A 63,558-nucleotide genomic window follows, 5' to 3' on the forward strand; every position below is an offset into this window, starting at 1 on the left:
CTTACGCATCACTTTATCGACGTGCGTCAAAAGAATTGGGCTCAAAATGCTTGATGTTGAAGCTAAGCTTCAGCTGCCAACAAAGTTCGTCGACTGGAAAAATGCCCGTTCGAAATAGTTGTGGTAAACAACCACTTATGCTGCACGTCATTGATCACTCGTATGCCAAAAATGAACGAATGAAGAAGTAGATAGATTTAAAATGCAGGCCACTAGAGTTTTAAGCTGGTGACCGAGTTTTGATCAAATTGAGACGAGAACAATTTGAATTTCGAGATAATAGAGATCAAAGACTGATGGGAAATACGTCATGTCATCCATGTAAGTAGTTTAAAAGTGTACCATCTCTATGAGGAAGACCATGGACGCAATGAAGTAACACACCCTTCAGTCACAATGAAAAATACTACTGAGAAAGACATAGAAGAGATACTCGTTGAACAAACGTGTTGTGTCGGTAAACCACGACGGAACGTCCAGGATTTTTCAGTGAAATGGTAGGGGCTGCTTGATGCTCTAACCCCTTGAACTATTCAACTAAACTGTTGATAAGGTTGGCTCCTCCGCAATGATATACCACCGATGGCTTCAACCTGGCTCTGATACCACTTGTTGTCTTTCGATAATCGGCCAGTGAAATCGGGTGAGAGGAAATCGATTAACGGGAAGTTGTTGGAAGAAAATAAAAATGCGAAAAATAACAAAGAGAGAATTGCTGAAGACTTTTGCTTAAAATGAGATGATGAAATCTTCGGAACAAATTTACCTATTTAAATATCTAACTTATCCTAACAAGGGCGGGAGAGTGGCAACTAAATCTATGCGACTTCCTACAAAATTGCCATCTAAAAATTTGGTAATCCATTCGACGTGTTTGTCAAACGAAGGTATTTAAGAGATAAACAAGAAAACCTCATATTTTATCTAACAATACTCACCTAAAACTAGAGCCTTTAGAATGCACCATATTAGTATTAACGGTTGTGGACAAGATGTTTTTGGTCATTCAAAGAGTCAAGGCAGGTACTGTGATCGTTTTAAGAAGAATTCTGGAGGTAAGCTAATTGTCTTGAGTATGCAAGACTTTGATATCATCTTAGAGATGAATTGGCTAGGAGAGAACCGTACCTTGATAGATTGTAATGTTAGACAACACTCATACAAGGAAGAGACAACACACAGAGACAACAGACAGAGACAACAAACAAAAACCAACTTCGGTTATCTTTCTTCAACTTGCTGTACACCTATATAGACAGCAGAAAAAAAACTAAACACAGGAGAAAAATAACTACCGATAACCTACACAACAACCGATAATAACCTACACTAACTACCCTTGCTATTTATCCACAAATACTAAAACTGTAATACAAGATTAAATAAACTAACAATGGGGATCTATTAAGAATGTAGACAGCTGTCTTCACTGCTTTTGCCCAGAAATACATCCGCAAATTCTTGCACTTCAACATACTTCGCACCATTGCAATAACAGTTTGGTTTCGTCATTCAATCACACCATTTTGTTGCGGAGAATAGGGTGCTGTTAAATATCTTCTAATCCCACTGCTCTCACAATATTCTTTGAACTCAATACTTGTAAATTCTCCACCTCTATCGGTTCTAAGCACTTGCAATTTCTTTCCGGATACAGTTTCAATTTTATTTTTTACACGTTTGAATCCCAAGAATGCATCAGATTTATTTTTGAGCAATTCAATCCATATATATCTGCTAAAATCATCTACTAACAGCAAAAAGAATTTATTACCTCCTTAAGTTGTTGGAGTAATTGGACCACACAAATCACCATGCACAAATTGCATAACACTAACGACTCGAAAAATCGCTTATTGTGGGAATGGTGTTCTTCGTTGTTTAGTGATTACACAACTATCACAAACTTGTTTGATCCTTTCAACATGTGGAATTCCTTTCACCATCAGTTTCGTAGACAGATTTCTTAAAGCCTCAAAATTCAAATGTCCATATCTAGCATGCCACAACCAAGAGTCTTCAGACAACTTACCAAGTAGACATGTTGGTTTCGTTGTTTTTAGGCTAATTGTATATAGCCTATTTCTTGACCGCTTCACTTTTGCCAAGAACTCCTTTGCCTTTGTGAAAATGACAAGTAAACCATGTTCGATCTCAACTTTACAGCCCTGTTCATCCAATTGTCCTAAACTTATAATGTTACTTTTAAGTTTAGGAATGAAATATACATTGAAGAAGATACAGTGATCTCCATTTTCACATTGCAACATCACATCTCCACGTCCTTTTATCTCTACAAGTGATCCATCTCCGAACTTCACCGTGCCGGTCACTGACTCGTTCAATTCCGAGAACCAACTTCGACAACCAGTCATGTGATTGCTGGCTCCCGTATCTAGGAACCAAATGTTGTTTACCTTCTCAATTTCTTCCGGGACAACCTTCTCTTCATAAAGAGCCATCTCCGTCAACTCTGGTGAACCGAGAGTTCGGACTTCACAAACTTGTGCTGTAAGTAAGGCTGGCTCATCCTCATCACTTTGCGTCTCAGCCAAGTGCGCCTGATCCTCCCATTTCTTCGATCTACAGTCGGATGCATAATGGCCAATCTTTTGGCAATTATAACACTTCACCTTCCGACATTCTGAGGCATAGTGGCCTAGGCCTTGACAATTGTAGCATCTTACCTTGCTCTTGTCAGCCTTCTTCTCTTGATGAAACGAGTCGTTTCCACGACCATGGCCTCTCCCTTTCCAGCGACCACTGCGACCTCGCCCTCGGCTATGGCCTCCATTGTCGCTACGTTTTTTCTCTTTCCATTCTCCTTGAGTCAATAAGACGTGCTCAACATTCTCTTTGTTGCCACCGATCCGTTCCTCGTATGCTTTAAGACGACCGATGACTTCCTCCATGGTCATCACCTTTAAATCGGCAAATTGCTCTATTGCCGATGCGATATGAAGAAACTTAGGAGGTACTGAGCGGAGGAATTTTTTCACCAAGTATGCCTCTTCAAACTTGTCTCCAAAAGTACGTATTTTATTAACGACTTCTGTCAACCTTGCTGCATAATCATCAATAGTCTCGGACTCCTTCATATTCATAATTTCAAACTCAATCTTCAGAGTTTGGATCTTTGCCTCCTTTACACGTTCAGCACCGAGATGAATAGTTTTTAGTGTCTGCCATGCTTCCTTTGCTGTCTCTTTCTCTGCTAACAAAAACAACATCTCCTCAGGGATTGCTTGATAGATAGCTGCTAAGGCCATTTGATCCTTCCTTTCATCAAGACTATCCAGAGGCTCAGTTGATTCGATTGCGTCCCACACCCCTTGAGCACGCAAATAGACCTTCATCTTCATAGCCCATGCTGCATAGTTGGTTCTCGATAACGTCGGGTATTGGAGTGTTACCAGACCTTCCTTTGTTGCAGACTTCGACGACTCTCCTCTCTCTCCAGTGTTGTTATTATTTCTCGGCATGATCTTTGGCATGTAACCACGCTCTGATACCAAATGTTAGAAAACACTCATACAACTAAGAGAGACAATAAACCAACTTTTTTTCATTATTCAACTTGTTACAGAATACATATATAGACAGAATAGTCACACTAACCGCTAGTAACTACCCTTAACCGCTAGTAACTACCCTTAACCGCTAATTACTTCCCTCAACTGACATACATTGAAATACAAACAGTAAATAAGATTAATTACGGTTAATACAAGATTAAATAAACTAACAATGAGTAAGTCAAGACTCAACGAAAGACTCAACCCCTTATGAATGAGGCAGAACTACTGAACCTATTGAAGAGTAAGAAAAGAGATGAATGAGACTTATGAACGAACCTTCTCTGATTTCACTCGTTTACTCTCCTGTAACAAAGATGAATAAGACAGAACAGTAAGGAAAGACGAAACGAAACTCAACATGAGAGTTCACTGGAAGGAAAGACTATCGAAGAATCAATTCGACTTAACTGTAAGTAAATCCGAAAGATTCCTTCTTGATCTTTCTCTTCTCCTCCTTATTCATTCTCGTTCACTGTCAGCCAATCCAAAACATTCTTGATCTTCTCCTTTCTTTCACTGTCTGTAAACTCCAACTCAACCTTAAAATGTTAGACAACACTCATACAAGGAAGAGACAACACACAGAGACAACAGACAGAGACAACAAACAAAAACCAACTTCGGTTATCTTTCTTCAACTTGCTGTACACCTATATAGACAGCAGAAAAAAAACTAAACACAGGAGAAAAATAACTACCGATAACCTACACAACAACCGATAATAACCTACACTAACTACCCTTGCTATTTATCCACAAATACTAAAACTGTAATACAAGATTAAATAAACTAACATGTAACGTCCGTGTGGTGACCTTCAAACCCTGATAGAGGAGAGCTTCACTTACAATGGGTTTAGGTTCAGAAGTATCTAGAGAGATTTATCACTGCTCTAAAGGTTAAAAAGCTGAATAGCCATGGTGCATAGGAATTTCTAGCCTGTGTGACGCATGTTAGTGATGCAAGAAGATTGTATCCTCAACGAGTGGCTAGAGAGTTCGAGGATGTGTATTTGGAGGAGCTACCAAGGTTGCTTCTAGTCAGAGAAGTTAACTTTAGGATGAAGCTTGAACTAGGATCAACCTTGAACTAAGAACCGTACCGATCTCCAAAGCACCTTATAAAATGACACCCACCAAACTAAAGCAACAGTTACATAAATTGCTAATAAAAGCATCACACAACCTAATGAACACCCATTTTGGGACGAGTTGGAAGAAGAAAGATGGATCTATGCATCCGTGCATAAATTATAGAGAGTTAAACAAGGTCACTCTCAAGAACACGTACATTTTTTCCATGAGAGATGATTTGTTTGACCAATTGTAGGGAGCTTCATAGTTCTCTAAGATAGACTTGAGGCCAAGTTATTATCAGATAAGGATTAGAGAGGAAGACGTACCAAAGATAACTTTCAAAAGCTGTTATTGGCATTATGAGCTTATAGTTATGTTATTCGACCTAACCAATGCCTCATGTAGTGTTTATGGAACTGATGAACTGAGTGTTCATGGACTTTCATGATACATTCATCATTGCCTTCATTGAAAGTATGATAGTGTACACTAGGATGGAGGCGGATTACGAGGAATCACCTAAAGAAGGTCTTGTTGGTGTTGAGAGCGCACTAGTTATACACCAAATTGTCGAAATGCGAGTTTTGACTTTAGTAGGTGACTTTCCTAGGACATGTAGTATCAAGAAATGAGGTTACAGTGGACCCAACTAAGATAGAGGTAGTCATGAGATGACCTAGGCCGACCTCGGTCACTAAATTAAAGAGTTTTTTGGGATTAGCAGGCTACTATAGGATATTTGTTCGACTTCTCCAAGATACGAGCAACACTGACCCAGTTCACTAAGAAGGGCAAGTATTTCTTATGGATAGCGACATGTACGCAAAGTTTTTTTAAGAACCTAAGAGAAAGTCGGTATTTGCACCAATACTCACAGTATTAGACAAAATATGTAATCTCATGGTGTTCAATGATACCTCAGAAAAAGGACTAGGTTGCATGTTGATACAGAAAACAAAGTGATTACCTATGCCTCTCAACCAATTTAAAGAATATCAATGCAACGTGATGCTCTCATTGGAGATATGATGACATTAATTGTATGGTAAGAAGGTATAGGTAATGCTATGATATTGACATCCTCTATCATCCAAGTAAAGTTAACGTTGTGGTTGACGTGTTGAGTAGAAAGACAACTCACTCTTATGTGCTGATCACGAATCAGAGAGAGTTGCGAAAAGAGATTTACAAAGTTGGGACTTAGATAGTTGCAAGAGGAGATTTAGCTCAATTGATAGTCCAATCCACACTTCATAAGCATATATAGATGCTCAGAAAATCGTACAAACTTCAACAAGATCTAGAAACAGTAGAAAATTGATATACTAGAGGGGTTTACAGTCCCATCGAATGATGGTTTGTTATGGCAAGGCCGTTTATGCATACCACGAGATGATAAAATCTTGAATGAGATTATGATTAAAGTCCATAACACATCATATACGTTATACAAAGATGTACCAAAATTTGAAGACATGTTACTTGTGGTAAGGAATGAAGGACGTAGCTGAGTATGTTAGCCGATATTTGACTTGTTAATAGGTATAGACACTGAGACAATGGCCTTCGGGGTTGTTGTAGTCGCTCAATGTCCCTTCGTGGAAGTGGGAGAACGTGTCTATGAAGTTCCTCTCAAATTTTCAAAGACCAAGAAGGGTTTCACAGTCATTTAGGTCATCGCCAATAGGTTGATCAAGGCAACTCACTTCATACTGACAAAGCCACATATCGAGTGGACATATGAGCATAGTTATATATAAAGAAGATAGTCTATTAGCATGGTGTTCTAGTTTTCATGGTGTCAAATTGAGATTCAAGGTTTACTTGGTACTTCCAGAAGAGTTTGCACAAGGCTGATGAGTACACAAATCAAGTTTAGTATGGTATTCCATTCATAGGCAAATGGGTTGACGAAGAGGTTGAACCAAATAACAGAGGACATGTAGTAAAGATCTCGCACGTTATTGGGATGAAAACTTTCATCTAATAGTATAATAACAATTAATCGGCAACCATCCATATGGTACCATTTGAGGCTTTATATGACCGTTAGTGTTGGTATGCTATTTTCTAGGAAGAGGTGGACAAACAACAACTTCTAGGATTAGAATTAGTTCATATTACTAATGCAGCAATACAGAAGATCAGATAGAGAATATATACTACATAAAGACGACAGAAAAGCTACGCAGACTTTTGCAAGAAGGGCCTCAAGTTTTTCGTGGGTGAACGTTTTCCTAACCATTGCTTCTATGAGAGGGATGTTGAGATTCAAGAAGAAGAGCAACATGAACCCGAGATTCTTAGGCTCCTTTGAGATCTTAGATAGGATTGGGCCAGTGCCGTATAAACTGGTGTTGCCACTCACCTTCGCTATCATGCATATTTCATGTAGTTAATTCCTACGCCCTCTAAATGAGCCTAGTTCTTCAAAATTATAGGTTTAATAATTCCTAGTTCTTAAAAATTAAAGAGTTATAGTTAATTCCTCCGCCCTCTAAATGAGCTCCCCAACAAGTTTAATAAGGGTTGAAGAGCTAAAAATGACCCAAACAAGTTCCCCATTTCAACTAGTCATGATAGTAAAGAAAGATATTTTTGAAAAACTAATTGGACTCTACGAGCAATATCATCTCTCCAAACCAATCCAATCCGATTGTTCGTCACTCGAGCAATTTTCATGAAGACTACAAATGCTAAAGAGTTCAGGAATGATGGTAATTGAAGGAAGTTCTAATTGGGTCCGTTTTTTATGAATTCGAGGGAAACTCCAAATTCTTCATCCACGATCTATGAAGCTTCAATCGAAGGATATCATTAGTTTTGTGGTAATGAGAGGAGTAGGTTTATGAAGAAATAGTGAGCTGAAGAAGCTTGTATCGAGTTGCCCAATAAGCCTTAATTCTGCGTGAAAATGGGTAAGAGATCCGAGAACTTCAAGCTCAAAATTAACAGCCGACACGTAAATTTGTCCTTCCAAAACCATTTCTTAAGCTTGAGGGGAAGAAGATGAGAAGAGATCTCACTAAAGAATCAAGACCAGATAATGTCCAAACGTCCCAACCAATAAAAAGTTTTTAAATTTGTACTCTGATGTAGGATCTCACAAATCCACACTCTTCGGAGCCGAGTGTTCTCGTTGGCACTCGTTCCCTTCTCCAATCGATGTGAGACCCTCCAAATCTATCCCCTCCAGGGCCCAACCAATGAAAAGTTTAAATTTTTACACCGATATGGGATCTCACAAATCCACCACTCTTCAAGACCCAGTGTTCTCGTTGATACTCGTTCCCTTCTCCAATCGATGTGGGACCCTCCAAATCTATTCCCTTTGGGGGCGAGCGTCCTTGCTAGGACATCGTCCGATATCTGGCTTTGTTACCATTTGTAATGGTCCATACCCACCGCTAGTAGATATTGTCCTCTTTGGGCTTTCGTTTCGGGCTTCCCCTCAAGGTTTTTAGAACGCGTCTGCTAGGGAGAGATTTTCACACCCTTATAAAGAATGTTTCACTCTCCTCCCCAACCGATGTGGGACCTCACAACTTTGGTTGTGGTTTAAATTGGGAAAGCTCAATGGCTACACTTAAGACACATGCGTGAGGCAACCGCACGTGGTTAAACATGTAGAACCCTCCTTGGCCACGTGTAGGGTTCGTAAGTAGGTTGAATTTTCTACCATTTAACCTCTGTTTGACTGTTTTTCGATCCAATTTTGATGTTAATCATAATATGACTTGAATTAGAACTAGTTTGAGGAATTTATGGAGATTTGGTGCATCAAACGAGTGGAAACAAGATCAACTAAGACACACATGATCAAGTAGCCGTTTGAAATTCTTTTGAACCGTACTTGTGAGGATTGTTAGGATATGCTAGCACCAACTACCTTATGTAGTTAGAAAATGGATGATCATGGCATTGGATGAGTTGAATTATGAGAATAATATATATACGTTGTCTACAAATGACTAGAATGCCCCTATAAAGAAATTTTAGAACGTTATGTTATATAAGATTTTTTTTTTTTTTTTTTTTTTTTTTTTTTTTTTTTTTTTTNTTTTTTTTTTTTTTTTTTTTTTTTTTTTTTTTTTTTCTAGGACTTTGATATGAGTTTAAGAACGATACTCTAGGTGATAGACTTATTTAAGAATAGCTAGTACAATTTCACGAAGATCAATGTTAAAATGCTTCTAGTAGACCAAGCACTTCAAGATCGTGAGAAGCAATTAGAAAGCTGAATTCTAGTGCTCCCATAACTAGACTAGCTCTAAGAGCTAATCTCGAGAGTCTTGGGATGAGAGTCCAAGATATAAATCGTCAAGATGCCCTACAAACCTAGTTAACCTCCACAACACACATAAAAGATTGAGACAACTTTTTAGGCATGCTAGTAGCTGAGAATGATATCACTAGAGCTAGACTGTTTCCTATTTCCTACTATACAATATTAACGCTATTAAGTGACCTAAACTTAACCTAATAGTACTCCTGTCGAGCGATAGACATTTAGAAACTCGTATATTGAGCTTGACCCAGATTGATCAAATAAGAAAGTTTGTCGAGGTGATTTTAGGTGCCTCTATTGTGTGTGAAAATGGACAAGGGTCTTCTGAACAGGGTCATTGCTTTGTAAACTCATACTTAGAGGGGACGAGGGACCACACAGGTAAACTCAGTAGTTGGTTGGCACACGGAGTCGCTCCCCTAGATTCAATGTTTATGGTTTTGTGGAAGGGTTGCCAGTTAACCTTACACATATCATGTTTAGGAGAGATACTGTCCAGTAAGAGATGATATGCTAAGTTCGCGCCTCCCAAGTCTTGGATATCGATGATTCACTTCTATAGTAATGTAAGCTAAGCTAAGTCTGAAAAAAAAAATGTTAGTTCACTCTAGAACTTAGATATGTCGTCCAATAGATATGCAACGTCAGAATGAGTGAACAACTCTCATACTTCCATTTGATTTGATGTAAAAAAGAGAACGAATCCAGATCTCGATTGGGTTTGTGACATACATGGAAAGCACTTGAAACTTTAGGTTCTCCCAGAAGCTCAGATAATTATAGAACTTGGGTCCAAACTTCCTAGAGCCTAGATGAAAACCCGTGGTAACATATTAGGTCGAGGATGCGATTAGCGCTTACAAGTAGGTTGTTTATTGAGAATGTTTATACTCACGAGGTATAAACTTTATTTTTTAAGTGACTGTTGATTGCTGGTCGAAGTGGGAGAACGTTTGCGAGTTGCACGGTCATAAAGAAGGATCGTCTTGAGACTTCAGTCCTTATGTGTTAGGGGTTGTCGTCTTGAGACTCTACTATTGGTTGGACATGTTTTACGCTTCGTTCTTTAACTCGTTCGTATGTAATTACTTGTATATTCTTTACCTTAGATTTAAGAACAAATGTTCTATTCTTTACCTTTGTTTAGTTTACTTAAGCTTCTACCGATAGAAAGTTCATAATCGGCAGGAATATATAAACGATCCAGTTGTATTTATGTCGGTCAAACTATCAACGATCGATCAGTAAATTTTTTTTGGACCAATTTAAAGATTTTATTAATGAAGAATAGACGTTAATTCATCCGAACCATATTTTCTTTAGAATTTTCAAGCCTTCAAATTTTGGAAAGGTAATAGATAGAGCGTGGAAGGAGAAGAATCTTTTGACTTTGAAAATAATAATACGACATTTAAGATAGTTTAAATAAGAAATTTGGATTTATGGTCAAAACTATTATAACTTTACCTTTCATTTCACTTCTTCACAAAAAATTTACAAAAGTGACCCATTAACAATCTGTTCAGGCATAACTTAGTAGATATGACATAAATTGTTATTTAGAGGTCAATAGTTCAAATTCCTAACCCACGAAAGATGGGTTTAAGTCTTTGATATCTTAGTTAATGGTACATACCTCAATCATTTGAGTTAGAGATTCAAATCGACGACCTCGCACCTCACTGTAAAAGAGAGAAATTTTCATCATTTAGTTAGGGATGAGACTCCTTCGTTTGAATATTTCTTGTCTGCTTGCTTCGCTCCTTCCTTCCCCTCGTCTGAGATTACCTTTTTGATAGGAGTAGGTACTTGCTGCTCGTCAAAACCATAGCTTACTGTCTACTAAACGAGCCTTCACTACCCACTCCACTCGACCTTTGAAGAGAATTGGGTTAAAAAATAAGAATAGAAGCCATAGCTTGCTATCTACTGAACGAGCCTTGGCTACCCGTAACCTTAAAGTTCAACTCTCTCTCTCTCACATTGGGAACCATAATTATATTCCTTTTCTTCTTCTCTACTCTCTCTCCTCTTTGCCGGTTTCACTTTTGCTTTTAACCCCTCTCTTCTTCACGTTACTCTTTTCTCATTTCCCCTGATTTTTCCCCTTCTACCCTTCTCTCTTCTTCCGTTATTCATCCCCAAATCGAAATTGGGGTTGCAGGGTTTACGATTTCGCGACCTGGGTTTGCTTTTTCTTAGCTCTTCAAACGGTAAGGAGTCTCTTTTGATCCCAAAAACTGTGTTATTTTCCTCAGATTGTTCTTACAGATGGCGCAGAAATCTCTGATCTACACTTTTGTCGCTCGCGGAACCGTGATTCTCGCTGAGTACACCGAGTATAGTGGGAATTTCAATTCCATTGCTTTTCAATGCCTCCAGAAATTGCCCTCTGCTAATAACAAATTCACCTATAATTGCGATGGCCACACCTTCAATTATCTCGTCGACAACGGTTACAGTAAGTCCTACTCGTTTCCCCCTTTTTCTTCGGTGTTGAATTTTGCTGACGGCTTGAAGAATTATTGTTCTTATTTTCCCTTTGATTTGTTATTGGGTTTCGTTTCTGATTGTGAGATCTTGAGAGATGTTGCTAGTAGGGATGTTTTTGAAAGAGGAGTTTCTTGATTTCTCACTATTTAGCCGATTTTTGTTAAAGAATCCGGATCCGTCGTTAATACCCTGTTGAAATTTTTGTTTGGATGCCGAGAAAATGGAGATTTATGCAAGTTTAATTGTTTAAGCATCATTTTCTTTTTGCATCGTCTGTTCTATCTCCTATATTTAACTTATTACCATAGGGAGTTGATGGGTAAATCCTTGTCCTCTTTGGGCTTTCCCTTTGGACGTGTCTACTAGAGAGAGAGGTTTCTACACCCTTTGATGCTTCGTTCTCCTCCCCAACCGATGTGGGATCTCATAGTCTACCCCTTTCGGGGTTAGTGTCCTTGCAATCCACCCCCTTTGGGGTCCAGCGTTCTTGTTGGCACACTGCCTCGTGTTCATTTCCCTTTGGGGCTCAACCTTCTTGGTTGCACATCGCCCATTGCCTGGCTCTGATACAATTTGTAACGACCCAAACCCACCGCTAGCAGATATTGTCCTCTTTGGGCTTTTCTTTTCAGGCTTCCCCTCAAGGTTTTTTAAACGCGTTTACTAGGGAGAAGTTTCCACACCCTTATAAAGGATGCTTCGTCCTCCTCCCCAACCGATGTGGGATCTCACAATCTACCCCCCTTCGGGGCCAGCGTCCTCGCAATCCACCCTCCTTCAGGGTCCAGTGTCCTTGTTGGCACACCGCCTCGTGTTTACTTCCTTTTGGGGCTCAGCCTTCTCGCTAGCACATCGCCCATTGTCTGGCTTTGATACAATTTGTAATAGCCCAAGCCCACCGCTAGCAGATGTTGTCCTCTTTGGGCTTTCCTTTTCAGACTTCCCCTCAAGGTTTTTTAAACACGTTTATTAGGGAGAGGTTTCCACACCCTTATAAAGGATGCTTCGGGTTAAAATATCATCACTGGCCCAATAGGGTTAAGCCCACCCATTGTATGGGTGACTATATTTATGTTAAGAAAATGATTTAGGATTTTAGGAATAAATTTAGGAAAATGATTTAGATACCTTAGTAAAAATGTTGAGAAATTTTAGGAATAGATTGCCTATCATCTAGAATAATACCCCTCCTCCCTAGTTCATCATCCCAAGAAGTCTCAAGTAATACAAAGTAGTAGTATTCTACAAAGTGTCTTGAATTCTCTTCTCGATTGGTCTTAATAAATTGTGCGAGTGTTTCCCACACAGAGTTGTGTTCAACACTTTGTTCTCCTCCCCAACCGAGGTGTGATCTCACATAAGGGAAGGGAAAAGGAGTCGAGATCTATTTGTAGCTTATATGGGATTAAAATTTTCTTCCCCGTTTGAGTTTTGGACTTCGCTTTCCGTTGTTCCGAAATAGGTTACCTATAAAAGTAGACGAACTCAAGGATGGAGCATGTTATTATTGTTCTTATTTTGGCAATGGAGTTCACTTATAAAAATTATTGTTTTCTATCTTGAGCCGTCAAGGGTTTAAATTCGGAGCTATCAGTTTTGAATGAGGATGCAACTCTGATAGCCTAGTTTATTATTACTTCACTCATTCATAATTTTGTTACATTTCTCATTCAAAATTTATCATAGTTCTTTTTCTGTTTACTTGACCCTAATATTTGTGTTCATCACTATTCTTCTAAGGTTTCAATTTCACTCCTCATCTATGTAGTTTTTTCAATCAATTATTTCATGCCATTGACTCTAAAATTCATTAGCAAATCGATAATATGACATAAAATCTACTTAGCCGTTGCTTTAGAATAATCCCGTGTTTTAATTTAATGATATGGAGATGAGAAACCGACACATAAATGTGGAAACGATAGAGCTATTGCTATACTACCAATTGATTCTCACATTTAAAAATACAAAATTTGAATTTCTACATAGTCTCTCATGAATAAATTTCTACGTAAATCATATTTTAATGTCTATTTACAGTTATTGGTTTAGTAATAAAACTTAATATCAAGGGATAAAATTAGAACTTCAAGAATAAAATGCCATGTACGTAAGGGACAAGCTATATATTTAGGTAAAGGAACATACATATGACAAAATTAAGGACGATGTTTATTAGAAAACCCTCTAATTGGCTCGAACACACTGGTGCATGATACAACTTGGATTAGTCATATACATCTCAACATGTGATGGGACAAGAACATGCCACTTGGCCACGCTTAGACGTGATCTGATTTGGATTATATGAACTGACTTGATGTATCGGTTTTGACTCAAGATGATTCAAATTGTGTCTGTTTCCATTTAGATGGTTGACAATGAAGAGTACTTACGCTATATTGCTATTCCTGGGTAGTTTGTGAATGCTGCAGCCCTTACTTTTGTACTTTTCTCACAACGTATACCTTCATGAAATTGTTTAATCTTTTCCCTTCGACGAAATGTTTTGTTTAATTTACCCTGTTACATTCTTGATTGGAACACCTTTCTTTAATCGTGTTCCTTTTGTGGGCTTGGTTTTTTGGATGCCCTTGTATTCCTTCATTTTTTTCCTCAATAAAAGCACGGTTTCTTATAAAAAGAATCTTGTTTTTTTTTTTTAATATACTTTTTTATATTCTTGAAAAAAATAGTGGTTTGTGAGACCCTACGTCGTTAGGAGAGGGGAACGAAGTATTCGTTATAAGGGTGTAGAAACCTCTCACTAGCAGACGCGCTTTAAAAGTCTTGAGGGGAAACCCGAAAGGGAAAGTCCAAATAGGAAAATATCTGCAAGTGGTGAGCCCCGCTGTTACATGGTTTGACCCTTAAAAGGTTCTTCCTTATTGCTTATAGCTAAAACCCTAAGGAAAATTTTCTTTTTCATCTCATTGATGAAATAGTTTGATTTTCTATATGTACTTTGCACGGTTTACTTTGAGTCATCGAAAAATAAGGTTTTCCCTTCCACCCTTTTCTTTTTTCCAGATGAAATAGTTGGCTTTTCTGTGCCAGTATTGCATTAACTAGTGAATTTTAACCAAAAAGTCATACTTGTGTTTTCTTTTGTATTGCAGCATACTGTGTCGTTGCAACTGAATCAGCTGGAAGACAAGTGCCAATTGCATTTTTGGAGCGTATTAAGGATGATTTCGTGTCGAAGTATGGTGGGGGAAAGGCTGCCACAGCTCCTGCCAATAGTCTTAACAAGGAATTTAGGTATTTGATAAAGTACTTGCTGAAGATGGTTTATACAATATTCATTATTGATTAACCATAATTTTATTTATAGGTCAAAGCTGAAGGAACATATGCAGTACTGTGTTGATAATCCTGAAGAGATTAGCAAGCTTGCAAAGGTGAAAGCTCAGGTTTCAGAAGTGAAAGGTGTTATGATGGAAAATATTGAAAAGGTAAGCATTCAATTTTATCTTATCTTGCACAATCTTGGAAGCTCTCTGGATGTTTATAGTGGACGAAAACTTTAGATCCCTTTCTTGAACATTTTTTTGAAGTAGTAGCCTCGAGGTTTCTTTCTCTGGTCACTTCTTCCGACTATTCTCTTCAAACAAAAGTGGAACGTTTCTCTTTCGTTATCGTCAGAACTTATTCACACTTTCCAAAACAATTTGAACACTGTTTTCCGCTTGAATTTTAGGTTTGAATTACCTTTGGCTTGCCTAGAGCAGATGTCTTTGTTCTTTGTTCTTTTAAAAAATTCAATCTACAATTACTAAAATAACAAAAGAAAGTTATATTCCGTGAGATCCCACATCGGTTGGGGAAGAGAACGAAACACCCTTTATAATGGGCATGAACAAGACAAAAGAGATTGAAAAGTCTCTTCAATGGGCATGAATAAGGGCTTCCAGCTTTATTCTGAAAGTAGTCAAACTGGGATTTTCTTATTATTATGAGGATTATACCGTAAAAAATACAAGTTTTTTTAGAGTAGACCGCTAAATGTTGCTAGAAAAGTGACAATTTAAGAACAAATGCTCTTGGTATTCACTTTTGTTCTAACATAGGATAGGATACATCAGTGGGGTATCGATGCAACGGTTAGGTTCTTCGGATCTTGTCAAGAGAGGGGGATCGGTAACTTCACTCGTCATAGGAATCCTGAATTTCCTGCCAAAGAAAACTCCTCACGAAGGACTACGAGTCTGTTCATTTAATAATTAAACATAGGTCTGCACATATATCTTTCAACTTCTATACAAAAGTGAACGCCTCAACTATAATTGTGAGATCCATCCCACATCGGTTGGGGAGGGGAATGAAACATTCTTTATAAGGGTGGTTTTAAAACTTTGAGGGGAAGCTCGAAAGGGAAAGTCCAAAAAAGGACAATATCTGCTAGTCGTGGGCTTAGGTTGTTACAATAAGAAGATTAGGCTGATTTGTTTTTGAAGAATCAATAACCTTGGGTCAAATTGAAAGAATATAGGAGCAGGGAAGATGAGACAGCCATCCTAGCCAAATTTATTGGAGATCCCAGAAACACTTTCCATTGAGTGACGACGAAAGCATTGAAAAGAGTATCCCAGTTAGAGGCATTAAAGGAAACAATATACTTCATTTTTACTTGAAATCATGCTTTCATTGAGAAGGAATGAAAGAATACAAAGGGCATACAGAAAGAACGCCCAGCAAAGGAGCCGAAGTGGAGCTCCAATCTATCAAAAATGAAACTTCAAGGAAAATTACACAAGTCTTTGTGGACCTAAGCCTAAAGCGTAACATAAAATCTCACAAGAAATCTAGCCTCTTCACTCATGTATCTCCGAGGCTAATCCTTCGACACTCCTCTACCATGGAATCACACTCTTAGGGTTGAACCCAATAAAGAAAACAATATACTCTGAATTTACAATATATGTTTCCTGCCTGTGGAATGTTATTATGTTTCCTTCAAACCAAAATTAAGATGAAAGCTACGATCATGTTGATTGGCCTGTTGTTCTTAAAGGGCTGATCCACAAACAGCTGCAAGAGATTCTCTAATATTACTTGATCAGATCACAGTCAGAAGAGCGCTGTTATCTTGTTCCATAGGAGTTTGTGACTAAGAGTAGAAGGGTTCAAATAATACATTGAGCTGAGGGTTCAAATGATTAGTAAACTTGTAAAAAGCATTTGGAATTACTTGATTTCCGTTGTTAGCCAGTTATAATATTTGCCCGAAAATGTTCTTGAATTTTCAAGAAGCCACATATCAGTCTCAACTTCAATGCAAGTTGAAACTTGCCTCGAAGTCTAGCATCTTGGTGCACTACTCAACCTCTCTATCGTTTGTGTTTCTTTTAAAACTCTAGGAGCTGTGATGGCTGCCCTGATTCTGAAGTATTATAAATGTTGGAAGCCTGTTCATTGGTCTTTTATTATGCCAAGTATCTTCCTAAAAGATGGTGTTATCATTCACCAATTGTGACCTGTCTTGAGATTGTAAGAGATTCCTTATCCCCTTATCGTTGGTATCTTAGACATTATTTTATTGAAAGTGTCGGTTCCGTGTAAAGACAAAGAAGGTATAGGTATACCATAATGGTTACGATGCTAAAATGTCCTGGTTGGCGCACATTGCACCCCGATACCTATACCTCTTGGGGCATAATATGATTTCCTTATGTTTCTTTCTGCTGTTCTTGCCGTTTTTCAGGGTTGTTTTCTTCCCCTTTTCTAAGAGGTAAAAGGAGACATGATCGAAATATGTCGAAACAAATAACTGAAGCGAAAGAAAAATTTGAGGAGAGAGAGCTTTTGGATAGAGGATCATTAATTCTTCTTTTGCTTGGAAATAACATACATCTCATGAGTATTTAAAGTGGAGATTGCACGACCGATCTCCTAAACTTCCTCCTCAAGTTCCTAAACTTCCTCCTCAAGTTCCTAAACTTCCTCTCCTAAACTTTCAAATCAATAACTACTAAATAATTATCCTAAACTTGTTCTAGGTTAATAACTTCTTTTGCTAAATCAAACTTAAACTTGTATTAAATCTATAAGGCGTTGACCGTTACATGGCTAGTTGGCTACTGGATAAGTTATTGAAAAATGTTCGAAACGTGAACGTGGAGCCTTCATATCATTTTTAATTAAAATGGGGAAAGGCAAGACATGTTTGGAAGGAGTCGGGGGCATTTTATTTACCTCGATTTGGGACTTCATTATCGGGTCGTGGAGTGTGTATGTTACTAATGAAGCGTTATATTAAGTCGAATATCATTTTCCTTGTTCTCATTCATGCTCCTTATTGATGCAGGTTCTTGACAGAGGAGAGAAAATAGAACTTCTAGTAGATAAGACCGAAAACCTTCATAACCAGGTTTGTGTCATCTCTTTTCCTTTTGGCCCTCATAAATGTGTGAATATGTCATGGATGTATGGACACTTCCCTTTGGCTGAACTATCTTCACAGCTGATGAAACTCGATCTAATGTTTCGAAAGGTTTATCGTTCATAGCCATCTTTATGAAGAACGACTAGACGCTTAGGTGCATTACTATGATAGTTTTTATATTCAATCAGGGAATGTTGTTTGTTGTACAGGCACAAGACTTCAAGACGAGTGGAACGAAAATTCGAAGGAAAATGTGGCTACAAAATATGAAGATCAAGTTGATCGTTTTGGGGATTTTGATAGCTTTGATCCTTATCATAGTGCTTTCAGTTTGCCATGGCTTCAACTGTGGTGGAAAATGAAGACTGAAATCTTTTGGCATCATCATATTTTGAGAGCGAGAGAGGTAATATACATGATTTGGCTATATGTATGTAGTAAACGTGAAACAAAGTCCAGTATATCTGTTTTGTTAAAATTCAAATTTAAACGTGAATGATGAGATATCCTATAATATTGAATACTTTCTCTTTCGAAGATGAACATGATCGTTGAATTTTTTGAATTGGAGATGAAAATGGGTTATTCCTGGTTATTATTGTCGGCCTGCCGTAGAGATACGTAGAGATATATATAGTAGATGATTATATCTGATGAACTGAAACCATATATATTCCCGTGTTTGAAGATATACTTTCTCTATTTTCTTATTCTTTTCGTACGTATATGAAGTTATCATTACATAACTTTTAGCCAATATTCTTATTTGCATTCTCTCTCCAGTTTTTTGTGTTCATCTAGATTGAGTGTGTGTTATGCGATCCTAACATCGCCGGTGTTTTGGATATATATAGATAGTTGTTAAATGTGTGTTATGTGATCCTAACATCACGAGGTGTTTTGAATATATATAGATAGTTAAAATATCATCACTAGCCCAATAGAGTAAAGCACGATAGAGTAAAGCCCAATAATTGTATGAGTCCATTATGGATTTAGTGGGGATCCCATGTCGATTGGAGAAAGGAAGAGTGTCAGCGAGGACGTTGGGCTCTGAACGGGGGTGGATTGTGATGTCTCACATTGGTTGGCAAAACAACCTTTATAAGGGTGTGGAAACCTTCTCCTAGCTGACGATAGGGGAAGTTCGAAAGGAAAAGTCTAAAAAGAACAATATCGGGTAGTTACAATAACCGTTTGAGGCTGGGAAGGAATGGTATTAGTTCTATATGAGAACTTCTTTAGTTACTAAAATGAATAGGATTGGTGTAGGTGGAGGTGGAATGATCTGCTTCTGTGAATGGTTTTCTATCCAAAGATATTCATGAGGGTATGTTCCATTAGATTTCAACTTTTCAAAAAGAAGAATGGAATGGCCCAAGTCATGTCAGAATCTTCTTTCTTTGTTTCTTTTTACTATATGAACAAACTCCAATGATGATCAATGTGAAGAAATTAGCCCACACGGTATTGAATTGAAAGATATGACCTACCGTCGAAATTTACCGAAACAAATAAATGAATCAGAAGAATAATTTGAGGAGAGATTTTTTTTTAGCCTCTTCCTAATAGGTGCGGTTTAAAACCATGAGACTGATAATGATATGTAACGAGCCAAAGTAGATAATATCTACTAGTCGTGAGTTTTGGCTGTTACAAATGGTAAGGAAGGTGAATTGTTAAATCCCACATCAAGGTTGCAGAGTAAAACGAAACATTTCTTATAAGGGTGTGGAAACCTCTCCCTAAAATACACATTTCAAAATCGTGAGGTTGACGATAATACTTAACGGGCCAAAACAGACAATATCTACTAGCGATGGGGATTAGGCCGTTACAAATGGTATTAGAGCCAAACGTCGTTAGCCTGCCAGAGAGAATAAAATTTTATCGGTAACTTACTTAAGTTAATGACGATTTACAATTATCATAAAATTGTTAATAACTTCTTTTACAAAAGTAGCATTCTTTTTTAGTTTAGTTTCCATTATTTTCAATTCAACTTCACTTATATAAAAAAAATATATTTTGAAAAAAAAATAGTAGAATTAAGAATTAAGGATCTCCAAAATGGTATAATATTGTCCAATTTGAACCTAAGCTCTTATGAATTTGTTTTGAGTTTCTTTTTTAGATGTACTCCTTTGCTTATAAACCAGTCAACGTAGGACTGACTCCCAACAATTCTTAACACAGAATAAATTTTCATGTCATATCTTTCAAACGAGTGATCTTACAAGGTAAGTAAAAAGTAGAAATCACAATTGTTTTTGTTCCATGAACGTTTTTTTTTATATATATATATATTTTTTTTTGGAATATTTAGGTAAGAAAAGTGAAGTTTGATTATGATTTCATATGGGATAAGAACATTGTTATCTTTTGGTTAAAGATTGGATGAAATTTCTCCATTTTTTAGGTAATGCATTTATTAGTGTTCTTGAAGTCTTCCCATAGTGCTTTCTCTTCCACTCAAAGCCTTCATTTTCAAATACTATCCTTAAAAGAGCTACAAAAAAGCTCCATTCTTTTAAATGGATACATAATGGGTACCCACTAACCCAATATTTGGAGTACACAATACACTATCACTCTCTTCCCATTTTGGGTGGTGGACAAAATGTTGTGTTTCTTTCACATTTTAATCACAAACTCCAATTGAGTGACACATGAGGGTTTGGTATGCACTAAACTTTTTATACAATTATGCACAAAATCCATCAACTTTGATTTCCCTTTTGTTTCCTCACTTACCCACTATGTAATGTGTACATTACTTTTCTTAAAGTAAATAGTACTCCCTCTTCGTGACCCGATCATAATGTGATTTTCACTAGATGCGTTGTAAAAGAATTTTAATTTTTGATCTCTTGATCAATCATATATGTCTTAGTTAGTTAAGTTATCTTTCGAATTGCATTTTGGTCCTGTATCTAATTGTTATAAGAGTGATAGTGTGCGATCTATTGTAAAGTGGAACAAAACATTCTTTATAAGAGTGTAGAAACCTCTCTCTAGCATACACGTTTTGAAAATGTTGAGGGAAACCCGAAAGGAAAAGTCTAAAGAAGACAATATCTGCTAACAGTGGGCTTGGGCTGTTACAAGTCGTATCAGAGCCAGACACTGAGCGTTGTGTCAGCGAGGAGGTTGAGCCCCAAAAGGGGGTGGACACAAGGCGGTGTGCAAGCAAGAACGTTGGACCCCGAAGGAGGGTGGGTCGTGAGATCCCACATCGATTGGAGAGAGGAATGAGTGCCGTGAGGATGCTGGGCCCCGAAGGGAGGTGGACTGTTAGATCTCACATCCAATCGCATTCCTTATAAGGGTGTGGTGGAAATCTCTCCTTAGCATATGCGTTTTAAAAAACTTGAGGAGAAGCCTGAAAGGGAAAGCCCAAAGAAGACAATATTTGTTAGCGGTAGGCTTAGGCTGTTATAAACCGCTTCTTAATTCAACTATACGTGTCTTTTTTTTAAGTGAACAGTATAACTATTGAAAGCGTCATATATTGTACTTATCAGCCTCGTGATCTTCGATTATATTGTTAAATCCACATTTTCTTAAAGTAAACAGTACGCCCACCAAACTCATGAAGTCTCTCGAGTGAGAGAAACACGAGATGGGACGGTAGATGTGATGAGGGGTGAGAAAATGTGCCTTAAGAACCAACATGGGACTCTTCAATGTGATGGGAAACTATAAATTCTTGTCCCAAACCAAGTTGTTTGTTGTAGGGGTCCAATGCCTCACTTGGGAAGAAATTTATGAACATAAACAAAATGGGGTTCCCTATCCTCTTCATCTTTGATTAATCCATTGAGTTGCCTTCCAATATCGCTAATAAGCTTGAAAACTTGGCATATTATTGCATGTGGGATGAACTAATAAACTTGGTTTGATGAGATTTATGTAATATTAAAAACAAAAGGCTTTGATTTGATGAGATTTAAAGTTCATTAGAAGACAAAAAAGCTTGACAAATTGGCAATAAGAACAAGCAAGAATAAGGGTTAGGGGGATGGATCTTCGTTTGTAGTTATCTCTCGAGTTCTTTGAATAAGAACAAGCAAGAATAAGATGTTTCGAGTTGTCATGATGTTCTCGTTTCTTGTTTTTCAAGTTCTTTGTTTTGTCTTTGAAAATAGTTTGTTACTTCCCTTCAAATGAGAAAATCAAGAAACTTCCATTATCAAAGCCCTAGTTTTATATTCCTTTTTCTAAAATAATCTAAATCCCAATAAATTATAGGACGGGACGGTAACGAAGACAAGAAATCGAGAAGAAATCTTTCCTTGCTCCCTTCATTTTCTATTCTAATGGGATTCTCCACTCAAGACTGGTCTCTATAAATTTTGATCTCACAGGCTCTCTTCATTCTCTGTTCTAACGGGATTCTCCACTTGAGACTGGTCTCTATAAATTTCGATTCCATAGGCTCCCTTCATTCTCTATTCTAACGGGATTGTCCACTCGAGACTAGTCTCTATAAATTTCGATCCCACAAGTTAAATAGACATCTCTATTAATTTATTCCGACTTAGAGTGGACGTTAAAATAAAATTAGTGGATTATAAATTTGGGGTAATATATAAATGGCACCTTATAAAAAAATTCAATCATTAATTATATCCTTATGCTTGACTATTAAAATATAATGAAATATATGTATAGTTTACAAAAATTGACATTAGGCCATTTTCCAATGCTTATACGCAACTTGATACCAAACAAATTTGGCAATTAATCAAACATTTTTTAAGGTCAATTATTATATAATCCATAGTTTGAATGATGAAATTTAGGCAAATAAATGAGTATTCCAACCAACCAATATATATCATAAACAATGCATTTAATACCATATGTCTCGATACTATTTAAGTTCATGTCTTTTGTTTCAAAATAATAATATAATAACATACAAAGTTATTGGAAATAAAGTTCTCAACGTTCCTATTGAATATCTTTAAGAATATACTTTTTGAGCCATATAGAAAAAAAGAAAGAAAAAAACTTTGTAACACTAAGTCCACTGCTAATAGATATTGTCTTTTTTTTATTTTTCTTTTCGAATTTCGTTTTTAAAACGAGTTTGTTAGGGAGAGGTTTCTACGTCCTTATAAAAAAATTGTTTCTTTGTCCTCTTCAACTGATGTGGGATCTCACACGGATCATCGGATGCACACCCACACTGTCTCAACCACTTCTCTTGCACAATCTCGGGTAGAGATGGAAAAATCAGAATGGAGGCAAAAATCTCATAATCTTTTGACTTATATTGCTCCATTATCGTAACTGGTTAAGTCCATCGTTAGCAGATATTGTTCTTTTTGGACTTTCGCTTTCGAGCTTCTCTTCAAAGTTTTTAAAATGCGTATGCAAGGGAGAGGTTTTCACACCTTTATAAAGGGTGTTTCGTTCTCCTCCCTAACCTATGTGGGATTTCACAATCCACCTCCTTTCGGGGCTCGCTGACACTCGTTCCCTTCTCCAATTGATGTGGGACTCCTCAAATCCACCCCCTTCAAAGCCCAACGTTCTTGTTGGCACACTGCCTCTTGTCCACCCTCTTTCGGTGCTCAACCTCCTCACTCACAAATTGCCTAGTGTCTGGCTCTAATACCATTTGTAAGATAAAGTACACTGCCAGCAAATATTGTCTTATTTAGGCTTTCCTTTTTGGACTTCTACTCAAGGTTTTTAAAACGTGTCTACCAAGGAGAGGTTTCTATACCCTTAGTAAGGGTATTTGGTTCTTCTCCCCAACCGATGTAAGATCTCACCATTATTAAATATCATGAGCGAGAAAATTAAAAAGTTAGAAAAGGAACTAAAAACCCTAATGGGTATGAAAAAGAAAGGCAAAAGGAAAATGATTATGAAGATTGAAAAGAGAAAATGGGCCATATTTTGGGAGACAAATTTGAAAGAGTGAAGGGCACATCATTGCAATGAAAATGGCATAATATGAACAATCTATTTGGTTTCCCATTAAAGGAGTTGGTTGGGTTGTCAATGCTTTTCATTTTTTGATTGCTTTGCTTTGTTTGTCAATTGATACAAATGGAAGTAGCGAAGAGGGAGAAAGAGACGTATGGTGGAAAAGCCATTCCACTTTTATTTCTCTTTTAAGCCATTCATTCATTGCATCAAATCCATATTTCAATATGCCATTTGCTATGAACTTTCTAGTCTTTGAGCATTATGAACATCAAGATTCTTTGTAAATTTGAGGTTTCCTTTAAATCTCGAGTGGTTGAATAGGTTACTAGGTTTCTGTAACACTCCATGTCCATGATTTGAATAAGAATTCGACATGTGTGTGTTCCGACATTTTCCTACGACATGGTCATGTTACTTGCTTCTTTGTTCTAAGAATGAAGATTATCTCCACAGACCAACATAGGTCTTTTCAACATGTCTTGTCTTTACTCACATACATCTTAGGAAAATCCATAGAAGATCACCCGACATAAAATTTGCTGAAAAGTAAGGTGCACATTGTTGGTATATGTAATAACTTTTAATTTTTAAAAATTTTTCTTTATCTTTAAGATCGTTCTAACTTCTACGAGTGAACACTATTCTCGTTTCTAATGATCACGTTATCTAATTCTCGCTTCTTAGAGTGAACACTATTCCCACAAACTAACAAGGGTCATTTTCAGCGTGTTTTGTTGTCACCCACATACTTTTTAGGAAGATTTCTAAGAAGTCACTCAACACAGAATTGATTCAAATGAAGCATGCTTAACTATAAAGTCTCTATGATTGAGCTACCAAAATAGAAGATGTACTTTGAGAATCGCTCATATTTAGATGTGGTATCATTTCATTCATGTACTCCTCCTTTACCTGAACGTTACATGATTCAAAATCATGATACTTTGATCTAAAATCTATGCTTAACCAGTTGAACAATTATTAGATCGACACGTAATTTACTTTCTTTTTGGGTGTATAGAATATTTAATCCCTTAATTGAGACATGGAGGACCCATTTGTTGACGTTTTTTACTTTGAAATTTATGCGTATTTACCCACTTTTTGAAATTCTAACCAAATTTTCTACAAATAAGACTACTTTTCAAAGAAAAAAAATCACAAAATAAAATAATGATGATTGAAATCTATTAATTGCTTAAAAGGGTCTGATTTTAATAATAATTACAAGTTGTATATAGTTCTTAAAAACTAGGGTTTCATGGAGGGTCACACGTTATCCCAAGTAAGAATAGGAATAGGAATAGGAAAAGGAAAAGCAAACCCACTTTTTTATCAATCTGCTTATCATTTAGCTTCCCACTCCCAAAAAGCACTTTGATTGCAACAATGCCTCCACTTTGGTGTTTCTTTTCATGCTTACGATATAAATTTGTATTCACGAACACTCGAAAAAAGGGCGTGTAAACCGTCTATGTCTATCGCTAGTAGATATTGTTTTTTTTAGGTTATCTCTTTCGAGTTTTGTCTAAAATTTTTAAAACGTGTGAGGCTAATGGTGATATAGAACATGTCAAAACGAACAATATCTGCTAGTGATCAGCTTGAATTGTTATAGTGCTTTCACTTAATTGAACTGTTACCGTGCTAATGATCGGCTTGAAGTGTTACACTTTGATGGCGATAAACAACTCTCAAAAAGTGCTTGTAATAGTCCATGCCTACCGCTAGCAGATATTGTTGGTTTTTGCCTTTCTCTTCTGAGATTTCCCTCAAAATTTTAAAATGCCGGAGATATATAAAGGGTCAAAATGGACAATATCTACTAGTGATCGGTTTGAGCTATTACCGTGATAGTGATTGGTTTGAACTGTTACACTTTGACAGCGATACACAACTCTCAAAAAGTGCTTGTAACAGTTCATGTCTACTGCTAGCAGATATTGTTCCTTTTAGCCTTACTCTTCAGAGTTTTTTCTAAAAATTTTAAAACACGTAGGGCTGAGAGCGATACAAAACAGGCCAAAACGAACAATATCTGCTAGCAATCGGCTCGAACTGTCACAGGGCTTTCACTTAATTGAATTGTTACAATGCTAGTGATCAACTTGAACTGTTACACTTTGACGGCGATACACAACTCTCAAAAAGTTCTTGTAACAATTCATGCCTACCGCTAGCAGATATTGTTACTTTTAGGGTTCCTCTTCCGAGTTTTTTGTCAAAATTTTAAAACGCGTAGGGCTGACAACGATACATAACAGGCTAAAACGAACAAATTTCTGCTAGCAATTGACTCGAATTGTCACAGTGCTTTCACTTAATTGAACTGTTACAGTGCTAGTGATCGACTCAAACTGTTACACTTTAACGGCGATACACAACTCTAAAAAAAGTGCTTGTAACAATTCATGCCTACCGCTAGCAGATATTATTCCTTTTAAGCTTTCTCTTCCAAGTTTTTTCTCAAAATTTTAAACGCATAGGGTTGACGACGATACATAACAGGCCAAAACAAACAATATCTACTAGCAATCGGCTCGAACTATCACAGTGCTTTCACTTAATTGAACTGTTATACTGCTAGTAATCGACTTAAACGGTTACACTTTGACAATGATACACAACTCTCAAAAAATGCTTGTAACAGTCCATGTCTATTGAGATTTCCCTCAAAATTTTAAAACGCGTAGGGCTGACGACGATACATCACAAGCTAAAACAAACAATATCCACTAGCGGTAGACTTCAACTGTTACACTACTTTCTCATCATCATGTCGGTTTTTTTGAACCAAAAGTTGGAATCGTCCAAGGAAACAGGTTGGAAAGTGGAAGTATTACTTAGTAGCAGCCAAATTTGAAGGATGGGAAAGTTGAAAATAAACAAAACCCAACAAAAATGGTTGTGAGTTGTTCTTGTACAACATCTTTTGATGTGTCGACCAAAATTTTCACCAACTTTCCTAAACCAAAAATGGACACATGTTTTCTTTGAATTTGTTTTTTCGGAAACTTCTAGGAAGCTAGCCCTCATGTTTGAAAATTGTTTGGATGGGAAGTAAATCATACCAAATCCATAGGATTCAATTTCTTTGTTTTTTTTTTATGTAATTTTGTGTGGACATTTGGGTTCGGGAAACCCTTTGAATCAACTTAAAATTTTGAATTGATTGAGTTGGTGATCCGAGCAACTTGAATAGAGTTTACAACTCAATTCGATTGAACCATTTTTTATTCGGTATCGTCATGCTCTACCAGACAAGTTGGGTTGAGTTGTCAGATCATTTACTTTTTTTAATTGTCTAAAAAAATTTATTTTTTACTATACATGTTACATTAATCACTAAAATCCGATAAAATTCAAATAACAAATATTCACAAGTCACAGCCTATCACTAGCATTAGTTACAAACGTCAAATACTTTTAAAACATGTTCATATTAGGTCTTTTACTAAAGGTAAATTATCATTATTATTTTTCCAGTTTTGGTAAAAATTAATTTCAAATTAAGAAAAATGACTGATTATAATTTAAGATTTATTGAAAGTAAACCGAACATTCAGAAATAAAACAAAAGCTAAATTATAAGGACAGGAATAGTATTTTAACCTAACATGTTTCAGTAAAAACTTGATTTTTTTTTTTTTTTAATATTTTGAATAAAAGATTACCATAGTTAAAATGTTAGATACAAAATTGAAAAAAAAATATATATTGTTGATAAAGAGATGTGTGAGATCCCACCTCGGTTGGAGAGGAGAATAAAACACCATTTATATGAGTGTGAAAACCTCTCCCTATAAGACACGTTTTAAAAACCGTGAGGGGAAGCTCGAAAAGAAAAACCCAAAGAGAACAATATCTATTAACAATGGACTTGAGTCATTACAAATGGTATTAGAGCCAGACAACAGGCGATGTGCCAATGAGGAGGTTGTTCCAAAAAAATGGACAGACCACTGAGTGATGTGTTAGTGAGGAATTTGTTTGAGTGATGTGTCAGTAAGGAAGCTGTTCCTCAAAGGGGGGTAGACATCGGGTAATGTGCCAGGAGGCTGTTCCTGGAGTAGATATCGGGCAATGTACCAGCAAGGAGGCTATTTCCCAAAGGGGGTAAACACGAGGCAGTGTGCCATTAAGGATGTTGGGCCCTAAAGGGGTGGATTTGGTGGGGGTCCCACAGAAAGGAACGAGTGTCAGCGATTGGGGAGGATTGTGAGATCCCACATCGATTGGGGAGGGAAACGAAACACCAATATGGAAACCTCTCCCTAGAAGACGTCTTTCAAAAAATTAATCTATATAATAATTATATAAATTTAAGAACAAAGTTTTCAACATTGTTCATCACTCCCTTACAACAACAACAACAAANAAAAAAAAAAAAAATTGTCTTTTTGGTATTTAATTTCCTTAAATCCTTTGAAATTGGATTTTTGTTCATAGATTTTTCTAGGAAACCAAAAAAAAGAAAAGTCTACAAATTAATAATTTGACTTTCTCTTTCCTTTCTTGTCAAAGAAATTAAAAATAAATTTAAAAAAAAAAAAAAAAAAAAACATGGATGAGAGAGTGGAATATCAATCATAGTTTTTGACCCACCAATCATGCATTATTTAAATATAATTATCTCCCATATTATGTAATATTTATATTTATTTATTTATTTATTTATTTTATTTTCTCCCATTATGGTATTCAACACCCTACCAAATACATTGTATATAATTTAAACAACATTATAATTACCATGTGCTTCACTTTACTATAATGTATTTGTATATCATATATTATTCCCACTTACTCCATTATTAAATTATACGTCCAAACCATATCTCAATATCATATTATATTTTCATTTTTCTCCCCTTATTCTTATCCGCACTCAATTCATTTGTCTATTAATTAATTTAATACGATCCAACAGTCCAAAAAGTGTTCATTACCCAACCTTCTATTTTGAGTTAGATTGTCGATTTTTTTTAATCTTATTTATCAACAATACGTTACATTAACCTCACGAGTCATAACACACCAGTAACATCAGTTACCAACCTATAATAGATAAATATATATATATTTTTTTTAAAATTCAATAAGATCCCGGGTTCCATGACTTTCTTAGCAAACAAGTTATCCATACACGAGTCTCTTGTTCATACACGAAGAAATAGGACTCAGAAGTTATTTTTCCTCCTGCCTGCAATGATGGTGTCGTTTTGGTCGCTACTCACGGTGAAACAGCTCTAAAATAGGGTGTGATGTTGGAATTGCATTAACTCGAACGACTCAATTGACTCAAATTTTTTTTAGTTGACTATAACATTATTTTCCAAAAAAAGAAAAAAGAAAATTACTTGAAAAGACTTAATTATTGTTACATTCTTGGTATTGGTTTTTTTTTTTTTATTAATATAATTAATGAAATTAATGATCTTCCTAATTTGTAAATTTTAGGTGTTGAAATTGATTTGGAGTATATCTGTAATTTACCTAATCTATTAATGAATATGAACACAAATATGTCAATAATTATGATTTTATTTTATTTTAAAATCCAATTTTTATAAGAAATAAATTTATTAAATCTTTTTTACATAAATTTTAATTTTAAGAAGTCAGTTTTTATAATAAATTGGAATAAATAATTATTAAAAAAAAAAAAAAGTCAATGATTTTATGATTTGACTTTAACACACCATATTATGGTGTACCTGAGTCACACCGGATTCGAGCCCCACCACGCATGCCTCCGTTTCACCAATTACTCCAGATGCTCCGTACGCACTCACCTGACATAATTTAATTTCTAAATTAATTAATTATTTATTTATTTATTTATTTATTTAATTAATGCAACAACACAAGGAAACTGCTTGGAAAGTTTTTGAATTTTTAATTATTATTTTTCTATTTTTGCACTGACTGGGACCCACTGACGTGTCATTAAGGCCCCACCACCCATTTCTTTTTTCTCCTCCACGTGCCATCTCCCCCCGGGCCCCATTTCCTCACACGTTTCTTACCCTACCATCACCACCACACTTCTTGCTTACGTGGCACCTTCCTTCTTGACACGTGGACGCATTTAGTACCGTCAGCGTAACTCCCTCCGAACTTCACCACTTACTATTACGTGGTCGACCTCTACTCTTGACAATGGTGTTGGTGTGAACGTTTTTTATTCGTCAGTTAAAATATGCTCGAGATATTCTTATTCGTGCTCATTTGCTTGATAGCAAATCAGTCAACAAGCGCAAACCTCACTCCGTCTTCACCTCCTCTCTTTCTTTCTATGTCTAAAATACACCGTAGAGTCTACATTATCACCCTAATTTTGAACCTTCTAACTTGCGACCCAGAATTGTTTCTTAACACCTGACTGTTAATGATTCTCGACCCAGATTGTTTCTCAACACTCGACTGTTAATGATTCTGTTTTCTCTAATTCTAGTCTCCATCGATCTCCTTTTGAATTTTTTACATTCAAATTTCACGTTCATTCAAATTCAACCCTCCATTTGTGAGAGTGTGAAAGATATTTAACCTTCCATTATGATTTACCATATATAGGATTGTAATTTATTTGATAATTATGAATAGAGAATTTTCATTTTAGCAAATATTTTCAACCATCCCCACTACCTCACATTCTGCTTACGTGGCATCTGCCCTCTTGACACGTGGACCCATTTACTGCCGATAAAATCACGGTAAAAACTTAGTACCCGTGAATGACATAATTACAATTTCATGAAAGTGAAATACCATAACTACCCCTCTGGCTGGCTAGCCGGCCTAGGATATTAATTGAATTTAATTAAAAAAAAAAAAAAAAAAGGAAAAAAACTGAAATCCAGTACAGAAAAAACTGCCATAACCCCATGTGGTATTCGTAATTGGTTGAAGTTATTGTTAAAAAATATATATATAAATAAATCCATTGACTTAATTTTAATGGCGAATTAAAACCCAAAATCTTCCCCGCCCTTCCTTGTCGCGGCCATCAATTTCGTGCTCTCTCTATCTGTTCAGCACATCGAGAAGATCTCTCTCTGATCACAAGAAACGCAACCAAGAACCACCCAACCGATTTTCATGGCGGTTGAAGCACGCCCCATCAATCTTTTCCCTTCCAACCCCCACTTCATAACAAACAGGTCCCTCCCCCTTCATCCCCTTTTCATTTCATCTCTGTTTTCTTCTTCTTCTTCTTCTTCTTCTTCTTCTTCTTCTTCTTCTTCTTCTTCTTCTTCTTCTTCTTCTCTCTCAAATGGGTTCTGTTTTTCTCAGAGATTTCATCGACCCCAACACTCCCACCGCGCCGCCGCTTCATTCTCTTACTTTTCCGATGTATGGAAAACCCGATACTGGACTCATCTCTACTCCCTCGAGGAAACGAGCCAGATGCTCTGTTTATGACGAATCTCCGGCGAGGTTGTTTGATCAAGAAATGATCATCTCTCATATTGAACACCAACGCTCTGAAATCGATCGGTTCATTGCAATTCATGTAAATCCCTCTTTCTTGAATAAAACCCATTTGATTTTTGTTATGAAATTCGAATCTGATTTGTTTGGATTTACAGACGGAGAAGGTGATGATGGAAATGGAGGAAAGAAAACAGAGGCAATCCAGAATGTTGGTGAGCGCCATTGAAGACAGAGTAGTGAAGAAATTAAAGGAGAAAGAGGAGGAGATTGAAAGAATGGGAAAACTCAATTGGGTTTTGCAAGAGAGAGTTAAACACCTCAGCTTGGAGAATCAACAATGGCGGAATTTAGCAGAGACGAACGAAGCTACCCTCAACTCTCTCAGGACTAATTTGGAGCAGGTTTTAATGGCGAACGCCGGCGAGGAGGCGGCGGCGGTGGCCGATGATGCAGAGTCGAGCTGTGGGAGTAGTTACTCCGGCGGTGGAGGAGGGCGGTGCCGGAAGTGTGGTGCGGCGGAGTCGACGGTGCTGGTTTTGCCGTGCCGGCATCTGTGTTTGTGTACAATATGTGGGTCCAGACTCCATACTTGTCCTGTGTGTAATTCGGCCATTAATGCGAGTGTTCATGTTAATTTTTCTTGAAATTCATACGAAGAACACAAATTCACAGGTACATTTTTTTGTTCTTTATAATATTCTTTTTTTAAAATATGAATTATTCTAATATTTGGAGATTTATGTTTTTATTGATTTTGGTTCTTTTTTTTTTTTTTGGAAATTATGGATCGAATTAATTGAAATTACGTGATTTAAGGGTAGTCATGAATTCTGTCATTAAATTTATATTCAAGAAAACGTTAAAAGTATGAATCTTTTCTTTTTCCTTTTAATTTTAGGAAAATTATATTAAATATTATAATATAGTTAGGGAGAGGGAGTCGGTGAAAGTAGTAGTGTAGTGTTTATATGATCTGAGAATGAGAATGAGAATTCGACTCACTCAGGCTATCCAACCCTACTACTCCCGACTCACTCAGGCTATCCAACCCTACTCTCGACTCACTCAGGCTATCCAACCCTACTACTCTCGGCCGACTCAAGCTATCCAACCCTACTCCCGATTGACTCAGCCTATCCAATTGACTCAGGCTATCCAACCTCTACTCCGGACTAACTCAAGCTATCCAACCCCTACTCCCGACTGACTCAGGCTATTCAACTCTACTCCATAAGAATTGAGTTGGGTTGAGTCAGATTAGTGGATTAGTGCACGTATCCAATCAAATAACAATCTAACCCTACCTACTGTAAAAAATATTTGACATTTATAATTTTTTTTTTTTTTTTTTTTGATATTTATGTTTATGAAAATATGTGATTTATAAATTTTTTATAATTTGAATTTAGGAGATTTTAATTATAAATGGATAAATAAAAATTTTAATGAATTTAAAAAAATAAAAAAATCTCATAATTCAACTCTATATTTTTGGTTTTATGGGGGTAATAAGCAAATAATAATAATAATTTTGAGGAAAAGATGTGAAAATAGGATGAATGGAGAGAGGGGGACACGTGGGAAATGGGTCTGGACAGTGGGGAGTGGAGCCCACCACGTGTGAACAGAAGAAGGGTTTGGATGAGTTGTTATTATTATTGTTCTGAATTGGATTTAGTTGCAGAAAAAAATAATGGGTCTGCACTCTTATGGAGTGATTTTAATTTTCTTTCTTATATAGATATAATTAATGAAATTTAAAATTAAAATTTTTAATTGAAGCTTTAAACATATCAACTATTTACAAATATATGACTATTTATTAATACGATCATATGGTTGATATAGTCATGCCTCCTCTCATAGTGATATTCCATCACTGGCTCTTTTGAGCACGTTAGCCCTCTTAAGTTTTTGGGATTCTAGGGAACTCATGGTAAGCTTTTATGTGGTGACTAACCTTAAGCTCTGGAAATAACGTCCTTTGTCCAAGTTTTTCCTTTCAACAACTGGGATACTTCCTACATCTGGGATACTTCCTGATGCTCTGCCTCTATCCGAGCACGCTTTTCACAAGTATGTGAATCACATTATGTGAGGAATTGGAGTCATTCTCTTTGTAATCCAGAAAATAAGTTCTTACTAACATGGTGTTTGAATTTTCCTCTCTTGAGATAGTGGAGGTATGACCCTAGCCTGACCTTTTTACTCATCCCACAACCTTATCTTTGTGGGCATGCTTTTCCAATCCTAAAGACAACTTAGAGCGTGATTACATAATCGTGATAACCATGTGTTATACTAGGCTTGGACCTCCTAAAATCCATAGCAAATTATCATCTCTTGGGTGATCCTTCAATGGAAATGTCTAACACCTCTTAACAAATGGCATAACGTATCTTTCACGCATTTGAAAGTCCATAACTTGAACTTAGTCTCCAATGACTCTAGCCATAACCTTGGAGTCATGACCTTTATAACAACCCTCTCGGTCAAGGTTGGTGGATCTTATCCCTTGAAATGCCAACTTTTTCAAAACTCTTTAGGGTAATGGTTAGTTTGATGGGTGCTTGATTCCTCCATGGTCACCATTGTCTGAGTAAACTATATTTTCTAGGGATACTGCATAGTCTGCATGGAAGCATGCTTGGTATCTAGAGTTATGGTCACAGAAGATAGGGTCAAAGGTACCTCCTGATCTAGTATTGGGCCTTAAGGACGTTGGCTCCGAAGGGGGTAGATTGTGAGAATCCCACATTGGTTGGGGAGGAGAATGAAACACCCTTTATAAGGGTGTAGAAACCTTTCCTTAGCAGACGCGTTTTAAAATCTTGAGGGGAAGCCGGTGAGGGAAAGCCCAAAGAGGATAATATTTGCTAGCGGTGGACCTGGGCCGTTACATCTTGCACTGTGCGACATCAACTCTCTATCTTCCTAAGGCTAGTCTGCTATATCATAACCCCTTTCGGTCTCATCATCATATCAAAATAGCACAATTCGAATCTAACATCGACTTATAGGGTTAATATTCACTTTTTAACCCTTGAGGATATTACCATAACTGAAAATCTATATAACAGGGTTAATATTCACTTTTTAACCCTTGAGGATATTACCATAACTGAAAATCTATATAACGTACACTCAAAACAGACAAAAAATTCATACCGGTCTTGCATCATATCATATACTACTAAACAGGGTTAGACTACATACTTGGTCATAGTGAGGCTTGTCGTCGATGCTTTATTCTAAAAAAAAGTCTAGAGAAACTAACATTCGACTACTCTAATACCAATTTGTTACGACACAATTTTTTAGGTTTAAAATTAGTGACTAAAAAGACGAAAACGAAAGGAAATAAAGAAAAAGTAAAATAAAATAAAAGTTAAAACTAGGTAAAGTTTTGATTAAAGGAAAAAATGGGTTTAAGATACAATTACAAAATGAAATACAAAAAATGCAAATACTAAGATAGATTGATGCTCCAAAACGACCTCTGTTTATGACCGCAAAGCTCTCGGATGCTCCTCCACCTCGACCAACAACTATGGACACCTAAAAAGAAAAGAGGAAAATGGTGAGTATAAAAATACTCCACAAGCAATCTACTTGTAGGCTCTCATCGCATCCCTATCCTAGAAGGTTTCTACGTGCTTTACTCTAGGCTCAGGGAGTTCAGACCTAGTCTCTACTGCTATTTGAGCATCTAAGGTGCCTTGATGTTTCGAGCAACTCTCTTATCCTTACGCCCTAGGGGTTTTTACACGTTCTAGAACCTTTCTACTCTTCAGTTTATGTAGCTTGATTTTCTTGTTCAGTGAGTGTTCGGTGTACTTGGTTGAGGCGCTACCTTATAGGACTCTCTTTATGGTGGGGCTAATATCACTGTGTGCAAGCCTACTCGTCATCCATGGAAGGTTAATTGGTGAATCCTTCTATAAGACCATAGAGACCCTCTAGGGGAGGGGTGCAAGCCCTCGTGTGCCAGCAAATTATTGAGTCAACCTGTATGGCTCCATGCCCCTCTATGGGCGGGGTTATTGTTGAGGCGACTAGTCGCCTTCGTGCACTACCCTAACCAGCCTAGGCCTAGCTCCACAGTATCGGTATTCGAGTGGAATGGTAATGGAGGCTCTGATGGACCATTAAACTGATGACATCGTACATATTGTTATCGACTTAAAGAGCTACCTATGTCATTCTTGGATCCAGTGGAAGTCTACTAGGTTCTTAGTTGCGTCTAGATGGTTTAAAAATTATCTTTTGTTTCCTGGACATCAACTCCTCGAGCTAATTCACTCTTTGGGTGCACACAAGTTTATACCTCTAATTACCGCTCACGATTGTAAGGTTAGTGTCCACTGGATGTACTAACCTAGGTCCACTTGCAACCACTCTAACTTTAGCATCCTAGTCTTAATTTGGTTCTCTTGTGCATGCTTTGTTAGGAAGATTATCCAATCGATCGCCTAGAGCACATTATATAGAATCTAAATATGCGTGCAAACTTATTTGGGAGGTATCCTATCAATCACCCAAATCACTAAACATAAACTACACTTTTCATGCAAACAAACAGGAAAAGAAACTTAACAGGGAGTTAGCATCCATCAATCGCTCGAAGCACATATTACAACAACCCATCCTTCTTTCTAACATAGTAGAAAGCATATAAAACAACATTCATCGAAAATCTCATCATAGGGGTACTTTGGTAATTTCTTACATCTTACATAGTTTACTCATACATATTGTCCAACTCGTATAGTCATGCATGTTCTCTTTCTAGCTTTGCATAAAATATACAACAACATGCTTTTGAGAAATTAAACGGCGACAACTACACAACTTGGAAATCAAACCTAAACACAATACTGGTCATTGATGATTTAAAGTTTGTTTTAACTGAGGAGTGTCCTCCAAACCCAAACTCAAATGCAAACCGAACAGCTCGGGATGCATATGACAGATGGATAAAGGCAAATGACAAAGCCCGAGTGTACATTCTAGCCAGCATATCTGATGTTTTGGCTAAGAAACACGATGTTATGGGTACTGCTAAAGAGATTATGGAATCTCTAAAAGGGATGTTTGGACAACCGTCCTTCTCCCTTAGACATGAAGCCATAAAATACATTTACAACTGCCGTATGAAAGAAGGGACCTCAGTTAGAGAACATGTCCTGGACATGATGGTCCATTTCAATGTGGCAGAAGAAAATGAAGCTGTCATTGATGAGAAGAGTCAAGTCAGTTTTATCATGATGTCTCTTCCGAAGAGCTTCTTCCAGTTCCGCACCAATGTGGTTATGAACAAAATAGAATATAACTTGACTGCTCTTCTCAATGAGCTACAGACTTATCAGTCCCTCTTAATGAACAAGGGACAAACAGGAGAAGCAAATGTTGCTATCTCCAAGAAATTACTACGAGGATCGTCCTCCAAAAATAAGTCTGGACCTTCAACTTCTAAAAGTGTTTTGATGAAGAAGAAGGGTAAAGGGAAAAATAAGATTCCTACTAACTGCAAACACAAGGTTCAAAAAGCAGATAAAGGAAAATGTTTCCACTGCAACGAAAACAGGCACTGGAAGAGAAACTGCCCAAAATACCTTGCAGAGAAGAAAGCCGAAAAGACACAACAAGGTAAATATGATTTAGTCGTTGTAGAAATATGTTTAGTAGAGTATGACAACTCAACTTGGATATTAGATTCAAGGGCGACTAATCATATTTGTTTTTTTTACCAGGAAATTAGCTCCTGGAGAATGCTTGCGGACAGCGAGATAACACTTAGGGTTGGAACTGGAGAGGTTGTCTCAGCAAGATCAGTAGGAAATTTAAAGTTGTTTTTTGGAGATAGATTCATTATATTTGATAATGTACTTTTTGTTCCTGAAATGAAAAGAAATCTAATATCTATCTCTTGTTTATTAGAACAATTGTATAAAGTATNTAAATGATAAAGCCCGAGTGTACATTCTAGCGAGCATATCTGATGTTTTGGCTAAGAAACACGATGTTATGGGTACTGCTAAAGAAATTATGGAATCTCTAAAAGGGATGTTTGGACAACTGTCCTTCTCCCTTAGACATGAAGCCATAAAATACATTTACAACTGCCGTATGAAAGAAGGGATCTCAGTTAGAGAACATGTCCTGGACATGATGGTCCATTTCAATGTGACAGAAGAAAATGAAGCTATCATTGATGAGAAGATTCAAGTCAGTTTTATCATGATGTCTCTTCCAAAGGGCTTCTTCCAGTTCCGCACCAATGTGGTAATGAACAAAATAGAATATAACTTGACTGCTCTTCTCAATGAGCTACAGACTTATCAGTCCCTCTTAACAAACAAGGGACAAACAGGAGAAGCAAATGTTGCCATCTCCAAGAAATTACTACGAGGATCGTCCTCCAAAAATAAGTCTGGACCTTCAACTTCTAAAAGTGTTTTGATGAAGAAGAAGGGAAAAGGGAAAAATAAGATTCCTACTAACCGCAAGAACAAGGTTCAAAAGGTAGATAAAGGAAAATGTTTCCATTGCAACGAAAACGGGCACTGGAAGAGAAACTGCCCAAAATACCTTGCAGAGAAGAAAGCCGAAAAGACACAACAAGGTAAATATGATTTAGTCGTTGTAGAAATATGTTTAGTAGAGTATGACAACTCAACTTGGATATTAGATTCAAGGGCGACTAATCATATTTGTTTTTTTTACCAGGAAATTAGCTCCTGGAGAATGCTTGCGGACAGCGAGATAACACTTAGGGTTGGAACTGGAGAGGTTGTCTCAGCAAGATCAGTAGGAAATTTAAAGTTGTTTTTTGGAGATAGATTCATTATATTTGATAATGTACTTTTTGTTCCTGAAATGAAAAGAAATCTAATATCTATCTCTTGTTTATTAGAACAATTGTATAAAGTATCTTTTGAAACCAATGAAGTGTTCATTTGCAAAAGAGGTATTCATATTTGTTCTGCAAAACTAGAAAACAACTTATATATGTTAAAACTGAGCGAAACAAAAGCTATTTTAAATACCGAGATGTTTAAAACAGCTGAAACTCAAAATAAACGACAAAAGATTTCTCCTAATACCTATCTTTGGCACTTAAGACTAGGCCACATTAATCTCAATAGGATTGAGAGATTGGTTAAAAGAGGACTTCTAAATAAGTTAGAAGACAATTCTTTACCTCCATGTGAGTCTTGTCTTGAGGGTAAAATGACTAAACGATCATTTTGCGAAAAAGGCTATAGAGCCAAAGAAACCTTAGAACTCGTGCATACAGATCTCTGTGGTCCAATGAATGTCAAAGCACGAGGAGGGTATGAATATTTCATCAGTTTTATTGATGATTATTCAAGGTATGGCTATCTTTACCTAATGCATCACAAGTCGGAAGCTCTTGAAAAATTCAGAGAGTATAAGACTGAGGTTGAGAATCTATTAGGTAAAACTATTAAAACACTTCGATCAGATCGAGGAGGAGAGTACATGGATTTAAGATTTCAGGACTATATGATAGAACATGGAATAAGGTCTCAACTCTCAGCCCCTGGTGTGCCTCAACAAAATGGTGTATCAGAAAGGAGAAATAGAACTCTATTGGACATGGTTCGGTCCATGATGAGTTTCGCTCAATTACCCGATCCGTTTTGGGGATATGCAGTGGAGACTGCTACATACATTTTGAACATGGTTCCTACTAAGAGTGTTTCAGAAACACCTTATGAGTTATGGAAAGGGCGTAAAGGTAGTTTACGTCACTTCAGAATTTGGGGATGTCCAGCACATGTGTTGTTGCAAAATCCCAAGAAATTAGAACGTCGTTCAAAATTATGTCTATTCGTAGGATACCCCAAAGAGACGAAAGGTGGTTTGTTTTATGATCCTCAAGAAAATAGAGTGTTTGTATCAACGAACGCTACATTCTTAGAGGAAGATCACGTAAGAAATCATCAACCTCGTAGCAAACTAGTATTAAGTGAGATTTCTAAAGAAGTTACTGATAAAACAACAAGAGTTGTTGATCAAGCTGGTCGTTCAACCAGAGTTGTTGATGGAGCTGACACTTCTGGTCAATCACATCCTTCTCAAAAGTTGAGAATGCCTCGACGTAGTGGGAGGGTTATAACTCAACCCGATCGTTACTTGGGTTTGATAGAAACTCAAGTCATCATACCTGATGATGGCGTTGAGGATCCATTGTCCTATAAACAGGCAATGAATGATGTTGATAGAGATCAGTGGATTAAAGCCATGAATCTTGAAATGGAGTCAATGTACTTCAATTCAGTCTGGGAACTTGTAGATCAACCAGATGGGGTAAAACCTATTGGTTGCAAATGGATCTATAAGAGAAAACGAGACCAAACCGGTAAGGTACAGACCTTTAAAGCAAGACTAGTAGCAAAGGGTTATACCCAAAGAGAGGGGGTGGACTATGAAGAAACCTTCTCACCTGTTGCTATGCTTAAATCAATTAGAATACTCTTGTCTATTGCCACATTTTATGATTATGAAATTTGGCAAATGGATGTTAAGACAGCTTTTCTAAACGGCGATCTTGAAGAGAGTATCTATATGGCTCAACCAGAGGGGTTCATTGAACAGGATCACGAGCAAAGGGTTTGCAAGCTTAAAAGATCCATTTATGGGTTGAAGCAAGCATCTCGATCCTGGAACATAAAGTTTGATACTGCGATCAAATCTTATGGCTTTAAACAGAATGTTGACGAACCTTGTGTTTATAAAAGGATAGTCAACTCTACAGTAGCTTTCCTGGTGTTGTACGTTGACGATATCCTACTAATTGGAAATGATGTGGGAATTCTGACTGACATTAAGCATTGGCTGGCGACACAATTCCAAATGAAAGATTTGGGAGAGGCTCAGTTTGTTCTTGGAATCCAAATTGTTCGAAATCGCAAGAACAAAACACTAGCTTTGTCTCAAGCATCGTACATCGACAAAATGTTGATTCGATATAAGATGCAGGACTCCAAGAAAGGATTATTACCTTTCAGGCATGGAGTTCATTTGTCGAAGGAACAAAGTCCTAAGACACCTCAAGAAGTTGAGGATATGAAACACATTCCCTATGCATCAGCGGTCGGTAGTCTGATGTATGCTATGCTATGTACCCGACCCGACATATGCTATGCTGTGGGAATTGTCAGCAGATATCAGTCCAATCCGGGACGTACTCATTGGACTGCCGTTAAGAATATCCTCAAGTATCTTAGGAGAACGAGGGACTATATGCTAATGTACGGTGCTAAGGATCTGATCCTTACAGGGTACACTGACTCAGATTTTCAGACCGATGTAGATACAAGGAAATCGACATCAGGATCTGTCTTCACTCTGAACGGAGGAGCAGTAATATGGAGAAGCATAAAGCAAGGTTGCATTGCTGATTCCACCATGGAGGCTGAGTATGTTGCTGCTTGTGAAGCAGCGAAAGAATCTGTATGGCTTAGGAAGTTCTTAACTGATTTGGAAGTCGTTCCAAATATGCATCTTCCCGTCACTCTTTATTGTGATAACAGTGGAGCAGTTGCAAATTCAAAAGAACCAAGAAGCCATAAGCGAGGAAAACATATTGAGCGCAAATATCATCTCATAAGGGAGATTGTGCAACGAGGAGATGTGATCGTCACACAGATAGCTTCAGAACACAACATTGCTGATCCATTTACAAAGCCCCTCACGGCTAAAGTGTTTGAAGGGCACCTAGTGAGTCTAGGACTACGAGTTATGTAATCTAGGGCAAGTGGGAGAAAAGGCATGAGTATGTGATGCCCTAGTTTATTGTATTTCTCTCTACTCAACGTTATAAAACCCCACTAGAGTTTTAGTCCAAGTGGGATTTTGTTGGGTTTTATGTCCTAAAACTCATAGTTTGTAAACAAAGATATATTCTATTTTCAATAAAGTTATTATTGTTGTTTATTCAGAAAAAATTGTTATTGAATAAAGTGAACTTTACGATCATTAATCTAAATCCAATAAACTAAGAACACTCTGGCTATAGTATGACTACTTGAACTATATGTAGAGACATAAGAGTGGATCAAGTTCAAGTATATAGTCAAAATGATCTATAGTATAAGGATAAGGCTGAGTACCTTATTCTGGGGACACTATGGATGCGGCCCACTTTTGTATATGATATAAACAATGCGATCACTAAATTGTGCATGTGGAGACATGTGAGTGGGGGCGTCCTATGCAATGAGTATTGCATAAGATCGGACCATGAAGAAAACCACTCTCACTTTATAAAGTCGTTTACTGTTGAGACTGATTTTCTTTTCATTCGATAACCTAGGTAACTCGGTTTTAATCCTGAGCTAACCATGAACTCCTGTTTATTCGGAATTATCCTTAGATTTGCATGGGTGAGAGTGGCTCTAGTTCGCCGACTCAACAGGCCTCCCATTTCAGGGGTAAGACTGGGTGAATGGCTGGGGACGTGGGGTGCAAGACGGAATTCACTCCTACCCACTTTTAGGGATAGAAGAAAGGTAGTTCCCTTAAGCACTGACTCCAGGTCTTGAACAAGGGGCCCCACCCTCTCATTGGCCTGAGAGGGATTCGGTTTACTGGTTGGACCACAAACCAATTGTTTATTAGAGGATCAGTGAGACATAAGGAACAAGAAGTAACTTCAGGGGTAAAACGGTAAATTGACCCAGCTCTAGTTACGAACAACCTGTGAAGGATCGACTTACTAATCATGGTTATATCAGATGGACAGAAATATATCTATAGTGAGGGGAGTGCAACTACTAGGCTATAGTGGAGTGTCCTAGTAGTTAACGAATGTTGGTTAACCAGGTTAATGAGTTTAATCGGTTAATCTTGAATCGTTGGAGCCCATGATCTATAGGTCCATTAGGTCCCTCTGCTAGCTCATATCGGACTAAACCATAGAACAGTGTGACGAGTGAGTTCGAAGTGTTCGAATTCAAATTAGGGAATATGCGTTACATATATACGATATATTTAACCGCAATTTTATTTTATTTACGAATTAAACGAAAAGAGAGAATCTGAGATATTTAAATAAGATTTAAATATCTTAATCAATTATGTGTCGGAATTGATTGGGATTGGCATTTGAATTAATATTAAATATTAATTAAATAGTTTAATTAATTATTTAATGTTACTTTAATTTGAAATTCATTATTCAAATTAATTGTTTAATTAAAATGAAGAAAGTCAAAATGTTGACTTTCATCTAATGGAAAAATCATGTTAGTGGAATTTTGAGGTGTCAAAATTTGGTTTAACCAAACTTGCATGTTTGCCAAATAAACCCCACAAGTTTGAGTGGAATTTTGAGTGTCAAAATTTGGTTAACTCAAACATGCATGCTTGCCACATAATCCCAAACATTTGAGTGGAATTTTAAGTGTCAAAATTTGGTGATCTCAAATTTGCATGAACATGCAAACATGACTCTTTAAATAGAGTGATCATGGTACATGGAAGGTCTTCTTCTTCTTGGTGAAAAACCTTGATAAAAACCTCTCACAAACACTCTTTCATATATACAAAATCCCTCCCAAGTTTAGTCACTCACCGGATTCCACAATCCCGTTCTAAGGCCTGAGGATAGTGGAGAAGACACTAGTGGTGGTTCGAAACCGGTTCGTGAGGAAAAAGAAATTTGAACTACAAAAGGTTAGTATTCAAACTCATTAAGTTTTAATACTTATAACATGCTAGTTATTTACTATAATTGATGTTCTAAAAGTGCCTAAGATCCCAATTGCTTCCGCATGTGTTATATTAACACCATCAGTAATCATAAAAAAAATGCCCTTTCAAAGTCCTTAACATGTTATTTCTAACCACTAAGGTTGGGAATGCCTGCACTTTTCTTCCTCCAATCGATGTGGGACCGCCCCCAAATCCAACAACGAGAAGACTGGCACATCGTCCGATGTCTGGCTCTGATACCAACTATAACGACCCAAATACACCGCTTCGTGTCTACCCACCTTCGGAGAACAACGAGAAGACTGGCACATCGTCTGGTGTCTGGCTCTGATACCAACTGTAACGACCCAGATCCACCTCTAGCAGATATTGTCCTCTTTGGGCTTTTCTTTTCGGGCTTCCCCTCAAGGCTTTAAAACACGTCTGCTAGGGGAAGGTTTCCACGCCCTTATAAATGGTGGTTTATTCTCCTCCCCAACCAACGTGGACATCACAATCCTTACTTTGTGATAGATTCAATAATAGAAGCTAAAGATGTCCACCGGAAGGGAAACGTATCTTATACAATGAATTTGTATCAAACTAGACCACAAAAATATTTCATTTCTCTTTATAAATCCATTAATTGAAAAGGTTATTATTTCATGCTCGACCTTAATTCTAAGTGAATTATGAATTCTTAAAAATACTCTCACTATCCCAAAAAGAGCCATCTTTATTTAACCGTGTTTGACATAATCAAATTCTTCTAACAATCCCTTCCTTCAACTTATTCTTCTTAGTCAATAATTAGTTCAAGTTAGAAAAACTCTGCACACCAAGTTCTTCACGCAACTTCTGAAATGCTTATAATTTGAGAGGTTTTGTCAACAAATCAATAAGTTGATTTCTAGTACTGCAAAATAATATGTTAATCGTTCCTTCTTTTGGATAGCTTAATAGTTGAAGTATTATCACACATTAACTTTGATTCTTCTATTTGAGACTGACCAATCTCTTTGAGTATTCTTCTCATCCAAATAGCTTGACATGCACCGCCACTAGTAACAACAAATTGAGCTTCTTTAGTTGATAAGGTGACTAGAGGCTGCTTACGAGAAGACGAAGCTACTGCTTCTCCACTAATCATAAACATATAGCCTCAAGTAATCTTTCCATATTTCATGTCTCTATCATAATCACTATCGGTAAATTTAATTAAATCACTAACTCCTCACTTTCTATAAAATACATCATAATCAACAATACCTTTCAAGTACCTTAAAATCTTTTAGCTGTGGCAAGATGTTGTTTTGTTGGACATGCCATAATACGGCTAATCAAACTTACAACAAACAAGAGATCAGGACGAGTAGCTGTGAGATACATTAGACTTTCCACTATTTGTTTAAACAAAGTTACATCTACTTTATTGTAATTACAAACGGAATTTAATTCTCTATGCCAAATCGATTTAAAACTTCAGTAGCATACTTTCTTTGATATACAAATATACCATCTAATCTTTGTATTACCTCTGTTCCAAAGGAAAAATATTATCTGACCTACATCAGTCATGTCAAACTCTTTCTCCGTGGAACATTTAAACTCTAATAATTTTTCATCATCTCTCGTAAATAAAAGATCATCAACATAACTGCTCACAATAATAATTTTACCTCCCTCAGTTCTCCCGTTCTTGGGACGTATAATCTGGTTCTTTTAGTCATTAGAAGGTCTCTCTCAACCAAAAACTGTCGTGTCTTCCCAGCGTTAGCTAGTTTGACGATGGCTTTGGCCGATGGGTCTTTGTGTAAATGTTCTTTGATGATGTCGCGCATCGATCCATCGATCTTACTTGAATGAATATGGGCGAACATGCACAAGGCTGCATGTTCGCCCTTTCGACTCAGCGCATCAGCTGCTTGATTACTCTTTCCTACCTTGTGTTCGAATTTGAAGTCGAATTCCGCCAACGACTCCTGCCACCGGGCTTGTTTTGCCGTCAATTTTGGTTGATCGAAGAAGTGGAAAATGGCGCTGTTATCCGTCTTCACTATGAGCTGTGATCCCAAGAGGTACTGTCTCCAGACTCGTAGGCAATGGACCACAGCCAACATTTCTTTTTCGGAGACGGTGTATCTTTGTTCAACATCATTGAGCTTTCAACTTTCATAAGCGATGGGGTGGCTTTCTTGAATAAGGACACCGCCTAGGGCTAAGTCGGAAGCATCTGTCTCTATTTCAAATGACTTTGTAACATCTACTAACCCGAGGACAGGACCCCTCATCATGGTTGCCTTCAGATCTTCAAAGACCATTTGACATTTATTTGACCACGACCAAGGGTGGTCTTTCTTCAGGAGTTCTATAATGGGGAGGCTCGTCGTGAAAACCCTTCGACTAACCGCCTATAGTAGTTTGCCAATCCTAGGAAGGATCGCACATCGGATATGGAAGTAGGGATTTTCCACTCTTGGATAGCTTTTATCTTATCACTATTCATACCGATCTGTCCACAACTAATGACATGTCCAAGGAAGTTGATGCATGTTTGTGCAAAGACACATTTTTCTTTCTTGACGTACAACTGATTCTGCCGTAGCTTGTCAAACACCAGCTTCAAGTGCACCTTGTGTTCCTCTAGGGTTGTGCTGTATACAACTATGTCGTCAAGGTATACTATGACGAACTGATCCAAGTATTCGTAGAAAACCTGGCTCATTAATGTGCAAAACGTAGCTGGGGCATTTGTCAAGCCAAAGGGCATTACCAAGAACTCAAAGGCCCCATATCTTATTACGCACGTCATCTTGGACTCGTCCCCTTTGGCAATACGTACATCATAGTACCCTGATTGTAAGTCCAGCTTCGTGAAGTATTTGACCCCGTGAAGTTGGTCGAACAAGTTGGATATTATCGGCAGTGGGTATTTGTTGCGTACTGTCACCTTGTTCAAGGTTCTATAATCTATGCACAGACGCAACGTCCCATCCTTCTTTTTCTGAAATAGTACGGGGGCTCCCTATGGTGCTTTTGCTGGGCGGATGAATCCTGCCGTCAACAACTGATANTTTGGAGTGCACTAAGAGAGGCCCGATGATAACAGTAGGACAGTTTGTGGGGGCCTTTACACAACAGGCATTGNCTATGGTGCTTTTGCTGGGCGGATGAATCCTGCCGTCAACAACTGATATGATAAGAAAATCACTACAAGGGGAGTAAGATTCGGATTACCTTGTCGATCGAATATCTCAAGGCAAGAACACNATTCATTAATCAAGGCTATTGTCACCTCTAGGTCGTCGGTACAAGTCGTTGTGGCTTTGAAGTACTATTCGACATCAAAGATGAAGTTCTCCAACTCCTTGGCATCCCGGTTCCCTTTGAAAGGTCAAGGGTCTGGGAACTTCAGTTTGTTGGATCCTGTATTAGTTTGCCCAACCGTGACGTTCTCCATGGCTTTCATGGTCACTTCAATTCGAGTGCTCATGACGGACATATTTTCTTGGATGTCATCGATCATTGAACAAATTCATCATTGTATTTTGTAGCACGTCGAACTCTTTGCCACGTCCCTCCTTGTGCGCGACAGAGCTATCGGGGCTACCAGACGGTCTTTGACTACTCATAGGAACAAATTTTTCTTCGAGTGAGGTCACTCGAAACATCAGTTCTGCAATTGGCAACCCATCTAGGCGGTTGCCCATTGCGTCGATTTCNCGGTACGCGTTCTTCGCTGGGAGTTTAACCCTGGCAAGGAGTTCAATTTCGTGATCAATGCCTCAACGGGGTGGTAATGTTTGTGGTAAGCTCTCTGGCATTATGTCATCATAACTGTTTAGTACCTCCTTGATTNCAAGCTCTGATACCACTTGTCACAATCAGACTTTTGTTGGCAGCGGACTTGCGATTGTGCGGCACTCACTTTCCAACAACAAGTGAGCNTCATAACTGTTTAGTACCTCCTTGATTTCACTTGGAATAGTTTCCTCAGTGGTCACTTCTTCCATCAGTGGTATAGCCATAAATGTAGGTTCCTCTCGTGCGAGTTCTCTTTTCAATTATATGGCCGAGATCATTCTAAGATTACCTGGTTGCTTGATGCTTGCAGGTATTACTGTGGGGTTGCAGTCGGTGATCACCAAGCATTTCGCTAGTGGCATTGGGATAACTTTGTGTTCTAGGAGGAACTCCATTCCAAGTACCACGTCAAAGTCGTCCATGCGAACCACGACAAGGTCCAACTCTCCTGTCCAAGCTCTTAATTTGAAGGGGACTCTTTTGGAAACTCTCACAATAGGCAAGGCCTCGAAGTTGACAACTTTCATTTTTTCAGGGTCCTTTTCTATGGTGAGTCCCAATCTTCGTGCTTCTAGATCGGCGATGAAGTTGTGGGTCGCTCCTGAGTCTATCAAGGTGCTCTTGCTTGGTCGAGAGTTTATTGTTGCATCCACAAACATGAGCCCTTTCTCTATTATCTCCTTCGGATCGACCTTCCATTGGAGGGCTGACAATAATTTGAGCGCGCCCATTCGAGGGTTGTCTTGATCTTCCTTCTTGTCTAGCATAGTCTCGACTCTTGTGTCGTTGCTCTCTTGAATGGACATTTGGAGTGCACTAAGAGAGGCCCGATGATAACAGTAGGACAGTTTGTGGGGGCCTTTACACAACAGGCATTGTAAAGGTGTCGTCGGGTAGTTCCTTTGAGGGTAAGGNACACACGACTTGAGTATTTCGAAGAATACTCAGTAGGTGACCCAACTATAGGATTCATGCAAAAATGCAAACACATGCAAACATGTTCTAGGGATCTATTCTTAACTCATCCTAGGGGAGGCCTCAAGCCCAAACTAACTTTGGATGTGTAGTACTTCCATACACACAGCTCACATATGCGAGTGTGAGTCCCTAGGCAGTTCGCACCCCCTCGACCCATTATCGTCGAGCTAATTGTCTATAGCGACGTCCGGAGGTCAGCATGCCCGGGTGTCATGCTCAACATGATCACTATCATCATCATAACGTGCGTGTCCGCACTCATCATCATAAAAGGGGGAAGTATCCTTATGCATATGTATACACAACATGCATGAGGTCCCTTTATTTCTCATCTTTAAAATATTTTTTTGACACAATCCTAGCCTCATCTCTCTATTAATTTTAGTAATACATGTGCATTAGATATTCATATTAACATCATTATTCATGCTCTTTAGAGTTGTGTCCTAGGCCGATTTCTCAACCTGATTTAACATGATATTCATCACAGAGAGCATCATCATACATCATCCTATAACTCATATACGTCATCATACATCATATGTCATAGCTCATAAATCATCATATAATTCATGTACATCATCCTACATCATCATAAGTATTCGTAGAAAACCTGGCTCATTAACATGCAAAACGTAGCTAGGGCGTTAGTCAAGCCAAAGGGCATTACCAAGAACTCAAAGGCCCCATATCTTGTTACACACGTCGTCTTGGACTCGTCCCCTTTGGCAATACATACTTCGTTGTACCCTGATTGTAAGTCCAACTTCGTGAAGTATTTGGCCCCGTGAAGTTGGTCGAACAAGTCGGATATTATTGGCAGTGGGTATTTTTTGCGTACTGTCACCTTGTTCAAGACTCTATAATCTATGCACAGACGCAACGTCCCATCCTTCTTTTTCTGAAATAGTACGGGGGCTCCGTAAGGTGCTTTTGCCGGGCGGATGAATCCTGTCGTCAACAACTGATATGATAAGGAAATCACTACAAGGGGAGTAAGATTCGGATTACCTTGTCGATCGAATATCTCAAGGCAAGAACACTTGATTGAGATTCGAATCACTCCACAAGCAAGATCGATCATGTCTAGCTTGAATGATTCTTGTTGATCAAATATCTCAAACACTTGTTTGAGATTCGAATCACTCCACAAGCAAGATTGATCATGTCGAGCTTGAATGATTCTACATGCAACCTAAACTACATAGAATTCCAAAGAAACTTAGCCATTTGGCTAAAGAAAAGCACATATGCTTCTTTTACTATATTTTCCAAGTCTTCTCACAAATACAACATACATGGCTTTATATAGCCTCAAAATGAAACTACTAAAGACATTCCAAAAGTTGTAACATTCATAGCATTCCAAGAGTTGTAACATTCATACTTAATGGCCATAATTAACCATTATGTAATTGTAACCTAAAGTAAATTAAAAGTCTTAAAATACATTAATGAAATACAATAAATCTAAATTGTAATCCACCCAAAATTTATAACATGAAACTTCATTCTTCTTCAATGTGGCATGAATTGAAATATTTTTGGATAATTTCAACAATATTTTCTTCACATCTTCATTGAAGCATATTGTATGATTGATGTCTCTTGGTTCATATCAACAACTCATCTAATGGTTTCCTCAATTCGGCTAGCTCAGGGGGAGTCATCTAGTACGCGTTCTTCGCTGGGGGTTTAACCCCAGGAAGGAGTTCAATTTCGTGATCAATGCCTCGAAGGGGTGGTAATGTTTGTGGTAAGCTCTCTGGCATTATGTCAGCATAACTGTTTAGTACCTCCTTGATTTCGCTTGGAATAGTTTCCTCAGTGGTCACTTTTTCCATCAGTGGTATAGCCATAAATGTAGGTTCCTCTCGTGCGAGTCCTCTTTTCAATTATATGGCCGAGATCATTCTAAGATTACCTGGTTGCTTGATGCTTGCAGGTATTACTGTGGGGTTGCAGTCGGTGATCACCAAGCATTTCGCTAGTGGCATTGGGATAACTTTGTGTTCTAGGAGGAACTCCATCCCAAGCACCACGTCAAAGTCATCCATGCGAACCATGACAAGGTCCAACTCTCCTGTCCAAGCCCTTAATTTGAAGAGGACTCTTTTGGAAACTCTCACAATAGGCAAGGCCTCGAAGTTGACAACTTTCATTTTTCCAGGGTCCTTTTCTATGTGAGTCCCAATCTTCGTGCTTCTAGATTGGCGATGAAGTTGTGGGTCGCTCCTGAGTCTATCAAGGTGTTCTTGCTTGGTCGAGAGTTTATTGTTGCATCCATAAACATGAGCCCTTTCTCTATTATCTCCTTCGGATTGACCTTCCGTTGGAGGACTGACAAGAATTTGAGTGCGCCCATTCGAGGGTTGTCTTGATCTTCCTTCTTGTCTAGCATAGTCTCGACTCTTGTGTTGTTGCTCTCTTGAATGGACACTTGGAGTGCACTGAGAGAGGCATGATGAGAACAATAGGATAGTTTGTGGGGGCCTTTACACAACAGGCATTGTAAAGGTGTCGTCGGGTGGTTCCTTTGAGGGTAAGGTCCTCGAGATGTCCCCGCTTGGTTGTTCTGAGGAGGTCTATCTGTCCACCCGCTTGGTCTGTCATTACTTCCGTTTGGTCTATTGGGGCTTCCATTTCGATGACCTTGCGGCTTATATGTTTTGCCTGCAATGTCTGGGGCCTGTGTTGTTTTTCTTTAGTAACCCGCTTCGTTCCTATAGTCTAGGAGTCTCTCGGTGCTGGCAATTGCAGTAGCTAGGTCTTGGATCTTTTTCTCGTGTATTTTTGTTTTGGCCCATGGTTGTAACCCATTTATAAAGAAGAATACCTTGTCCTTCTCTCATGTGCCCCTGATATCTAGCATCAGGGTCGAGAACTGTTTGACATAGTCTCTTACGCTTCCAGTTTGCTTTAGGGCTATTAGTTTTTCCATTGCTAGATGTTCTACGTTTTCGGGGATGAATTGGTCCCTCAACTATCTCTTGAGGTCTTCTCACGAGTCTATGGTGTACAATCCATTCTCGATATCTTGCACCCTCGTACGCCACCAAAGTTTGGCGTCGTCTGTGAGATACATCAAGGCTACTGTCACCTCTATGTCGTCGGTACAAGTCGTTGTGGCTTTGAAGTACTGTTCGACATCTAAGATGAAGTTCTCCAACTCCTTGGCATACCGGTTCCCTTTGAAAGGTCTAGGGTCTGGGAACTTCAGTTTGTTGGATCTTGTATTAGTTTGCCCAGCCGTGACGTTCTCCATGGCTTTCATGGTCACTTCAATTCGAGTGCTCATGACGGGCATCTTTTCTTGGATGTCATCGATCGTTGTTCTGAATTCGTCAGCTAATCCATTGAACAAATTCATCATTGTATTTTGTAGCACGTCGAACTCTTTGCCACGTCTCTCCTTGTGTGCGACAGAGCTATCGGGGCTACTAGACGGTCTTGGACTGCTCGTAGGAGCAACTTTTTCTTCGAGTGAGGTCACTCGAAACATCAGTTCTGCAATTGGCAACCCATCCAGGCGATTGCCCATTGCGTCGATTTCTATGACTTTTCCATTCAATTCTGTCACCCGTGCTTCCAGGAAGCGGATGGTGTCAGGGAATTCTTTGAGGAACAGCATTTCCTCATCTATTAGAGTAAGCCGGTCGGCTTGTGATTTGGGTGTCGACTTTGTCGTTGACATGTTTTCAGTCTTTGCTATTTCACGGAGCTTACAAAGCTCTGATACCACTTGTCACAATCGCACTTTTGTTGACAGCGGACTTACGATTGTGCGACACTCACTTTCCAACAACAAGTGAGCTAAGCCAATTCGTTCTTGCGTCGCCTACGGCCAAGCGACGTATGCTTGAGCCTCTGGCCTCGGTTTTAAGAGAATGTTTTAGAAAACGAGGGCAGAGAGAGATTTTCGAAAGAGAGATTTTTGAAAGAGACGTTATATAAGCAACCAAGAGAGAAATAACAACGACTCACAGTATATAACCTTGGGTAGGGAGAAGTTGACAACTAATCTTATCCCCCTATAGTACATTCTGAGGCATTTCATATCTAACAGGCCTAGACATGATATTTCTGAAACATCATACTTTCTAGAAATACAAAAGTAAAACACTAGAATATGAANTAAGATGAAGTTCTCCAACTCCTTGGCATACCGGTTCCCTTTGAAAGGTCTAGGGTCTGGGAACTTCAGTTTGNGGTCTCTACTTGCGATGTCACCGTCAACCGTACATGGTGCCTTGCTTTTACCTAAAAAATGATGTAGCACACGACTTGAGTATTTCGAAGAATACTCAGTAGGTGACCCAACTATAGAAGCCATGCAAAAATGCAAACACATGCAAACATGTTCTAGGGACCTATTCTTAACTCATCCTAGGGGTGGCCTCAAGCCCAGACTAACTTTGGATGTGTAGTACTTCCATACACACAACCCACATATGTGAGTGTGAGTCCCTAAGCAGTTCGCACCCCCTCGACCCATCATCGTCGAGCTAATTGTCCGTAGCGACGTCCGGAGGTCAGCATGCCCGGGTGTCATGCTCAACATGATCACTGTCATCATCATAACGTGCGTGTCCGCACTCATCATCATAAAAGGNAGTTTGCCCAGCCGTGACGTTCTCCATGGCTTTCATGGTCACTTCAATTCGAGTGCTCATGACGGGCATCTTTTCTTGGATGTCATCGATCGTTGTTCTGAATTCGTCAGCTAATCCATTGAACAAATTCATCATTGTATTTTGTAGCACGTCGAACTCTTTGCCACGTCTCTCCTTGTGTGCGACAGAGCTATCGGGGCTACTAGACGGTCTTGGACTGCTCGTAGGAGCAACTTTTTCTTCGAGTGAGGTCACTCGAAACATCAGTTCTGCAATTGGCAACCCATCCAGGCGATTGCCCATTGCGTCGATTTCTATGACTTTTCCATTCAATTCTGTCACCCGTGCTTCCAGGAAGCGGATGGTGTCAGGGAATTCTTTGAGGAACAGCATTTCCTCATCTATTAGAGTAAGCCGGTCGGCTTGTGATTTGGGTGTCGACTTTGTCGTTGACATGTTTTCAGTCTTTGCTATTTCACGGAGCTTACAAAGCTCTGATACCACTTGTCACAATCGCACTTTTGTTGACAGCGGACTTACGATTGTGCGACACTCACTTTCCAACAACAAGTGAGCTAAGCCAATTCGTTCTTGCGTCGCCTACGGCCAAGCGACGTATGCTTGAGCCTCTGGCCTCGGTTTTAAGAGAATGTTTTAGAAAACGAGGGCAGAGAGAGATTTTCGAAAGAGAGATTTTTGAAAGAGACGTTATATAAGCAACCAAGAGAGAAATAACAACGACTCACAGTATATAACCTTGGGTAGGGAGAAGTTGACAACTAATCTTATCCCCCTATAGTACATTCTGAGGCATTTCATATCTAACAGGCCTAGACATGATATTTCTGAAACATCATACTTTCTAGAAATACAAAAGTAAAACACTAGAATATGAAAAGACATAAAGAGTTGGGCTTGTCATGAGCATGCGGCCATGGGCAACACGCCTTGGACGAGCATGACCGTGACATGGTCTCTACTTGCGATGTCACCGTCAACCGTACATGGTGCCTTGCTTTTACCTAAAAAATGATGTAGCACACGACTTGAGTATTTCGAAGAATACTCAGTAGGTGACCCAACTATAGAAGCCATGCAAAAATGCAAACACATGCAAACATGTTCTAGGGACCTATTCTTAACTCATCCTAGGGGTGGCCTCAAGCCCAGACTAACTTTGGATGTGTAGTACTTCCATACACACAACCCACATATGTGAGTGTGAGTCCCTAAGCAGTTCGCACCCCCTCGACCCATCATCGTCGAGCTAATTGTCCGTAGCGACGTCCGGAGGTCAGCATGCCCGGGTGTCATGCTCAACATGATCACTGTCATCATCATAACGTGCGTGTCCGCACTCATCATCATAAAAGGGGGAAGTATCCTTATGCATATGTATACACAAGATGCATGAGGTCCCTTTATTTCTCGCCTTTAAAATATTTTTTTGACACAATCCTAGCCTCATCTCTCTATTAATTTTAGTAATACATGTGCGTTAGATATTCATATTAACATCATTATTCATGCTCTTTAGGGTTGTGTCCTAGGCCGATTTCTCAACATGATTTAACATGATATTCATCACAGAGAGCATCATCATACATCATCCTATAACTCATATACGTCATCATAGCTCATAAATCATCATATAATTCATGTACATCATCATAAGTCATAGCTCATACAACATCATAACTCATACAAGTTTCTAGTCTATCCTAATAGTAAGCCACTTGTTTGACCTTAGCATGCGTTCTCTCTAATTTAAATAAAGTTAGCTCTCATTCCTCAAAAGCTATTTCAAATGTCGTCGAAATTCGTTTCCTTCATCAGGGCAGAAAACAGGTTGTGGAGGGTCAGAACGGTAAAAATTTGGATTACTCGAGCCGGATAAGCTGAGGGAGCCGCGGAAGCCGAACCGAGCTCACCCAAGTTGCGAAGCCGAAGGGCTGATTTTGTCGTAGGTTGACATGTGGCAGAATAGAGGCGGGCCATGTTGTGTGCAGACGATTTCGGGTCGAGGCGCGGGTCATGAGTCGAGGTCTCAAGTTGTGTTGGCTGTAGGCTGGGATGCGACCACGGATTGGGTCGTGATGCGATTTGGGCCTCAGGTTCTCAGGTACGGGTTGCAAGTGCGAGTCACGAGCGTACCGGTTGAGTCGATGCAGGTGTGGGTAGCTGCAGTGGCCTGGGTCCACGGTTCGGTCTTAGGCCTCAAGTCACAGATTGGGTCCAACCTAGATCCGTCGGATCCTTTCTTTTTCACCCGACTCACGACACAATTTTTCAACGAATTTTCTCGGATCCTTTCTTTTTCACCCGACTCACGACACAATTTTTCAACGAATTTTCTCTCTCCTTTTGCGACCGTTTCTGACATCTGTTCTCTTCCTTTTTCTCTCGCCATCTCTCTGTCGACCTCTCCTCCCCTCTCCCCACGAAATTTCGTGGCTGGTGAACGTCCGTAGAGGTAGATCTACGGGTTCTCAAGAGTTGGATTTCCAAACCCTCTTTTCCAACGACAGCGGGCAACGTTGCAGCGTGAATTTGCTTTGGGTTGACGTACTAAGGCCGACAATCTCTTTCACGGCATGAGCTGGTCGGTTTAGGCATCAGGGAAGTTTGGCTGACATTCTTGGAGGTTTGGAGGGTTGTGGAGGAGATTTTGGCATGCCGAGGAGGGTGGACGCGGGCTTCCAAGCATTGCCCGAGAACTCTAGTGCCTCGCCAAAATTCTCCTTTTCTTTTTTAATTGAACTCAATAATTGATCAATCCTATTACCAATAACATAATCACGTATGAGACAATATTAAATTAGAGTCCATGTTTCAAGGTATAAGAATTAATATTTAAATAACATCCAAAACTTTCAAAATATGAACTGAATTTAATCTATTTTTGTTAAACATCTCTCTTTCATATTTTATTCCTTAGTACCAACCCTTATTAAGTGTAAAATAACACTCATTATAATGGTATACAAATTTGAAATATTTTTCTAACTTCTCTCGAAAGTATAAAACTATCGATTCGAGTCAACCTCTTGACTAAATTCTTGAATTCAGAAGATAACACATGCATTTGGGTTGTCTTCTTCTCGATATAGATGATAGTAATGAGTTATAGGGTACGAATGAAAGGTTGGGTAAGCCTTAGCCCAATCAATCTGCTCGACTTTGGGTTGAGGCTCTTGTTTCTTCGGCTCTACTTTCTTCGGTTCTTCTTTCTTTGGCCCAACGCTAATAATGTAAGCGGAGGGCCAAACCTTTCTTACTTTCCCAACAATCTCAACCGGGTCAGCCGTTCCAATCACTGTAATCTTGTTCTCTTTTGGGTCGGCTGCCATTGACGCAATGCCTACAAGTTATTGCCAAAGGCCAGATGAAGAACTCAGCCATAATGAAGAGGAGAAGCCATTTTGATGTATTTTGGTGAATGATGAAAAGAATTACCTAAAAGGTTGGAAACCGCCTTGAGCACCCTTCGCTTTGTCTTGTCATCGCTTATTTCCACTTTCACAACAATAACTTTCTGTCGTTTGATAAGTGACCCATTCATCGTTAGTGGAAATATTTTCTAAAACCACTCTACTTTATAGTGAAAATTCTCTATTTATAATCATTTACTGAATAAAGAACTAAAATTACAAAAGATATCGAAAGAACAATAAATAATGCTTATAATAAAAAGACAAATATGATAGTAAGTCGTAATGGAAGACAAATATCTAAATAGTTGCATATAATAAACGGTCGAATATGATATATATAACAAATCACAATTAAAAGCTACTAAAAAAATAATTAGAAGAAGAAATGGAAGAGATTCTTAGTTCTTACCATCATTTTTTTTTTTTTTTTTTTTTTTTTTTTTTTTTTTTTTTTTTTTTTTTTTTTTNATAAAGAAGACGAGGAAAGATAGAGAGAAAGGTTGTTGAGTGCTTAATATATATATAGAGATTTCTAATAAATAATTCATAAAAAATAAAATTAAAAAATTAAAAATTAAAATAAGAGAAACGAAAAAAGAAACTAAAGTAAGAGAAACGTTTGATTAGAAAATTGAAAATCTTAAATTAATTTTTAAAAAAATTAATGACTTCATAAACAATCTTATATGTTTAAGAAAAAGATCTTAAAACAATACAAAGAAAATATTAAAATAATCACAAGTAAATATAAAAACAACAATTGTCCTATACTAACTTAAGATCTACGAAATTAAATGCGACTATCCTATACATGTGTCATGGTCTTTAATTGTAATGTCATGAATATAAAAGTAGCCTATGACTTGATTATTTTAAGAAATATTAAGTAAGTGACTAGGGTCAAAGAATGCAAACACATGTAGTTATGATTAGAGACTATTGTTTAAAATCATCATATAGGAGGCCTCCTGCTTGGACAAATTGGATGTGTAGTACTTCCCTACACACAACCCACACGTGCGAGTGTGAGGCCACCCAGCGGCTCACACACCCGTTGGGCTCATCATAGTCGGACTAGTTGGTTGTAGCCAAACGTTCGGATGTACAATAAACCCTTGAATATCATGCAAGACATGATCATTATCATCATCATAGTGTATGTGTTCGTACTCGTCATCATAAAAAGGAAAGTATCTCAATGTAAATGAGTATACAATATGCACAAGGTGCTTATACTTTTCATCTTAGAATCATTTATGTGACACAACCCCACACATTCTTTACATATTACTCTAGGTAAAAATGCATGCATAAGCCTTCATACATTCATCATTTATAACATCATTTACGGGTTGTGTATTAGAAAACTCATCCTAATGTAACATGTCATTTCATACATGCACATCATCATATCATGTCATAGCATCATCATGCATCTCATGCGATCATATCATAATGCATCATCATCCTAATCATACAACATGGTACATCTCATCATCATAACATCATAACATTATCGTAATACATCATAATATCATATCAAATCACATCATCATATCATCATAGCACACCCTAATACCATAACAACATACACGACATGTGCAAGAACCACTGGACACGTGTCATCATACATAAGACATGTCTTTCGACCAAGCCGATAGTAGGGTAACTTACTTAATTAGTTTAATCTCGTATCATCAATTTATCCTTAATGAAAGTTCGATTTTGTCCTTTGAAATCCAAGTCAAGCGATGTGAATACATGACATCAATTTTATGTTCAAACTTCTGCAAAACTATTTCGCTAAATTTTACCATGGTTCATGTGTTAGAATTCATGCGAACGTTAGGAACTTTGCATGATTAGAATCTTGGAATATTTATATATGTTTATTATAATATTGTTTTCCTACCACAATTCAAAACAACTTAACTATTTCAAGATCTTTACTTAACAATCTAAGATATAACTTTGAATCATTTTGGTATTTCTTTAGTTCTTTCTCTAAGCACTAATCCATCTCTTCTTGTTCATTCGTTCGGTTCTTTTTCTTAGCCCTAAATCCATCTCTTCTGGATTTTTTCCTTTTTTTTCCATTGACAGTTTCAAACTAACTCATTTCCCTCATTAAGTTGCTGGAAGTGATCGACAACGACCACAACAACGGCAGTAGAGGCGGCGGCGAGGATCATGACCGGAACGTGGAGGATTGGGATTGGGGGACCTTGCTATCGCAATCGTACAATCAAAATGAACTAGATGAAAAACATATATGTTGACCTAGGTTGCGTAACCGTGTCGAAGAAGGCTTTGAAATAGGATTACCAGTGGAAACAAGATGTGCCCATCCTATTTTTTTCCTGACCGACGCATGGTGCTTGAAATGGCATGAGTGGTTGTTGATAGACATAGACAGTGACTTTTGATTTTGATGCTTCACTCTTGAATTTGATTCTTTAGTTAGGTAAAATAGAGTTAAGGGTCATTTAAATACAACAGAACCATTGTTGTAGAATAGCTTCACTTTAGTATTAGGAGAGCATGTGTGGTTGCTCATTATGTTATTGGTTATTTGGATGAGAAGTATAGATATAGACACGAGACAAATTAATATAACAAGGACACAACACTATATTTTTAATGTCTAGAACACATTCTAAATTACCATAATTGAGCGATTAAGCAACTTAGAGTTGTTTCGAACAGTAGAGATGGGTGGAATGGAAATGATTGAGAGTGAGAAATTGATAAGATATGAATGATTAAAGTGGATAATCATAATAATATTGGAGACTTAACTTAGTGGGGATTTGATATAATTTAGCTTGAAAGGAAGAGTGTTTTATTGGACTTGAACAAAGAAGTCGAACTTTTTAAAAAATCGATATCATTATAGCTATTAATGTGAGATCCAACATTAGTTGAAGAGGAGGACCAAACATTTTTTATAAGGGTGTGGAAACCTCTCTGTAGCAAACTCGTTTTAAAAATCTTGAGAGGAAGCGTGATAGGAAAAACCCAAATAGGATAATATCTACTAACGGTGGGCTTGATTCTCTTTATTTATTTATTATTTTTATTTTTTACCAACGGTGGTTAGATGCAAATCTTATTCGTTAAGGCTCGAACGTGACTAGAGAATAAATAATTAAATGTTTTTATTTTTGTTATTCATTTTTTTTTTTTTTTACAATTTTTTTAACTCCCACCTGCAATTTTCATTTCTCTCCCTTTCCATCTTTTGGTTTTTGTCCATTTCATTTCACAACTTCTTTCCCTCCTCGGACATTAAAATTCTTCTTTCATTTTTTTCAATCTACTTCTATATTATTAATTATCCTCTTTCATAAGGTTAGAGATAAACAGTTAGAGAGATGAAGATGAGCAGAGCAATAGTGACTTGGGAAGAGGTTTTCGAGATTCGAGGAGCCTCCAAAGATTTAGGTAAGTTCAATCAGAATTGGTTGCTGTATTTTAGATTCTTGATGTTCGAACTATGAATTTAAAGTCACTTCTTCTAGTACTCTTCTCTATTTATAATTGTTTTGAATTTTAAAGTGGTTTTAGTGGGAGAAGATGTAGAAGTGCAGAGATACTTTGATTCTAAGTTTGATCTTTGTTTGAATGATGTGAATTTAGTTATTATAGTTTGAACATGACGGAAGTAAGATTTGAGAATCTCTTTCTAGTTTGGAAGAATTTTGATTATTATACATACATCTCAATGTCTCAATGTGAAATTTGGAGAACTCTCCATTTTTTTTTTTTTTTTCTTCTTCTAAGGCTAAATTGAGTTAAAATTTTCCCTTTTCTACTTGGGATTTGAGTGGTGATAAGTAATAGTAAAATCTTGTTTCTATTTTACTTATTTTTATGTTCCATTATCTTATAAAATGTTGTTTTAATATGTCAGCTGAAAAGTTTGTAAGAGTATATTTCACGAGCAAACATGATAGAAGACTTACAATGCAAAGCCTTGACATGATAGCGACTCTCATTCATTGAACAACAATGCCGATAGTAGAGAATACTTTATCTTATATCATTTGAATAACCCTTTACTTTAGGAAATTATTAAATACATTAGTTTGTAACTTAAATAAATTATAAAATTTCAATTATTAATTGAAGCATGACATTTAGTGTTATGTATTTCATGTGTGTTTAATTAACTATGAGTACTTGGATTAAATTTTATTACAATATAATTAATTCAATGATATTTAATAAATTCTATGAAAAGGTTATTAGAATAATTATAATTATTATAAATGATTAAATAACTTTATTATAGCATAATATTAAACCTATAAATATTATATTGTTGCATTAAAAACATGCAATTATAAGTTAAAAGATAACGTTATGTTAAACATATAATAGCATTAATAAAAATGCTATAAAATGATTATATAACAATGTATAAAAGTTGTAACTTCATACTTTATTATAGCATTTATTATAGTTACAAAAAAAACGCTATAAAATGTCTTGGACTTTTAATAACATGGGCTGTCACGACGTACGAAAAACGATATAAAAAGTCTATGATAACATTTTTTGTAAGCTATTGTATTCCGTGTTTCTTGTAGTGAGTTGTTAGAAAAATTTATTTGTTACTTTTTATTTCAAAATTGTTGTAGTGGGCAAAAGGGTGGGAAGTTATCCGTCAAATTAACTTTTCTTTTGGGTAGATTTGAAGGGAGTGGGAGTAAATAATGACCACTGACTTCTTTAGTAATCATTAGAAGAATTGAAAGTTTATTTTGTAGAGACGATAAATACCCACCCTTAAAAGTTCTAAATTTCAAACAATTGGTGTAGTAGATTGAATCTGAGTCAAATCTGAGTCATTCAATCAAGCTTTAATCAAGTTCGATGGTAGAGTGACTCAATTTAGAACAAATTTGTAGCCTCATCTCTTAGTTGATCTGAGTCATTCAATAAGCTTTGATCAAGTTCGATGGTAGAGTGACTCGATTTAGAACAAATTTGTAGCCTCATCTCTTAGTTGATCCAAATTATGTACAAGGAGGTGTTAATTTCTTTGGTTCAAAATTTCTTATTCCAACAAAAGTTTGGATAGTTGGGCTAAGAATGAGAGTTGTCAATTTGACATTAGAACCTAAGTTGCATTTTATGCTCATGTTTATCTTTTCTTCAAATCTGTCCATTTATTTTTTTTAGGGCCATTTCGAGTTCTCATTTTTTCCTAAGATCATATTTAAATCTTTAAAAAAATCATTATCATATTTGTTATTAAAATTAGGGTTATAAATTGAGACATTTGCATGTTTATTTAGAGATCAAATAAACTTTGATTCACATTTTTTCTTAAACCATCTAAATTTGTAATAGTTGAATTTGATATTTTTTCTCCTCGTAATTTACAGATAACTTCTAATTTTTGGTGTAAAATCAAAAGTTAGATCATTCTCAAAATACTTTTTTTTTTACTTCAATATAATTTTATCCAAAAATATCTTTGTGTCCATTATTTGTTTGTTTATTTCTTGTTTTATTTTGTTTGTTTATTTCTTGTTTTATTTTGCTCTTTTTTTATAATTAACTTAACTTGATTTCTATTGGCAATATATTAACCTATTTTGATCATAATTTAGTCAATTTCTTATATAGCTACCTTTGTGTGTAATAAACACGAGTGTCCCTGAGTGTCAAATCAATGAGTTGAGTGTGTGAGGTCCTAAACATATTTAACTACTGTTTGTACAATCATGAACCAAGACAAACGAAATGAAGAGGAGATTAATGAAGCTAGGTGGAGAGTGGCACAAGTCGAGACCATTTCTCGTTTGAATCAAGTTATTAGTCCATTGACAGATCGGATGGAGCGAATTGAAATAGTTTTAGGTAATCTTCAGGGAAGGGAAGTACTCTTGAATGAAGGAGTTGAAAATGAAGAAGATGACAACGTCACCCTTTTAGCAGGATATAGTCCTAAGGGAGGGAGAGATGTCGGTCGAGGGAGAGGAAGAGGCCGAAGAGGGATAGAGAAATATTAGCACCAAAAAGAATTGAGAGGGAGTACCAATATGAGAGAGGAGAAGAAAGAGAAATCGGGGGAGTAACGCAGAAAATTCCAACTTTCTATGGGAGATCTAATCTAGAGGAGTATTTGCAATACGATTGCAAAAATTTCAGTAAAGAAAGAAAATTAAGATTACACAATTGAGTAGTATTTGTGATTATACAATTATATGGCGAATATCTTTAAAATCAAAATGGAAGAGAAATTATGAAGAACCAATTGAAACATGAGAGGAATTGAAAACCGTGAGAAGCGGAGTTCTACTCTATAGTATTTTCCAAGTCGGTTGATCAATTTAAATACCCAACTTTCAAATTAAAATATTTTATGCTTAAATAGATTAATCACAAGTAACCAAGGTAAGCCACAAGCACTTGCCATCCAAACCCAAGCCTAAGAGGTTTTAAGTTCATTTGCAGCCATAGAAAAGGATATAACATCTCCAAGAATGTAGCTAACACATAAGGTATCAATAATTGAATTAATTAAATAAAACATAATATTACATCGGTGTACAACACATTCTAAGTGCACCAACTAAACAAGTCTAGATGTAAAGAAATCTACCCAAAGGAAAATAAGATACAATTTTTTAACATGAATTTCTACGATAACATTACAACAAACAAAAGAACTTTTAGACTTTGATCATCTTCTGATTGTTGATCTCTTTCGTACCTATTAGATCCACCCTAGAGCCCATAATTTTATGAGAGGCACCCCGACTTGTATGCAAATATCATAAAATTTTAGATGGACTAAAGAAATTAGGAATAAATTGCTAAATGCAACTTATAACCCTAATAAGTGACTTAAGTGAGGTGGGTAAATGGACATATGAGTTTAGAGAGCTAGATTGACTTAAGCCATGGTATTGGCTAACTTCAAGGCTCAAATAGAATAGGTAGCCATAAGAAACATGGAGAAGATTTGATAAGAGTCTAGTGGTAGCTTTATGAATATTTTTATACTCATCTTTACTATTCTTTATTTTACAAATGAATTATAGGTGGTTGGTTGATGGTGGGAGCGTGCAAGAGCGGCATGCTAGCAGGAGAAATATTAAACCCTAAACCCTAAACCCTAAACACTTATTTTAACAATGATAAATTTATCGTCTTTTTATTTTTGAGTCTAGTTAACTATCTATGATTAGCAAGCGAGTTGTTACAATTAAAAGTTGTAGTTACTCATACAAAGAGATGATGATGAACACAAGCTCGATTAGGACTAGGGAAGCTTTAGTTGCGTTAGTCAAGAGATACTAATAGAGAGAAATAACCATGATATAGAGAGAGGTTATCAACTGGGAATAAATCGAGGAGACACGACGTGACCACTTACTTACAAGATGATTGCTGCCAAAACTACATCGTCATGGTCATTGAACCACTCCACTCATTCATGGGTTGATGCTAATCATAGAGCGTGAGAACGAAATAAAAGAAAGATTGGGAGAGTAGGAGATTCAAGGTGATCACGAGAGTGAGAGATTAAAAAGTTGAGATGAGTTGTGGGGGATTTAGATTGATCGAGCCAGAGTTGAACGAGTGAGAGGGAGATCATGAGAAAGCTGCGAGGTTGGAGCGAGATGACATGCGACAATTAAAACCAAGATTCTCCCATGATCTTAACATTACAAGTTCAACGAGCCCGACCAACCTACAATAACCATATCCATACCAAATGAGGATTAAAATTAATAAAATTAAAAAAAAAAAAAAAAAAAAAAAAAAAAAAAAAAAAAAAAAA

At 37.4% G+C, this 63,558-nt stretch overlaps 3 protein-coding genes across 3 annotated transcripts; 2 read left to right on the forward strand and 1 right to left on the reverse strand.

Moving 5' to 3' along the window:
- Window positions 1-10,917: 10,917 nt before the first annotated feature.
- On the forward strand, window positions 10,918-18,354 carry LOC111801930 (vesicle-associated membrane protein 721-like). The gene is made up of 6 exons (XM_023686171.1): window positions 10,918-11,156; window positions 11,215-11,404; window positions 14,556-14,697; window positions 14,771-14,891; window positions 17,744-17,806; window positions 18,031-18,354. Exons 2-6 carry the CDS (start codon window positions 11,215-11,217, stop codon window positions 18,181-18,183), a joined length of 669 nt encoding a protein of 222 aa, XP_023541939.1. The 5' UTR covers window positions 10,918-11,156; the 3' UTR covers window positions 18,184-18,354.
- A 12,390-nt stretch (window positions 18,355-30,744) lies between these two features.
- Window positions 30,745-31,932, forward strand: LOC111801931 (BOI-related E3 ubiquitin-protein ligase 1-like). The gene is made up of 3 exons (XM_023686172.1): window positions 30,745-30,930; window positions 31,064-31,283; window positions 31,360-31,932. Exons 1-3 carry the CDS (start codon window positions 30,869-30,871, stop codon window positions 31,846-31,848), a joined length of 771 nt encoding a protein of 256 aa, XP_023541940.1. The 5' UTR covers window positions 30,745-30,868; the 3' UTR covers window positions 31,849-31,932.
- Window positions 31,933-55,388: 23,456 nt separating this feature from the next.
- On the reverse strand, window positions 55,389-55,885 carry LOC111802116 (heavy metal-associated isoprenylated plant protein 39-like). Its single transcript, XM_023686376.1, has 2 exons — window positions 55,780-55,885; window positions 55,389-55,684 (listed from the first exon to the last, which is right to left on the reverse strand). Exons 1-2 carry the CDS (start codon window positions 55,883-55,885, stop codon window positions 55,389-55,391), a joined length of 402 nt encoding a protein of 133 aa, XP_023542144.1.
- Window positions 55,886-63,558: the final 7,673 nt, after the last annotated feature.

Source organism: Cucurbita pepo, chromosome LG09, assembly GCF_002806865.2.
Source record: "Cucurbita pepo subsp. pepo cultivar mu-cu-16 chromosome LG09, ASM280686v2, whole genome shotgun sequence".
In the NCBI taxonomy this organism is placed as follows: Eukaryota; Viridiplantae; Streptophyta; class Magnoliopsida; order Cucurbitales; family Cucurbitaceae; genus Cucurbita; species Cucurbita pepo.

Bases quoted from the DNA above. Each gene is read 5' to 3' on its own strand.
- LOC111801930 (XM_023686171.1), top strand. From the start codon at position 11,215: ATGGCGCAGAAATCTCTGATCTACACTTTTGTCGCTCGCGGAACCGTG. The intron at 11,405-14,555 runs GTAAGTCCTACT...TTTGTATTGCAG, and splicing joins TCTCGTCGACAACGGTTACA to CATACTGTGTCGTTGCAACT. The intron at 14,698-14,770 runs GTATTTGATAAA...TTTTATTTATAG, and splicing joins AGTCTTAACAAGGAATTTAG to GTCAAAGCTGAAGGAACATA.
- LOC111801931 (XM_023686172.1), top strand. From the start codon at position 30,869: ATGGCGGTTGAAGCACGCCCCATCAATCTTTTCCCTTCCAACCCCCAC. The intron at 30,931-31,063 runs GTCCCTCCCCCT...TGTTTTTCTCAG, and splicing joins CCCCACTTCATAACAAACAG to AGATTTCATCGACCCCAACA. The intron at 31,284-31,359 runs GTAAATCCCTCT...TTGGATTTACAG, and splicing joins ATCGGTTCATTGCAATTCAT to ACGGAGAAGGTGATGATGGA.
- LOC111802116 (XM_023686376.1), bottom strand. From the start codon at position 55,885: ATGAATGGGTCACTTATCAAACGACAGAAAGTTATTGTTGTGAAAGTG. The intron at 55,685-55,779 runs GTAATTCTTTTC...AATAACTTGTAG, and splicing joins GGCGGTTTCCAACCTTTTAG to GCATTGCGTCAATGGCAGCC.